The sequence below is a fragment of the Aplidium turbinatum genome, chromosome 6 (assembly GCF_918807975.1).
Source record: "Aplidium turbinatum chromosome 6, kaAplTurb1.1, whole genome shotgun sequence".
Taxonomy (NCBI): domain Eukaryota; kingdom Metazoa; phylum Chordata; class Ascidiacea; order Aplousobranchia; family Polyclinidae; genus Aplidium; species Aplidium turbinatum.
The window spans coordinates 15,951,814-16,023,902 of NC_137477.1; the positions used below are offsets into that span (position 1 = coordinate 15,951,814).

The window sequence follows — 72,089 nt, forward strand, 5'->3', positions numbered from 1 at the left end:
GTCTACACACAATCGTACATCCCCATCTGGCTTTGGGATAATAACAACGGGTGAAACCCAACTTGTAGGTCCCTCGGGAACTTCTTCAATGATGTCTGCGTCGAGTAGGTCTTGCAATTTGCACTCAACTTTACCCCTAAGTTGAAATGGAACTTTACGTACTGGTTGAGCCACGGGCTTTACCGATGTGTCAATGTGTAACTTTAATTCATAATTTTTTAAAAGTCCCACCCCATTAAACAGTTTAGGGTAACTATCAAAAACATCATTACACAGATTGTTTACACGTGAAGGGCCAATACGCAATACACTTAATTTTTCTGCAGTATCTCTACTTAAGAGACTAGGTGCATCACAGTTAACTACAATAAAATCAGTTACACAGGCACAGTTAGTATCCTCACAAATTACTTCTGCAGTAAAAGTACCTAGTGTAGATAACGGTGTAGTACTCCCATATGAATACAAAGATTTAGCTGATTTCCGACATTGGGCAACAACATTACGACATTTTAACCATTCCCAAGTATCTTTACTAATCACATTACTGGCAGCACCTGAATCGATCAAAACATCAGACAATTTTACACCACCAACTTTCAAAGTTATTGTACAAGAGTTCTTACGTGTCCCTTGTAAGTTGAAAAGTTCTTTGTTGCTCTCCTCGTTTTCTGCGAAAATAAAAGTCTTTCCTTCTTCTTCCTCTAATGTATTGGTATTGGACTTGCGCTGCACTGGTCTCCGCGACGGCGTATTCCGATTCATCTTGACGTCAGAAGGATATTGTGACGTCACACATCTAATCGTTCGGGACCGTGTTCGACATTGTAAAGCAAAATGTCCGACTTTGCCACATTTGTTACATTGCTTGCCTCTTGCTGGGCATTGTTGATCAAACTTAAAATGTCCAGTCTTACCACAAGCAAAACATACTTTCCCTTCCTTCTTAATTGAAGGCAATGCGCGTCGATGCTCTGGGTGGCGCACTTCGTTGACATGAACTGATGACGTAGGCTGCATTGTCTTTAATTGATTTTCGACATCTTCATGAGCTTTTGCAATAACTATTGCATCATTCAAAACTAGATTATTTTTTTCGAGCAACTTCCTTCTCAATATGTTAGAAGCACATTTTTCAATAACTTGATCTCGAATGTAGTCATTTCTATTGGTTCCAAATTCACACAACGTTGCTTGCTGGCGCAAACGGCAAATAAATTTATCAATTGTCTCGTCTTGGGCTTGCGTCAGCTGTCGAAACTTGTATCTTTCAAAAGGAACATTAGATTTAGGCAAAAAGTACTCATCCAAAATTGCTAGAGTATCGTTAAAAGACTTACTATCGTCATTTTCGTCCACGAGGCTGAAATAAACTTCTTGAACCTCTTCTCCAGCTGTGTATAACAACAACGCTTGCTTTTGTTTATCGTCTGCGATTCCTTTACTGACTATAAAAAGAGAAAATGACCTTTTCCACTGCTTCCATCTTTGTCCTAAACCATGTGGATCACCTTGCACTTGAAACGATTTGAGACTGCCTAGTTCGCAGACCAGCGGGTTGCTTCGGGCTACAGTAACTTGTTCAGCCATCTTTCACTTAAATCCTCGTCGCCATTGTTGTATTTCCGTTTGATTAACTTAGATATACCACACTTTAATAGATTACACACAGACCACTTTATTGTACTTTCTCTCAGCTGAATCTATCTCATGCTCTAGTCTCGTAACAGTCGCACGTAGTACAAACGATAGGCTAGTGAAACGTAACAATGGTTTCTATGACGAAACACTACAAGGAGGGGAGGGGTTGACGGCTGGGGGGCGAAACCTGGCGGCGTGTTTGCGAAAGGCGACATTCAGTGACGGGGGCCGGGGGGCCTCCCCCACAAAATTTTGAAAAATTACTTTGAATTTGGTGCATTCTGAGAGCATGTTCAACAAAATTACTGCATTTTCTGAGTAAATTGCGGCCCCCCTAATTTGTGGGCCCTGTGCGATCGCACGGTTTGCACACCCCAAAGACCGGCACTGCTTGGAGGCCCTGGTTATACACATTGCACTTTTAGACATTCGTTTCGATTTGTTTTAAGTAACAAACGAACCAAACTGAGTTGGTAATCAACAACGTCTACAAGCGTTGTATCATTATAAAACGTATATAATTAAAAGAATATTTTTTTGTGAAAGTGTGAGCATAGCCTTTAAAATATCATTTAATATCTTACAGTAAGTTAGGCAATTAACGTTCAACAACAGTTTCATAAAATGCGCCAATTTCTTGTAGAACTTATAAATCAGAATGTTACATTGGTAGCCAAAATGCTTAGAAAACAAATAGCATACAAGCCGTCGCTGAAACGTCATCAAGCAATATAGGCTAACCCCGTTGAAAATATAAGCATGAAAATCCAAACTGTCGAAAAAGAGGATATTTGAGCATTTTTTAGTGTCCTCGGAGGACAATTCATTGTTCTTGAAAACAGATGACAAATCCTCTTAAAAGAGGACTTAAAGTAGCCCTAACATACATAAGGTATCTTGACTGACTATATACTCCACCATTTCAGCTTTCCTGCGATTGTACATAAGTTATGGACCGATAAAAAGGTCACCGCTTCATGATTTATTGTGTTTTAGCTTCATCAGCGCACTCGTAGAAAATATTTTTATGCCACTTTGAGAAAGCAAAGAAACAAATATTTTTACAAAGTAGCCTATGTTCCAGACAATTGTTCACCTAATCAAACGTCATATAAAAACCGTTCAAGTCTACTGAATATTACGTCATGGAAATTCCTAAAACATGTGCCAAAATTGCACCATCGTTCGTAAGACCTGTGTCAAACCTGTTTAAACCTGTTTCAGTTGAAACCTGTTTAAACATGAAATGTTGCGTCGCGCTAACTGCTGGCGTGCCTTTAAGTTATCACAAATTTTTCTGATTCATTCTTGAAGTTGTTTGTTGGAAGTCGGTCGCACATTTAACTGGTTTATTTGGTGCTTGCTAGCTGGACAAATTCTCCGTCTTTTATCCAAGTAATCTGTATCGTAGTGACAGTTTTAGAGGTGTACGGCTTTGCATCTCGATTTCGATAGCCGCGGGCTAATTTTACAGGAATACACTTTAAGAATAGACGTTTCGAGGAGTGTTTCTTTTTCGGTCACTACATGCAGACAAACGGATCCGGGAACTTTATGTTACAATTTTCCCACGAAGAGATTATGGTTTACCGCTGTGACCAGCCTAGTAGCCTATTACAACTGCGGTGGCATAGGACCGTAGGTTACATAAGAGTTTCGAGAGAGGTAACATTGAGAACGATAGCTAGTAGGCCTAACCGTATTTTTTTAAAGACAAACGTCCATTTGCTCATAGCCTACAATGACGGTAGGTCGGTAGCCTACCGGCTTTGAAATTGGAAACTCGAGTAGCCTACTTGGGATAAATTTTGCATAGAAGATGGAAGGCATGACGGTAAACAAAAACGTAATTCGGCAACTTCCTAAAGTTAACAATGTTTGTCTGATTTCGTTCTGCACGTTTTAAAGGCTCGAATTCACAATTAGGTAGGAAAGGACAGCCTGAAGCTTTGGTAGAGAGCTTGCTTTTTTAAACTATAGACAAGCAAAACAAAGTAATCTTACCGAGTTTAACATAATGTATTACACCTAAAGCAAAATATACAGTATAACATAATAACTAGGGCGATTTTTTTGTAACCAAAAAAACTCAAAAAAGTGACTTTAATTTTGCAAAAAAGTAACCAAAAAGTAACTTTATTCAACGAAAACAAGAAAGCCAAAGAAATGGCAGTAATTCAACACAAAAAAGCATCTAACTTAGTTTCAATTTGTACTCCAATCATAATTACACCTATGTAATGTTTTACATCTCTGGCAGGAAGTTTCTGTCAATCAAACACTTTAGCTGTTGCAGGGAAAACAAGTGGTTAAATAAGTTATGGTTAACACAATTTGTTTCATCGAAAAAAATTACTTCACGTTTACGAGTTTTCGGGAATAGGCTACACGCGATACGAACAAGCATGGGCAATAAAATCCGTACCATTGCCTAATAGAAGATATAATAAAAGTCTTGGCATCACATAGAATGTAAATTCATCTCTCCAGTAGCAATGAAAGATAGATAAAAAGGAGAATTAAGCAAAAAAGTATGCAAAATAAAGTAACCTAACCAGAGCTTCCCAAACTTTGTGCGGCGGTACATTTGTGTGCCTCAAAAGTGTGGTGATTTGAATGTTGCATAACCTTAGGAGATGGGGACAGGGGGGCAGTGTTTATAGTACAGTAGAACTCGCCTATAACGGCACCTCTCGGGGATTGCAAAAACTGACGTTATAGCCGAATTGACGTTATCGACGAACTACCGCAAACTATTCCAAAACTGTCTTTTGATTAAAGAAAGAGGTGTATAATCCAGTCAGGTTCTACAGGATCGTCGCCATCATCATCGGCCTTCTCTTGTACGACATCTTCTGCGGCAGTTTGTACAATGTACATGTATGTCATGTAGGGACAGTAGAATATCGGGACGACTCACTTTACTGATTTTTCTTACGAAATGGACAGCTGGAGGGTTACTAAGAAGTTCAAAAATTAATAGAACTGCACAACACTTTTTTCGCCTTTAGGTAAATTCATTCTCATCAAATGAATTGCTATAATTGGTTAAAATTTTGGGTGCTAGAAAATCTGTAAAACCTTACTGCAGCAGTGTGAGGCGAACTACCGTTACCGGTGTTGCGTGAAGTCTACCACTGCATTATCATAATTGAATACTATTAAATAAACATGATATCAAATATTTCCTACATTTATTTTGGCGATACACATTTTGTACACACGTGGGCAGGTCATATAAACTGCACCCGAGTAGGCGACATATGGCAGTAGACCTCAAGCTATAGTGTCATCAAATTTTGTCATAACATTGTGACCCTCCAGTTGTCCACCTTACTTTTGAGTAAGCAATCCCCTACTTCTACCATCCTTTGCTCTCTGGTACTGTTTCACGAGGTATGACGTTTGCATCACTTTCGAGATTTTTCACGCGGGAAAAAAGTTAATTAAAGTCCCTGCTGCGAACGACGTAGCAAAATAAAGGGAAGACATTTTGCAAGCAACAGCGCTAACTGGATTAAAAGTTCGTGGTGAAGGTGATGGCTTAAAGCAGTGGTTCTTAAACTATGGGTAATTACCCACATGTGGGTAATTTCAGGACAGCAGGTGGGTAATCAGCTGAACCAGAATATTTATAAATATAGATGTAACAAACAATGTCACAGCTGTAAGTGGTAAAGTTGCTTTATTACTTATGCTTTTTTTATGGTTTGAGTCCGTTCAAAACAACCAAACAAGCAGTGATATTTTATCATTTTTAGAATTGTTTCGTCATAGTGATTTATTTTTCGCATCATTTTTGTTGCCGGTTTTATGTATTTCATTTTTGTGACATAATAGTAAGATTTTTCTTGTATAATCAGTTCAGTTACAGTTGTTTTATGAGCAAGCTTGATGGCTGCGTTGCTGTTAGCAGTTGTTTGAAGTAGTTTAAATAGCTAAGTGTACATTTAGAGTTAGTGTTGAGACGAGGGAGCTATATTCTTTTGAAGATGAAAGCTTGGGAAAATTCTGGGGAATGATGGGGAAAGCATATCCAAAAGTTGTGCAAAACCACTAACATTGTTGACTATGTTCCCTTCCACTTATCTCTGTGAATCAGCATTTTCAAGTGTTGTTGCTTTGAAGTCAAAATTTCCAAACAAGCTGCTAGATCTGAAGTCAGATTTGCTTTGTGCAGTACCGGTATCCAAAATCGCACCCAATATTGTATCGATTGTACACAAAAAAAGCGCAAATGTCTCACTGAAACTATTGATGCCGTTCTTTGCATTAAATGTTGTTTTTGTTGAATCATCATCATAATCCATCGTCGGTTTGTTCCCCACTAGTGGGGGTGGCCGATTGTTTCCTCGCAGCAATTGTTTTAATCCCTTTTCTCCATTTCACTCTGTCCCTTGCATCATCATCATCTTGAATAACGCTGTTTTATATTTTTAATATGGTAAAATAGATAAAATTAGATTTTGGGTAATGGGACTTTGATCTGGACAAAAATGGGTAATAAGGGAAAAAAGGTTAAGAACCCCTGGCTTAAAGTGACGTTATAAACGAACAAAAGACGACTGGGGGCCAATAAAGGGTGCTGTTACTTGCGAATTGACGTTATAGGCGATGCTGTTGTAGCCGAACTACAATGTACGTAAAAAATAGGAATTCTACCGGGACCGAGCGAAATGTGACGTAATAGGCGAATTGACGTTATAAACGAAGCCGTTATAGGCGAATTCTACTGTAGAATCAAACTTTTCTTTTACTATAAATACTTTACCATATTTAGGCTTATTTTATTCTGATGGTAGCTCCTGAAGAGAGTCAGATAAAAATCTGCAGCTTCGAGCTACATTCTACTCACAATAAATTGACAACTTAAAGTTGAAATTATGCTCCGAATGCACCAAATTAAATGCACTTTTTTCAAAATTTTCTGGGTCTGTCCCCCAGCTGTTTTTCTCATCTTCAGTAAACACACGGCCCTTTTACAACTCACCTGCCACTACAGGTTAGGTGTATTAAGTGTTAAAGCGTCATATGGTCCTTACGGAAATAGATTTTCAAAAATGTAGCTTTCATGACTCTCTTACCTAAAAATGTTTCCGATCCCTGTATTACACCACCTCAGAGATTGTGACTAATGTTGCGTTTTTGAAAGTACATTTGCAAAAACAAATTTGTTTGCCTCCCAAAAAAAAAAAATGTTTTAGCCTACTCTCCTACGGCTATGGCGCAAAGTGTCAAATTTGTTTAAAAGAGAGCATTTGCTTTCACTTTACAGTAAATTACTGATAATTAACTCTCTTAGTGGCTTGATTGTGAGATGTTTGCAAAATGCAGGTGCTTTCAAAGAAGTCTAAACCAGTTAATCGACAGGATAGCGACAACTATTTGCAATGACATGGGTTGGAGTTCCCACCTTGCCATCACTGCTCACATTGCAACAAAAGGAAATGATTTTACTGGCATAGCCTACATTGATTAATATACAGCTGTGACTTTTATCATGTTCAACGTTAACAGCTTCGATCAAATGTCGGTGAAAGACAATATTTCGACAAAAAACAATAACGTAGGAAGACAATGTGCCGCGGTAGATTCCGAAATTTTTTGCTGTGCCGAAGATCAAAGTTTGAAAACCCTTATATTGCTGATGACATCATCCTTATATCTGAGCAACCTAAACAACTACAAACAATGCTAAGTGAACTCAATACAGAAAGCAAAAAGATTGGTCTTCATATGAACTTTAACAAAACGAAAGTTATGTTCAACAAACTGGCAGACATCGGCAACAATATTCTTTTGGACGGAGCGACTATCGAAAAAGTTGATCACTATATATATCTTGGCCAAAAAATTACAACCAACTCCAATAAAGAAGATGAAATCAAAAGAAGAATATCACTTGGATGGCAAGCCTTCGGAAGAGCAAGTTCGATATTTAAGTCAAAACTGCCTCTTTCTCTCAAGAAACAAGTCTACGATCAATGCATCCTTCCAACCGCTACATATGGTGCAGAAACTTGGAACCTTACATAGAAACTAACACTTAAACTAAGAACTATGCAGCGAGCACATGAACGAATCATGATGGGTTAACATGGCGAGATAAAAAGACTGCCGAATGGATCAGAAATCAAACGAAATTACGAGATATATTAAGCACAATCAAGAAATTAAAATGGTCCTGAGCAGGTCATATAGCAAGATATCAGGACAATAGATGGACTAAAAAATTAACATGGACACCACGAGAAACTAAAACCAAAAGTGAGATGGAGGGACGACATTGACAAACAATGCAATACAACCAATTGGTACCAACTAGCACATAATCATGTAAATTGGCATGAAAAGGGGAAGGCTTACGCTCTGCAGTGGGCTCCCACAGGCTGAAAATGATGATGATGATATTAGTATAATGTTATTCTATTCTCTCCTATTTCTCTCATTCGGTTTTCTGAGAATCCATAGCAAACGACTGTGAGAATCTTTGTAATCGGGTTGAGCCTCTTTGGAAGCTTAATTCAAACTGTTTAGCATACTTGAAGAGCCATGGAACCAGACACTTGGCTCAATCACCAAATTGGCACTGTGAAATTGCAGCGTTAGCGGCACTTCTGTTTTGCATGACATTTATAACAGCATCCAATGTGGGTCACCTGACGAATAGCTGGGAAGGAGGCTACAGCAACTGCGTTTCTATTTCATAGACTTTCTCACGCCTGAAAGATTAAGCGATCATGATGCTCTCGCACCTATGCTCGCACGTAGCATGTCATTCTCTAGGCTGATACACAGGCTAAAATCATGAACACAATCAGATCTGTTTTTAAGATGCCCGACCTGGTATCATGCAGAGGGGAAACTCTGGCTTTACACCCAACTTCTATAATACTGTTTTGATGAGCATGCTGAAATATAAAATGTAGGTCATGAGAAGAAACATTGGGAGCCCCAACAGCTATTCAACAAGTAAATACGCTAATCGTCAGAATTTCCAGGAGATAGCCATGCTTGAACAATATGTACTTTGACAAACTAGAATAAGATGCCACAGTTTTTTTGTATAGATCCACCACTGACTAATGGCGATCTAGGATTAGCCTAGAGCAGACAAACTCCAAAGGTTTTTATTCGCCTGCAGCAAAGACAACTACCTATGCCAAAAGAGAACAAAATAAGTGTTTGTTGGTGATGTATTCAGCGAATAAAAGAAAAAAAACAATAAATAAATTGTGACGTCATTATTGCGTTTGTGGAATGCATTATACCAATACTGGCAGTAACGTCATGGAACACGACGTCAATAACATGACGAGAATGCAACGAAACTCATGTGGACTCCTTCAAAGCATTGTCTTTGAGTATGAGCTGGTAAGCGACTTCGAAAGCCTGACCCAAAGTAAGAATGACCTCATAAGCCATGTCCTGCAACAAGACGAAAACATAAATTTTCGTTTTTTGCACATAAGATTGCGTCGGCGCACATACTGCGAAATCAACTCACCATTGTTGTGACGCGAAATACGTGGCAATAATGGTGACCAGTTCTGACGTCATGTGTGATGTAAGCAAACGTGGCTAGATCATCAGCGTCTTGTGAAGCAAAAGAAATATTTTGTATTTCGTGCTCGGCGAGTTCATGCTGAAAGTCACAGCACAACATTAATACGTCATAGTTTTCGCTGCGAAGGAACTGCACGAAGAAAGCAAGCAATTTATTCTTTAGACAAAAGTAACATAACTGTCCAGTGAACGGTCCGCTCCGATACCATCATCAAGCAACGATGGTTGAAATCTCAACGTATACAACTGCCATGTAGAAGCAATTCATTTTATTCCTTTATTTTACTTTTTCGATTTACGCAATCGTGCGCATTCCTTGTTTAGTATCTTACTTTATTCTTGAGCACATTATAACGTTGGTGTTTTAACGCTTCCACCTATTATCTGACTGATGTAGTGCATGTATTCATAGTAACTATGGGTGACGAAAAATGAAAAACTCAGCTAATGCTTCTGACAATACGAGTTTAGTGAATAGGCTTCTGACGGGGGGGGGGGGGTCAAACTCGCGCAGTCGTATACGAAATACTGACCTTAGACTTGAAATCGATGAACTTCACCCCTCTATAATTGACCGATAAGGTGATGGTGGGAATCTTCTTCATGGCGTCGGTGGATCGTCGCATCTTCGCACATGCTTCCATTGTAGATTCGACTCCTTTCAACTCCGGTATAAGCATGGATCCAAGGTACTGTGGATTGTACACATCGAGTCATTACCGCAATGAAGCACCATGCTTCATGGTGATGTACAATTATACAGGGAAATACCAAAAATAAATCGGGTTACTGTGGGGAAGGGCACACAGCACACTGCACTTAGGAAACTGATTTGAAAAATGAAGGATACAATCATTGGTTTTATATGATCGGCAGGGCTATATTTTCAATTGATTTGGGTCTAACAAAGTTTATTCATATCACGTTAAAGCAAAAAAAAAAGTGTAAATCGATTCAAAATAGCCATAAAGATCACATAAATAGTACCATAATTGCTTCGAAGAATGTATCGTACTTCCTTCAAAAGTTTTACCAACTTGAATTTGAATAAAATCTTTCAGAAAAGGCAACTTATAAAAATTTACGAAAAATTCTCCGCATTCCGTTTTTGACAAGTTGAAAAATTCTTTATTTAATTGCGTAACAATTACTTAGGTATGACAAACCAATAACAATTTTAAATTCATTTATTCAGAAAATGAAAGACTGTCAGCACAATAACGCGTTTTCATTTTAATAATGGATCAACCTTGTAAAATTTCTAATAGGAAAACTTTCCTAAAAAGTGTAAAAACCGTAGGCTATCAAACAGAATACTAGCAATGTTTAATAACGTTTAAAAGCTCACAAAATAAACTAGAAATAAGCTCTTGCACAAATAAATTTTAATAAAACAAAATGTCGACTTCATTTTTACGTGTAAGACTTTGTCAAAAACATCTTGAACAACCGAAACAAACTTAAGTATATGCCGATGACCGAAAACATGCTGAAGATTTTTAACATTGAGCGATTCCAAGTGAACAGGTTTAGGTAAACAACCCTGAACAATGTTCCACATCTTCGCTGGGAAAATTAACATTTTATTAAAGAGTAATAAAATAAAACGAACGTCGGATTGAGACAATTTGTAAATGTGACACATCTTCATCCAGTCGCCACAAACTACCGCAGTTGAGGTTGCAAGTTGCATATTATCGCCATAAATCGCGCGTGCCCATCCCTCAAAATATAAACGATACTCACGTAAGCTTGATAGTTGCAGCAACTATTGATGAGGACTTCCGGTGGGTGGCGCCAAGCACTAACTGAAACCTCTCGCGTGGTCTCATTTGGAGGACGAAGGTTGAGGCCTGGCCCGTCACCTCCATCTGATAATGAGGCGAGGAAAGTAGCACGTTGATTATCTGGTAAATTCGTCACTGGTGGCGCAGTGGAACTCTGTGAGCATAATATATTCAACACACTGTGGTACCAGCCGTTGGAATAAAAATAGTTGCAAAACAAATAAAATCGTCATAAAAGTAGGTTCTTCAAACCAGGGTTTCCTCACCATTTTTCGACTTTCTTTGTCTTGCAGAGATGACAACTTCTGCTGACTTTTCACCGACGATGTGTTGTCAATGAAAACGGATAGTTCACTAAGATGACGAGTTGACTTCGGTGTCGACTCCTTCGTTGAGGGCGTCTCGGCTCGTCGTTCGTTGCCGGACACACAACTTCGACTCGAACTACGACGTTGTCGTGGTACACTAACTTCGGTATGATTGGAAGATAATCGGCGGGAATTCGAAGGTTTGTCTTTGGGGGAATGCTGCAATGTCGACTCGATGTTGCTGCTGGATGCGCTGCTTACAGTTCCAGAATTCGGCGTATCATTTTGTGGAGTTTTCGAGTTTACTATATTATTATAATCTTTGAAGAAGTTTACGCTTTCCAGCAATGGACTTCGCGACAATGGAGGACTAGACTTAACCTGTAATGAGATAGCTTTTTATTAAACAAAACTATTGACTGTGAAATCACACAATGATACAGTGCCTTAGGTCAGTGAGTTGTAGCCGGGGGAACAAAGTGAGTTGGAATTGGGGGAACCAAAGGGCCAAGGTTACCTTCAATTTTTAGACAAATACCTAGTTATCACTGTAAAATATAGTGTGCTTCTGAGTACATTTACTGATGGTATGCAGAAACACTTCCATCTCTGCAATCTCTTCTAACAAATTAGGTCGTTGGGTGCAATTACCTTTTGAAGGTTCACTTCACCCACCGATAAAAACCTCTGCTATGCGTCCCCTTCAAACTAACACTAATCCGATCCTTGGTCAACGAGAAAGTTTGTATCTACTTTCAAGCTAAGTACTCCCTATCCAAAAAGCAGCCACAGCAGAGTCTGTTTAAATCAAAATTACAGCGAAATATATGCATTGCCACGAAAACCTGTTTTCCAACCTCTGTCGATCAATAAATTAATATCTATTATCACTATCACTATAGAACTGCAGTTGATACTTTCAATTACTGTTGAATAACTTAATCACATAAGCCATACGCTTACTGTGTGCTCGTTGCTGTCGCATACGCAACTAAACACAGCAGAGCATTCAGTTCGCGTACAGTTGCTACGTCATTTCCGCCCAAGTGCGCTACTAATTCACAAGCAAAAATGGCTGACCTGAGGTGATGATGGTTTTCGCGGGGATCGGACAGGCGGTGACTGGAGAGACATGATAACGCGTTTGGCGTAGCCTCTTTTTGTAAAAAGCTGCAAAAAATAAAACATCTACATAAAAATCAATGTTACTATTATTTTGTTTGTAGATCACCAGTCCACCGCCATATCCGGGACTAACCTTAGCAATTCGCTGCTCCGTCAGACCACGCACTTGTGGCATCGTGTGGTAACCTTCGGATTCAAACGTGGCCACGTGTCGGGGAAGGTGAAGAGACGTGAGCCACTGCTCCACACTCAACGAGGAGGAAGCAGCGTCGAAGGGAGAAACTCTGGTAAGTTTTGGAAGATTTTGGGCGGATTCAAGAATTCTTCGACGATGGCTTGAATCAGAGACGTTCATGTCGATGAGGTCACGTTCTTCTAATACATCATCCGCAAGAAAGTCAACGTCATCAAATCCGTTTCCGATGAGAACTGATTCGTACTGGGGAAGTCCTAGTTCCGACAGCCAAGTGCTGATTTGACGAGGAAGACTTGAACCTAAACGACCAACGTTTGACCTTGTGAGATGAACTTACTTCAGGGTTATTCACGTGACTTGTGTCGGGTACAAACCAACACAATCTAACACTACAAGCCAGGTTAAAGCTTGAACAATTACAGCGCGACATCTCACAATTGAACTACACAGGCCATAAAATTAACCACAATCTAAAATCAAATCAACTACCAATCTTCTTCTTCTATCGAGTCTTCTAAAGTTCATTGATACACCACAGATTGACACATTCTTCCGCAACGGAGTTATACTCTGACAGGTCCCACCTACTGCACCGGGTGGCAAGCCGAGGGCAAACAAGAAGGTGGTCCGCTGTTTGGGGCTCGGTGCCACAGATACATGCAACATGGCCCGTGTCGTAGCCCCACTCGTGTCGTGTCGTAGCCCCCTATCAACTACCAGGCAACATCAACTACCAGGGCCCGTGTCGTAGCCCCCCTATCAACTACCAATGTCAGATCAATAAAAACATACCTGTCATAATTTGCCAAAATGTTTCCTGGAATTCCTTGGCGTAAACGGAACCTTTGTTATGACCTCCTCCTAATCCGGAAATGACGTCTGCTATTTGTGCCCATTCATCCTTGTTTTTCCCCAAACCGGACGGGGTTCCTTCTGACGTGGGTGAGACACTGGACCCACTGCCTGAGTTAACAAGAGCAAGGTAAACTTAAAAATACGTTATTTCGACAGCACAGAAGAAAACGACGGAAGTTACTGAAGAGGCAAACCAAAGCTTCGACGACAAGGAGCAATCTTACACGTGGAGCTCAATGCATTGCCTCGTATCACATTCTATATCAAGCCACATTAAGTCTTTCAGTGACGTGCTAGCTGTGGTGTGACGACACGGACAGTGCTCAAGATGAAACATATCTGGAACACGAAGTTGTGTACTACCGACACCATACTGCACGATTTCATACATCCCCAGGTAACGCGTCTCATATAACTGAAGCTGTCTTGACAAACTTGGTCAAGCTCAATCGACTAGGAACAAGAATCGGGTGCTTTCACACCAGCATGTACAAACAAGGTTTGGCTCTCTCAGCGGCATGCGAATGCGGCGCAGAAGAACAAACTATTGACCATGTTATATTTAAGTGACCCATCGACCAAACAGGATGTAACGTATAGAACTGAACCACAGAGCTACCACGTGACAGGGATTTTTATTACCTTCCTTAAAAATTTATGTCGCACATAAAAAGCAACAAGATAGTCGATGGCATCACTTACTTCTGCTTGATGTCACAGCGGCAACGGTGAGTCTGATGGCGTCGAGATCTGGGAGGCTAGCGTCGGACGGTAGACGACTGTTAGGCTTGTTGTCGTAGAATGATGACCTCAATCGGCCATCGACAACATCACCTGACGTAAAATAAGTCATCACGTTTATGAATCGACCAGAAATCACCAACACATTTATACTGTAGTTGTAGTACAAAACGCTTTGTTGTAGCATCAGAATTTGGCCACAAGAATCAACCGTAAAAAAAACATGCCAAAAACCATTGCCCAAATATTACCACTGAGTTGTTGAAAGATTTGTTTAGCGCTATCTTTATGAACAGCGGCTACAAGCAAGTATTGATTACACTGGCCAACACAACTTTTGGTGCCGGCAGCTTTTGAACTGATTTAGAATAACTTTGGGGCTCTGATTCTGAAAATACAATCAGTTTTTCTCCATCCAGTCAACTTTTTCAGTGACTGTGACTTTTTTGAAATTTCCCTACAAAGTAGCACAAACACAATACGTTTTAATGCTGTCATTATGGGATTACAACCTTTATTATTACTCTTGTGATTCATTCTAAAACAAACAATGAAAACAGACAATGCCAAGACAATTGTTTTCTGTGTTAAATGCTAGTAGGTACAAATCAAGACAGCATAACGGTGCTTTTTTCAGAAATTTGTTTGATGGTTGTCATCTTCCATCCATCAGTGTTCTTAACTGTGGTAACAGTAGTACAGTACTACTGCTGGATGTGAAATGATTGCTCTGAAAGTGGATACTTGTAAAAGTATGAGAAAGTAAAATTGAGAAGTGGTTTCATTTGAGAAGGACTTCATTCAAGCTTTACTTCAGGGCAGGTGTTGGCTAGCTAGCTCTCGAATCTTCATCAAGTTTTGTCAGTACATGCTTTCTATTTGGAGTGTTCATTACCTGTACCTGTTGAGTTATATGAACTATTTTAATTTGTTTCTTCTGGTTTAAATACAACAATAAAACATTTCATAATAGCGACTGCTATTTTTGTGCATTAACCACAAAAGGCATAAACAGGAAAAATAGGACTTCCTTGCAATATCCAAACCTAGCTTCAGCAATCCGGCCAGTGCTACACAGTGAAGAACTTTCTGTTCCTGTTTTTGAAGGGTTGACACAATTGGATTTACTTCCTGACAGCGAAGACGAGCAAGCTTCCACTAAAAGCGATTCCACCCTTGCTGAAATCGAATTTCCTGATATTTCACGTCAACTTTTCTCTCAGAGAGAACTCAATGACTTGGTGAGGAATTTAAATTTATCATAGGAATCTTCTGAGTTACTGGTTTCAAGACTCAATGTTGTAACCAGGTAATCACTTTTTGTCTTCTTAAAAAGCTTGGTGTAGAAGAATACAATCCTCAAGATAGGAAATGTTTATGGATCTGTACCACAGGGATATTCAACAACTCTCAAAGAAAAGTACAACCAAGTCAAATTTGTGTTGGAAAAAATTTCATACTATGAATACAATTGGATCATTTGCCTTGATTTCAAAATGGTTGGATTTCTGCTTGGAATGCAAGGTAATCCTTCACAAAGTTTATTTGTTTTCTCTGTTTGTGGGACAGCAGGGCAAGAGATCAGCATTGGAAAAGGAAACATTGGCTTATGAGAAGTGAAATGATTCCTGGTGAGAAAAATGTTCAAGCTCATTCTCTGGTGGAACGATCAAAAATTGTTCTACCTCCTCTTCATATTAAGCTGGGTATCATGAAGCAATTTGTAAAAGCACTCGATAAAGATGGAAATTGTTTCAGATATATTTGCACAAAATTTTGAGGATTAACAATTGAGAAGTTAAAACCTTGCATACTTGAAGGGCCCCAAATCAGATAATTCATCAATGATCCAAACTTCCCATCTTCCATGAATGAAAAAGAACTGACAACTGAGTGCCTGGGATGCTGTTGTGAAAGGGTTAAGATTTTTTTGGGAAATAAAAAGGCATCCAATTAAAAAGAGCTCGTGTCTAACTTAATCAAAAGACTCCAGGATATTGGTGTTAACATAAGCATCAAACTTCATTTTCTGCGCAGTCATCTAGACTACTTTCCTGAAAATCTTGGCTATTTGAGTGACGAACAAGGGGAGCGATTTCATCAAGACATTAGTGAGATGGAAATCAGATATCAAGGGAGATGGGATGCTACCATGCTAGCTGACGATTGCTGGTCCATTAAACGCGATGACGCTTTTGCGGTTCACTCTCGCAGTCGCAGATCTCTTAAGCGCAAGTTTGTGGCAGACACTTAAGCAAGCTGAAGATTAAAGAGAAGCTACCACACCCATTAATTCAATGTTTGTGTGTACGTTTTTACATTTCTTTGTTGACTTGCTGAAGTTGATTTGTTTTTTGACAATATACTTGATTCTTCAATAGATTTCACGTGAGCATTTATGCATAAGTTCACTCATGCAGTGGAATTACCGCAACTAGAAAACTACATCTAATAGACAAAAACTGACGGTATTTTCGAAATCAGCGATCACAAATTAGCTGAAATTAACTAAACGCAGCTAAAATATCTTTTTATTAGTTGTTGGGCAGTGTTATAGACGAGGCACCATATTAAAGCTGTAAAGCAGAATGTGGCAACACTATTCACAGTATTAACATTGTTGATAAAGTGATAGATCCGGTCACTTTCTCGTTTTTGAATCAAAACTCTCACCTAATTTGTCGCCATCTAAGGGTCTTTCACCTTCTTCAGCGGATGATGTCATAGGCGAATCGCCTCCATCACTCCTGCCTGACGATAACTTCAATCGGTCTCCGTCCTGGCCCGGGACATCTCGCGTCATCGTCGTCGCTACAGTCGCGAAGTGAATTGGCGAAATTTCGTCGCGCAGCGCACTATAGATTGCTGGAGGTTCGTCGTCAGAATCGGCGCCGTACTGATCAGAAAAATCGTCGTATTCGTGCAACGCGTTGTAGCGTGACTTAGATCGGGATCGATAACTCGCTCCTCGAATCAAACCTGTAGAGAATGCCCATGTCAATACGTTGTCGTAACAAGCTTGTACTCGGTATAAGATGTCTTGCCTTAATATTGCAGCAAAGTGGCGTTTCTACAGAATAATTATTATCCCACAGGATCACTGTCAGCAACTCTGATATTAGCTCAAAACTCAGGGAGGTCAAGAGCAACATCAAAGAAACAGTAAAAAAAAATTGAATACATTTAAGCATAATGCATAATTTGCATATTTTACGATTTATATGGAATATATATACTATTTATCGTAACACATTACATATACAATATATTATAACAGTGGCGCCGCCAGACCTTCAACATTGGGGGGGGGGCAAAGTATTGACAGCGCAAGACAGTAGCATAGTCAAAAATTTTGAAAGGGGGGGTGTTGACAGCCGGCGGGCGAAGCCGGATGGCGTGTTCGCCGAAGGCGACACTTAGCGGCGGGGGGTCTGGGGGGCCTCCCCCAGAAAATTTTGAAAAATTACTTTCAGTTTGGTGCATTCTGAGAGCATTTTCAACAAAATTGTGGGTATGAATATTTCTGTAAAATGGTGCTGTCCGGTGGCATAGCAAAAGGATAAGATCATGTTTTCTTCGGCATTTTTCGAAAATAAAGCTAAGTCTCTATGTTTTCTTGTTGCTAATTCCAGACTGAGATATTTGAATGTTTGGTATTGGCAAAAACTCGCTCTTTTAATGCAGTTTCGTTTAAAATTAGGCAAACTTAGTTTTGGAGACATAGGTTGATTGCTTTTTTTTGCCAGATTATTACAGTTTTATTATTTATCAATTTTCTCCTTGGTTGATTCAAAAAACGATCTTATTCCGGTAAGTCACTAACTTTTATGCTCTGAAGTCAACCCAAAGTTTAGAAAATGCAACGTCATACATCTTGATGAGTGTCAAACAAAAAGCTTTGAGACAATGAAGTTACTTTAGGCTATTTCTGATATATTCAAGTTTTGTATAACGAATAGCTGTTTAGATGTTAATCTAGATCGAACAAGCGATGTCAGCAGTTGCAGATGGCTTGCATCCTTGCACAGTTTGACGAGAAACTACATCATAGGCTACAACCTTTCTTGTAAACAATGTATTAACATCCGTAAATTCAATTTGAAAGGTTGAAACCCCCGAACCCCCCTCCCTTGGCTACGCCACTGGTGCAAGACATGCAGGACAGTGGTATATTATTTAATTTCTCTTGTTTTCTACCAGGGCTGGAAAAAAATGTTTAGCTTCCCGGAAATCTGTTTTTTAGAGAAAAAGTTTTCCGCGGCTTACAATCACGATAATGAGAACCTTATATTTTACTGATCTCCGGAGCTGACGTAAACCTTAAAAGTCATGTCAACATATTCTTGATGCCCCCCTTATCAAAAATTGTTCTTTGTAATACCGCTTTGAAGGAGGATTACGACTATGAACAAAAGAATAAATTTTAAACTTCATTTTGAATTGAAAAGACATGACGTAATGTCTTCCAACCTTAGTTATATATTTTTTCATTACGTAACGTCTTGTAGGAATAAATTGAAAATCAGTATGATCACTAGGGCAACCAAAAGTCAATAAAGTCAAAATTTTTCTGCCTTGTTTAAAGTTTATAAAACGTCCAGAAACTAAATTTCAGGTTGACACGAAGAGAGGTTTCAAAGTTATTAAGTAAAAAAAAAGTCAAATTTTTTGGTTAGGTCAAAATTTTCTTTTAACGTAGTTTTTCTTCTCTCTATTGATATTTTATTAAAGCTACACAGATACTGATTTTTTGTTGCAATTTATGTTGCTATTCTGACGTAATAATCCATTTGTTGCAATTTCTGTGGTAATAATCTTGTTTCGCCCTGCCAAATTGGAAAATGGGACGAGATGATATTTCACCACATTTATATAGCCTGCTGAGGAACTTCCTAGCAACTTCTGTATCAGTAGTGAGAAGTTTCTCCATTTTAGAAAAAATTTGGCGAGAGACAGGAATTTCAAAGGCTATAATGTGAAACATTACTTGATGTTGAAGTATAATACTGCAGAACCCTCTCAGTAATTTCGGAATATTTAAAGACAGTCCATATTTATTTTTTGCAGTTTTTCGAGTGATTTTCATTAGGCCTACAGCCCTACATGTTCGTTAGCTGTGGTGTCCTTGAGTCTTCCACATTTTTATTTTATTTTATTAGAAAAAGAAGATATCCTTACCTTACGGTTTGATTGCTAACATGCTTTGTATTTCGCATTTGGGTTGCAAACGCAGAAAGTTATTGGTCAAAATTAGGTCAAAATTTGTAAATTATAAAGTCAAAATTTTAAGTTTTTAGGTCAAAAATTTGGTTGCCCTAATGATCACTCAAAATGAAAGCAATGGGACTACGAGTCCTCACTAAACCAACCAATCAATGGTCTTGTTGCACTGAAGATGACAACCTTATATTTCACTGATCCCCGGAGCTGACGTAAACCAGGCATAGATCTGTTTACTCAATGCAAACCCTTTGAAGGTTGGGGGGGGGGCTGTCAATTCAACTTTTTTGTATCAACAGTTGTATCTCTAAAACCACTGAGGCTGCGACTACGAGATTTCTTGACTTTTATTCACCTCTATTGAGCTGAAATTTTGAGCGAATAAAGGTTATAAATTGAAGATACAAGGCATTTCTCAGCACATCGTCTGAAATATTTCATATTCTATTGTGAAACATTTTCCCACCAGCTGGATGAAAGTAGCCTAATTAATTTGGCCCATGTCTCGTTAATCCTAACTGTTTCACAGCGTGAAGGGCATTGGCTGTATGTAAAATAATGTAAAAAAAATTAATCACAACATTACTATGCACGTTCTTCATTACTCTACCAAAAAATAATGTGTAAACTCACGCTACAAATTACACTCAAAAGTGACTTCAACATTTCAACGTATATGAGCAGTTCTAAAATTCACATAGTTTTAATTTTCGGAAATGCTCAGCGTGAATAATTTTACAAAGTGAATCCCAAATTTTGAAACCGTGCCAAAATAACAGAGATATCACTCCTAAAGCATAAGAAGAATTGACAGCCCCTCCTCCCCAAACTGAGCAAGACTCCAGGAGCCCAACCTTCTAAGGGTTAAAAGTCATGTCGACTTATTCTTGATGCCCCCCTTATCGAAAATTGTTCTTTGTAGTACCGCTTTGAAGGTGGATTACGACTATAAACAAAAGAATAAATTTTAAACTTCATATTTGTATTGAAAATACATGACGTAATGTCTTCCAACCTTATCACATTTTTTTCATTACGTTATATTTACCCTTTACCACCACCAAACCACTTTTGACGATCGAATTTGTTAATTTATTATTCGGTAAAATGTTTAGATGATGTCACGTCATGATTTGAGATATAATTTCATTCATGACGTCGTATGGATGAAAAACTTTTACAAGTTCTATATTCTGCTGAGATTAAAGAAGAAACATAAATGATAAATATAGGAGAAATTGAGTCTCCTTTACAACTTAAGAATCGAACAACTCAAAACTGCTGAAACAAAACGTTTTGTTTAAGTGAAAGAATCACTGCAAGCAACCAATGCCAAAATGCTCGCGGAAGAAGTCATGGGAGTGTGAGGTATCAAAACTTTAACAGGTTGTTATTTTTCTACATCAATGTGACGTTAGTTAAAACTTTAAAAAGTCTATATCTTTGCTTCTGTAGAAAATCTTTTAATCTACTGTACAATTTAGTCATCAAGGTTTTCCATACTTTATTTAAAGAGAGAGCTTTTACCTCCCCCCCTTGCAACTTGAGTTGACTAACTTGAGGTTGGGATCCAAATATTAAAAAAATATATATTAATATGTATTAATAAAAGAAGAAAAAATAAAAAAGATGATGCCCAAAACATTGGGGGGGCAGCTGCCCCGCCTTCCCCCCCCCTGCCGGCGCCACTGATTATATACTATGTACCATGTACGTATTACAGAATTTACAGCACGTAAACTACAATACAATATACATGTAGTTTTTTGTGATCACGATAATTGAACTGGCAACGTAGTATCAAGCAGGGACATGGGGTAATATAAAAGAAATAACCACTTTCGCATCTGAAATCTAATTGTAAACATGATTTTACACATATGAAACACGGGAAAGTTATCTGGGTTTTCTCTACACCACGGCTGCAGTGCTGCAATTTGAAATTTATAACTTTCACTCTTTTGAGAAGCTTTTTTTTATCAAATAAACGACGAAAACAAAAGGTGTTTTGGAAGTAAATTTATATCACGAAGTTCATCGATTGCTTTCTTATGGTACCATCCAAGTTTAAGTCAAGTTATTAAGTAGGCTACTTAACGACAAGTGAGGAAGCCAATTATACTTAAACCTTCAAGCAATAGTCTTGTTGACTTAGCACCCAAGACACAGCCGCGTAATCTCAAAGAGCGTTATTAATTATTATGTTTGTTTGCTCAACGGTTCAACCCTCGTCAAGTGAACTCATGAAGATGCAAAGAAGCATGTTGTCACTTGTCACTCACATAGCGTTGAGGAAAAAAAAACTACTAGAAATAGAATACATTACACACCAGATTGACTTGGCCCAAACGAACAAGCATTTTGTTGAGAACATGTATATTTGATACATGTAGACCTACTCTGTTACCGATGGAAATTATTTGGAGAGTTTTAACCTTTTAGAAAGAGTGAAGTCAAGTTATTTTGTTTCAATAGCGCCACGCAAACAAGCACAGTTAATGAAAACTAAAAACAATGCACTGTAAGTTACAGCTGTTGGTTAGATTATAGCGTAATCAAGATGGCAGCGAAAGACCATAAGCGGTCATCTGGTCAGCCACCACTCCCACAAACATAAATCTAATTAGCACATGTATTTTTCAGCACAACGGGTTTTAACCAAAGTTATGAGCGATGTCACTAAACATTCGTTATGGCGCAGAACTACTTTACAGTAATACCAACATCAGCAATAACTGCAATATTGGCCTAACATAAGTGAAAGGCTAACAGGTCAAATTTTCAACGTCAAAACACAAAAGTCCAGTTGCTACCAATTGTTGTCATCCAACCCTTCGTGTCTTCGCTTAACGTAGGTCGACCCTGCAGGGTAAAGCCGTGCACCATTTTGCTCTCTCGTTATATTTCAAACAATGTTGAAATACCTATTAATGTCACCCTTTCGCAATGAACCTTCAGGTAACTTATTTTCATTTAAATGACATCAAAAAGCAGGAAAAGCAACGAACACCAAAAACATCAATTTCGTTAATTACAAAAGCAATTATGAGGTAATAATCGCCCAGGGCAGCCAAGCAGACGCCTTGTCTTCAAGCGATGACGCATGCCGTGAAAGTTGTCATCGTGGTTTCGCTGATCAGAAAGACGCGTCTTTGTTGAATGAAGAAAACTAACCTTCACAAAGTTATCAGCTTATTCCAGTTCCAGGACTAATTTGCAACAAAATAAACCTAAAAGTTGCAGCAACCCTGCCTCTTATTAAACTGCATTGAAATCATCGCACTGCCATTTAAAGCAAGAACTTACCTCTGTGTCTAGTCATGCGAAACATCACGCATATTGGGAAGTCTGGTAAACAACTCGATATCTCCATTTAAAATAATTCAAAATTCTATAGCAGCTTTGAATCCTGTTATTAACCACCAAAGTCTAATATCCAGTTGTCATAATTGCACCAACAAAGTCTTAACACAAATAAAGATAAAGTGTGATCAAGCAAATGAAAGAAAACAACTGCTTCGTGAAATTGAAGGCAACAATTAAGTTAGAAAAACCTGTTCTTGTCTACTGAACTTCCCAGGAACCACTGTTGCCACTCTCTTGTCATGGAAAAGTACTAGATTTGACTAAAAAAAACACTAGATTCACAAAAAAACACTAGCATCATGAATACACAATCATTTACATGCATAATGTACAAAAATGACAGCCAATGGCGTTAGTGAGTGTTAAAAGTCTTTAAAATTTCAAAGTAGAACTGAATTTCCTTGAAAGTGAGAGCCCTGAAGTCATAGCCGAAGGAGAGTAAAACATTTTGGGGGGCGAACAAAAATTTCCCCTAATTTAGCCTTTGCAAATATATTGTCAAAAACGCAATATAACTCACAATCATCTCTGAAGTAGTGTAGTCTAAGAACTCCACACTCATCAAATGTAAGCTCGTAGGCTACGCTACCTACTTTAGTCTATTTTAAAGAGTTTTCACAGTCATTTGTGTGTATTTTTTAAAGTATTTATGCTAAATATCTCAAATTTGGTTATCATTGGGTGGGTGTAACTAGACAAAAAACTCGCTGTCCACTTTGAAAAGCACTACAAACACATTGGTGCAGCCAAACAAAAAATAGGTGGGGCTATTTTGAACACTGTCCAAACTTATGCACACCAACATAGCGCTAAATCGCTAAAAAACACTAGATAGAAAAAAAAACACTAGAACACTAGATGCAACCCAAAAACACTAGATCTAGTGGAAAAACACTAGGAGTGGCACCACTGCTAGGAACAACTAATCAGTCACGTGATACAAAAAGTATTATTTGGAATATGAATATGTTCGTTTAATTAAGTTTTGTAGAGTAATCTTGTTAATTTTTCCAGAAAAAGTTTTAGTTGATTTATTTTCATTAAGACAAACAAGCCGTAAAAACACAATTTCTGTGATGTTTCGTTGAATTTGCTGGAGCGAACAGGGTCTAGCGTTCAGTTTTCACTCAAAATAACAATGGAATGTTGATAATGACCTGCACGGTTGGTACGAATATAATCCACAGCTAAGTTGGGCTAGCTTTAAATAAAGCCAAGGTTACTTTTAATCTAAATGCGACTGCACAAACGCTGTTTACGCTGATACGCTTTATTATTGAACTGTGTGGAGAAAATTCGTCAAAAGCACGTAAAGCTGGATAAGTTTCTTCACAGAGCGTTTAGGCAAGAAGTTCTTGTTGTTGGAAGTTTGTGTGCAATTTTAAGAACGCTCTATATTCCATAAGCTAAATACGTGAGTTCACAAATTCATAGACTCGGTCTTTTCGACATGGGATTGGTATGTTGCAATGGCGGTGATTCCGCAGATACCATCGCTACGTTCATACGAATCAACGTCTTTCAATAAACAATCAAACATAATTTGTAGTTCCAGCAAAGTCGTTTTAACTCGACAACACAAAACAAATAAAGAAACATTGAGTTGTCAGCTACTTTGTCAACAACTACGACGTGCCATCGTCTCGATCTGCCTCTTTGCATCAATGTCGGATCTAACTGAATCCTTCTACTAATTGAGCTACACACCAGGAAATGAACCACAATTTAACCTTTCACACATCTAGCATCGAATGATCAAGCTACTTTGCAGCAACTGGTCACTGCAACCACAACTGCGAGAGGGACGTCAATCAATATGAAGAGCAAATGCAATTCTAGCCGGCATACGACCGAAACCAATGAGTAGCATTGATACGTCACAAGGCGTAACATCGATCTGACACTTCCATAAATAAAAACACTTTTCAAAACAAAAGGTCCTTTTCTGCAAATAAACGCTGCTACACAACCATGATGCACAGACGTTGAAACGCGTTGTTCGATCTTTCTCCGGCACTAATGACCAACACTAGTGACAAGGTGTCATTACCAAGAGCTGCGGCGATTGCCTCGAGCGACGGATTAAGTAACTTCTAGCAACTGTTTGTTTGGAATAGAGCGCTCTCATGTCACTTTCAAGCCTGACTTGAACGATTGCTTATGCAGCGAACTTTTGAAAAGATAATAACAGGTGCAAAGTCAGGAGGGGAGAAAACAGCTGTGGAACTCACGATGAGGTAACTTCAGCAACGCAGATGATTCTTCACTACGCACTTGCAAGCGATATTTCTCGTCTATTTATACAATCGACTCATCAGGGAGATGTCCCAGCGAAACACAAACTATAGCATTCGAGTGAAACATTCTGGCAACCTTTCCGACTGGCTGAGTCTGCTACCGTGCCTCTATTTGCGCATAAAAGAAACCCATAAAATCACCCACACCTTTCCCCTGAACTCTATTTCGCCAGTCAGGTGATGAACAACTGACAATCGGTTTCATGCTTGACTGGACACTGCCGCGGCGCAAACAATTGCATTGGCAATGGGCAAATTAAAAAAAAAAACATTATTGAACTTCGCCGTTCAGGCCTGCCTGCAACTTATAACTTGTGTTCATTATATTTCTACACAACCATTCCTGCCAGGGGCGACATGAAAGAGATAAGAACTGTGTGGAAGAAAACTACAACTTGATATAACAGACAATATCGTTTCGCACAGCATCGAATTACGTGCGATCACCAAGATAAGCCAAGCAAGTCTTTCATTGCATGACAATAACCTAACGTTGAAATAACAAAAATACAACTTTGCGTCGGCCCAAAAACTGGAACGATCGTGGTTTCCTCAAGACCGCGAGCGACGAAAATCGCGATAAGTCTCCAAATTTAAGCTCGTTTCACAGGTCACTTCATATGTCAATCAAATGGTCTGCTCGTGTTGAAACGACATAGATCGGTGGAGGGAAAGTGTGATGTTATTATAGTAATACAACTGAGACCAGTGCCGGTCTTAGGGTATTTCTGGCACTGTGCGGAATATGCTTTGCGGGCTCCAATGACAATGATCTAATTCAGTAGCATAGCTAGTATTTTGAAAGGGGAGGGGGTTGTTTGACGGTCGGCGGGCAAAGCCTGACGGCGTGATCGCCGTAGGCGACACCCAGAGGCAGATGGACTGGGGGCCTCCCCCAGAAAATTTTGAAAAATTACTTTGAATTTGGGGCATTCTAAGAGCATGTTCAACAAAAATTTGGATATGAATATTACTGTAAAATGGTGCTGCCCGGTGGCATAACAAAAGGATAAGATCATGCTTTCTTTGGCATTTTTCGAAAATAAACCTATGTCTCTATGTTGAGTCTGGATGCAACCTATTTCGTACCCTGAAATCGGAGTAACAAAATGGAGTTTCGACCTATTTCGTCCCCTGAAAACATCGAGAGAAATTTTGAAATGTTTGCGGCAACTCCGATCAGCGACTTCGGCACTGTTTTTTTTTTCTCGATCTTTTCAAGGTACGAAGTGTTCAGGGAACGAAATAGGTTGCACTCGTTTTATTGTTGCTAATTTCTTGGTTGAATTTTTCCATTGCAAATGACAAAATTGCTGCATTTTCTGAGTAAATTGCGGGCCCTGTGCCATCGCACGGTTTGCACATCCCAAAGACCGGCACTGCTGGGACGTATTTGATAATGTCACTCACTCAGGTGATGTATAAGAAAAGAACACAAGACGTCCATTGCACTGCATCTAAGTGAGCAACAATGCAATAAGTCACCAATTAAATTGTTGGCATTTTTCACGATGGTTACTTACTCCTTGTGAGATGATCCATGAAGTAAATTGTTTAAATTGGGTCTTGAATATGAGAGCAAACCGTTTTGATTTGGAATACCAAACCTATCCACAACCACAACTGACCTTCCCAATTTGTCGGAATATTCAGGGAGCATCACCAGGTGACTTAACACAGCAGCAACATACAGTATATCAACCAAACATGTAACAAAATTGATCGATACTGTGGTGAAAGTTGATTATTTTCACTTTCCATAACCAGATTGGTTCGTTTCTATTTTTTAGTCCATTGCTTTCTATCATTTGGGTCAAGGTCAATCCACTACGAACAGCGTTGGCTGCTTCCAGAATCATGTAAAGCTGGAGTTTGATTCTTTCAGCGGCTTACAAATGTCGCGTAGACGTTACATAGACGTGATGAGCATGTCATCCTTAACTGGTTGGTATAAAAGGCACCAAACAAGATGCAGTGCACTGTGCACAGCAAAGCTGACGAACCTACACACGTCTTCCATATTCTCAGAACTACTAAAAGTGTCTCATACATTAAACGTCCCTTAACAATATTCCTTAAAACTTAGAACGAAATACACGTAGAGAAGCCGACCTCGTTCTACCTTTGAATTGAACGTTTCCAAAATGTTAAAAAAATGAATCTCGACTTTACATGGTGGACAGTGAAAAGCTAGGTCTAGCTTTAGGCTGGAGGGAAAACCAAGTTCGTTCAGTGCATAACGTTACCAATGTCATACTCGATACCTCTAACAATTAATGAAGTACGCTGCATAGCCGAGTGGTGCGAGCCCTGGTGGAAAGTTCGAAAGGGCACAGATTCGACACCGCTTAAGAGTATGTGGCTGTGTCGTTGGCAAGACAGGCACGCCTGAAAGTGGACAAAAAGATTGGTTTTCCTTGCCTTCCCGTCCACTGAAACTAAACCTACAACAACCGAGCGTAAGCCTGGATACAATGGCGACTAAACTGATACTAGAGACTTAGAGTCTAGACCAGGAGTGTCGAACTCAAACACGCTGGCGGGCCAATTTTTTTCTGATAACTATAATTACTCCCGTGCCAACATTTATTCCCAATTTGGAATATATGTAGGCTCCTGGCTCATTTCTCTTGCTCGTTGCTTCTGTACATCAAGCTATAAAAGGGTGCGAATGCAAACTCCGCTACAATGTTCGTACAATAGCTATCCAACTCGCTATTACTATGGTTTTGTCTGCATTGATAGATAGATCACAAAAAGGCCTAATTTGCAATTTTTTAATAAGCTTACTTGCTGACCTGTGCGCACGCTTGAACTATAATACTATGACACATTGACACAGATCAGAAGTAAATGTTTCTGTCGAATTGCTGCTATTGTTTTGCATTTTCAATGAACAATATTGCCTGTAACTAGTCTTAGTTTTTGGTATATGAACTTTTGCAAAAGTTTTAGTGCCATTTTCAAATACGCCGCGTGCCACGTGTTGGACACCGCTGGTCAAGATGAAAATATTGAATTTTAATAGTGCAAATCACAAATAGTAATAATAATTGCGTCTTATTTTACGCCCTTTCCAATAATATACACAATAGTACGTACATCATAAAACACAGATGCAACAGGAAACAACTGGAAGCAGTAAAGGGACAAGTAGTTATCGAGTCAGTCATTTTGTCCTCTCATAAAGTATCTAACCGAGATACAGCCGCATGATCTGGAGCGGTGTCGAACCGACGTCCTTTTGAGGGTGCCAGAGGGTGTCGAGCTAAGGACGACATAAGGACATCGAAACATGACATACCGTGATTTTTGAAACTCAGCTGAAACTTAAGTGTAGCGAGCGTGGGAAAAGCGTGTGCATCACAAAGTGATGGAATGAACAAAGAAAATATATTATACAGTGAGAGGTTTGACCTTTTTGTTTTGGCAACTGCATGACCAGTAACTCCAACATACGCTTCTTTATGATGTAAGAGTACGTAGCATGAACGTTGCGTGGTGCAGCTTATCAAACTGTCCCAACACAAAACAGTATCGAAAAAAGACGCTTGAAGATGAACAAAAGCCATGAACAATGCGTTTAATCACATCTATTGTATCAAAAAAGTCACCACTGTTTTCGCAGTAACAGTCCACCCTTTTCACCTACAGGTGACAAGGCATCAGTCAAAACAAAATTCCTATTTTTTGCAAAAACGCCTTCCACCAAGAGCAATAACAAATGATAGCAGAAGATCCACGGTTGCCAGGTTTTTCATAATTAACGTCCAAAATAACACCAGTCTTATCTAGTTTATAGCCAAATTTGCATATATATTTTGATATTTCATTTTGCAAATATTGCGTATTTTATTCTTTTGCTTTGCTGTTGATTCTTAAAATATCTTTTCAAAGATAAATAAATCTCACTTAACTGAATGTATTGCAATGACATGAAGTTCAAGGAGGACAAAATGATGGGCGATGATGCCGTACTTTTATTAAAAAGTGTTTTAGGACGGCAGTTTTCAGTTTGGCAGCAGCCCAATGCCAAAAAACTGAGCACTAGCACTATCGTATAAAACAGTTCACCGTTAGAACGACTCTCACATTTAAACAGTGGCTTAAAAGATGCGCCTTCTCGTACAAATTCCAAGTTACGCCAGTGGTTGCCACATGTATTAATAGAGTAAGAAACGAAGCCAAACCAATAAATTTTCTGTCAAAGCGTAATATTTCGAAATAATTTTGTTTCAAACATCTCTCTACTTTGTGAAATTAGGTCACAAAATGTCCAACCTGGCAACCCTGCGGCAGCCGGCAATCCTCGTAAACCAAAAAGGGAAACAATAACCATTGATGTGATTGCCCTGCCACGCATGACGTGGTTTCTCAATTGTTGTCAATTTAATTAAAATTGTTGATCCAGCGAGAGAGCCATGAATAGCGTCGTGCTCAACCTGTTCTCAATAGAATATCACACAATCAGTTCGTTACAAACTTTTGTCTTCTTCATTTAAAACACTAGACTAGAGTATGAAAATGAACTCGACAGCAGCAGATCTATTACAGCATTGAGATGATTGTGACGAGATCAGTGGAAATACTACACTGCAGCACACCTGCATGCAAGAACGAGGGGTAAAAACAAAATCAATTTAAAATCAAAAGCAGGTGAAGGTTTATCATATATCTGCAAAACAAAGGCACGCGCTCAAACCATGAGTCACTGATCGACTCAACAAATCCCCATGAAAACAAAACATCAATCAAATCCCTCTCACTCCAAAAAAAAATAACGATAAAGCGCAAACGAAAACTGATCAGTTTCTACCAAAATACAGTTTCTGTCTAGAAGGCTGTTATGCTCGTGAGCGTTAAACCTCAGTCACCTAACCATGTGCATTGGCATGGGTAGTAATGCCAGATTGCCAGTGCACTCCAGGAAACAATACAATAAGCAGAAAACAGGAGTTATGTCAGCAGCTAAAAAAGTATGAGATGGGTGCATGAACACATTTTCCATCTGATATGGTGTTGGTTTGCCAGAGACGAAAATATTTCTACGCTGAACAATTAACAATTTATTATGTAGAGCCTCCACGGTCAACTATCAACTCCGGAGGTGATAGTCGCTCTGGCCCGAGTCGGAAATGCGTGCATGCTATGTGAGTGTGTGTGTGGCTGTGGTTAGGTTCATGCCCTTGGATAAATCTGATTTTTGCATCATCGTGGTACGTACTGCATTAATGCAAGAATAGGTTGCTCAATGCACATGTTGCCTGTAACACTGGTCAACCCCGTGTAGCGCCGCAGAAAAAACGAAATTTTCAGAAGTTTTTATCAAACAGGGTATAGTTACAGTAAGTACAACCAACACAGAATATTTAGCAGAACAACGTGTTGCAAATTTGCAACATTGGGCTATAAAGGGTTAATTCATGGTCAATTGAAAGTATTTTTTGTTTCATTTTCTTGACAAATTTTCATTCTACTCTCCCAAAGTCATATATATACTGTACTTCCCAAAAATCCTTGTTGCATATATGCAACATGGGGCGCTACGAGAAACTTAAGATTGAAAACAGGATCAAGGAAGTCAATCAAAAACCTTCAATATTTTCTAAACAATTCTGCATCGGGTAGATAGCAAACATTGGCAAATTTGAAATCTACCTAAAAAGTTTACTCCTGAATGGATCCATGCCTACCATACATTAGCTTATCATGACGTACCTTTTAGAGCATTTGGTGAGAGTGGTAGGCCACTCGGTTGGAACATTGATTAAAAGAAGTAGATATGACCAAAGGCCGGAAGCGGGATCTTCTGGCAATTCTCTAGCCGGAACATCCTGCTTCCGGCCAAAATGTTGCCTCCGGTGCATTACTACACACAGTAACATGATTTCACCAAAAACATACACGATCACGATACACAAAAACATACACATACACGATCGTCATGAAAGTAAGTTGTTGACATAGTTATAAAAGTCAGCTCTAGTCTTACCTTGGCAACCTATCCAGATCAGGTTTTCAGGAGACTCTGTCAAGAGAGTATGGGAGCAGAGAATATACTCAAACTAAACAGCTTAAAACACAAACAGCTTCGACTAGAAAACAAAATCGAGAGTTTCCCTTTAAATATCAATATCATTAAATATCAACAACTCTAATCTGACGTAAACGACACTGAATCTAAAAGATTTCGCCGATGGCTTCTGATGTAGTTGACATTCCTTTTTACGGCAATACAATAGTATAGCTCTCCAGCACGCGACTGTTGTGATGTTGTAATTACTTTGCTTCACTGACAATTAAACAAGGAACAAACCGCTTCAAGCCACTGTACCATTGATAGCGTCATAAAGGGAAGGAATGTCGTCAAGCACTGCGAAAGTAGGCGAGAAACCGAGACGTTCGAACAATAGGGATGACTTCTTTTGTTCGAACACACATTGTGTCGTCAGCTGGGTTGTTAATGAATTCATCTTATCATGTGTTAGCTCACGACAGCAGCCGAGCAACGGTGATTACGTCACAATTGTATAAGCATCAACACAATTGATTGATAAAGCTTGAATGATGCCAAGAAAAGTCTCACAACTTGCATATACAGTGGTCCTGGCTAGTTTATAATAAATATCCTTTCAATATGACGTTCCATGAGAGTGTAGGCTGACAGTGAGCGTAGTCTGGAGACTGGAGAGTTCAAGATCAATGCCAAGTAGGCCTACTTAGGGCACTGTGCAAAACATAGCGAGCTAAATTTTCCCAATTGTGGTTAAAATATATCAAAAACTTTATAGCTTTGGTAGAGAGGTACTTTTTAAAAACCATAGACAGACAATCGATAACAACTTAATAACATTGAATTGCATAATTCAATTCATTTCTGTATTAATTTTGAATTATGCAATTCAATGTTATTAAGTTGTTATCGATTGTCTGTCTATCAAAAACTTTCTATTCAAAAGTTCCTGCCTTCGCAACAAACTACAAAACCACTTGGTTTTTTACAACAATTGTTTGTTAATTTATTGAAGGAAAAAGTGAAAATATTCTGCATACCTCTATAGCGCAGTAAATTCATAATGCACCTAACCATCTTTGAAAACTATGGTACGACATGAAACATCTACACTGACACAGAACTTAGCTACAAACAGTAGGCTATGGCAAGACTATGAAACCGACAACAGTCTGCTACGGTCATCAACTGAAGGAAATCCTATTTTCAAAGCACAATTGAAGCTCAAAATCAAATCTCTGGGGCGCAGTATTTCCCGCAAAGGCGCCAACTACAATCCAACGTTGTGTGATATAACATTGACGTCCTTGACCGGGAACTACAAATTATTGATTTCTCAACATGGTCTGCAACCTGCACTGACGTTGAATCAATGTTGATCGCGCTTGCATCGCGGAAGCCAACTATTGACAAGCACGACAGCAGATCGATGGTATCTCGTGACGCCGATAAATTTTGCATTCGACCATTCGCCGACAAGAGTCCATGACGGCGTTGGCTGATCTATCAAACTATTCCATAGTCACTCCTATAGAGGGCAACGGTAGATTTCATCGTAACGAAAGGGGTGTAAGAGAGTTTATGCCCGCATTATAACGATTGAATCGTCCACGTTTGACAAGCTAACAAACACTCTTCCCATTTTCTCTCATGTTAAGTTTTTGCTGGTGATTGATAACGATAACATTTAAATTCCTGTTTCTAGTTTTTAAAATTTGAGCGCAATGTCTTCGTTTTGAAATCGAATTTGATTTTGCATGTTTAGTTGTTTCACAGCAACATAGTTCCACCTTCTGCCATGCTAGATAGGTAGTCATGACCTGACCTAGCCCTATGAAGTAGTCAGTTGGACAAAACGCCGGAATAAATGCAGATTATTATCTGAAACACCTTGTGATAGTTTAGCTTATTTTACACCAGAAGAGCGTATCATGTTATTGAAACAACTCTATGATTCGGCTCATACAGCCGCCAAACAATGGCAGTTGAACACTGGTGTATTGCTCCTTCTCAAAAAGATTAAGCAACCAACACAGATGGTTAGCGCTCTGATTGCAGCAAAGTTTCATTGCTCTGAGGAAGTTGTTGCAGCAATTTCAACGGCTCCAACACTGAGCTGCCAGCGTCACATCCTGGTTTCTGAACGAAGCGGCCTGTTGCATCAGAAACGAGGCCTTGCCTGTCATAATAATCAATAGTGACGCAGCCAAGTGTAACATGGACGACAATCGGATCAAATTATGAGCAAGGACGCAGGATGGTAGTACGTGCACAAAAGACATCTTAAAACGCTTTCTTCTGCTTTTCGCCCACCCTAATTATTTATAGAACATCGAAAAGCCATAACATGATGTTGTGATTATGACGTCACAGCACACTATCACTCAACCGATTATGCTTTTGTGGCTGCAATACTACTAAAGCTAATGTTCATGCTATGCCATTAAAGCCAATGTTCATGCCGTGCCATTAAAGCCACTGTTTCAGCTTCAAGAAATGTAAAAATAACAGCCACAGAAATCTACAGGTGAAGAATCAGTTCAAGTAGGTAGAAAAGTGTATGAAGTGGAGAAGAGCTAACCTATTAACGTGCTTTGCTTTGATCTTGCCTTGTATAATACTCTAATTAGAGTCTACACTACATGAAGCAGGACGCATCGAAGACTCACTCAATATTGCTACAAGTTACGAACAAAAATTGTGGCGTTAGCTCAAAGACAGCGGGGTTATTTTTAAACTTTTCAAATTCTCGATCTTTAATTTGAGGTAAGCAGAGAGGTAACTCGGCGCCCGAACCGTGGACCACCATTGCAGATAATGACCGGGTTGTGATAAAAATTGAATCGTTGATGCTCATGAACGAACATTGTCTTGCAGTGGTGGTCGTCATCAACTGCACCACGCCAGCTAACATTGTGATGTCATAACTAGGGCAACCAAAAGTCAATAAAGTCAAAATTTTTCTGCCTTGTTTAAAGTTTATAAAACGTCCAGAAACTAAATTTCAGGTTGACACGAAGAGAGGTTTCAAAGTTATTAAGTAAAAAAAAAGTCAAATTTTTTGGTTAGGTCAAAATTTTCTTTTAACGTAGTTTTTCTTCTCTCTATTGATATTTTATTAAAGCTACACAGATACTGATTTTTTGTTGCAATTTATGTTGCTATTCTGACGTAATAATCCATTTGTTGCAATTTCTGTGGTAATAATCTTGTTTCGCCCTGCCAAATTGGAAAATGGGACGAGATGATATTTCACCACATTTATATAGCCTGCTGAGGAACTTCCTAGCAACTTCTGTATCAGTAGTGAGAAGTTTCTCCATTTTAGAAAAAATTTGGCGAGAGACAGGAATTTCAAAGGCTATAATGTGAAACATTACTTGATGTTGAAGTATAATACTGCAGAACCCTCTCAGTAATTTCGGAATATTTAAAGACAGTCCATATTTATTTTTTGCAGTTTTTCGAGTGATTTTCATTAGGCCTACAGCCCTACATGTTCGTTAGCTGTGGTGTCCTTGAGTCTTCCACATTTTTATTTTATTTTATTAGAAAAAGAAGATATCCTTACCTTACGGTTTGATTGCTAACATGCTTTGTATTTCGCATTTGGGTTGCAAACGCAGAAAGTTATTGGTCAAAATTAGGTCAAAATTTGTAAATTATAAAGTCAAAATTTTAAGCTTTTAGGTCAAAAATTTGGTTGCCCTAGTCATAACCAAGAAGTGAAGAATTAAACCTTGTAAAATGTTGGCATTTCTGCAACTCCTCGTGGTTGAAACTGACCAACTTTATTATTACAATAACTTACTGATCAAAATGAAAAATATTCTATTAGATGCTAGTTCCGTCAAAAACTTTGAAGCAAGATGATAGCGTTGCACGTATTTGAGCAGCCCTAAATAAGGTTTTCCAATACTACAATGCGAGAAACGATAATAAGTCAATATATTGTCATTCAAAACATCATATGAAGCATCATATGGAGAGAGTTATTGAAATCAGTGAACCTTCCAATTTTTTAGTTCAATAAACATTTCAGTTGAAGTATACCCTGAAATAAATTCTTTTTTCAGAAGATATATTGAGCTCTGCTCAAATATACAGTACACTACATAAGTACATATGCTGAGACGTGATTCACAAAAACTTGAAAAAATATGACAAAAACCTAGTGCGTCTGATACAACTGAACCCCGTACAAAGTGACAACTGACCACGTTGCAATTGCATAGAGAGAGCTGAGTATAAAGTAATAACTCACCTCTAAATTTCCGGCATTCCTTAGGCATTTCCAAGTCCTCTGTCCTGTCGGACAAGTTGTCATTCCAATCACACGTACTCGTGTTATCTCCACTTACAGATGCCGCAGGCTCAGCATCTATCATTGCTTGGTCTGCAAATACGGCAAAATGCCTGATTTTTAACATGCTGCCTAAAACCAAGAGAATCTATCACGACTTACCTTGAGAAGAAAAAGTTTCAACTAGGTCGACAGATGGCGCAGAAGTGCCAAATCTCACATGTTGAACCGTGTAAATAGGGGTTTCGTTATCATGGCCAACGTCAGAGTCTTCCATTGACTTCACGTTAGATGAAGTAATATTCTAAAAGTATTATAAAATTGCAATAAACAAATAAAACACTTGGTGGCATCCTGACGTCACGCCACACAACGGCAACTTACCTCATGATGAGGTGTTTTTGTTGCCACGGTGGAGTCGTCGCACTTCAAGTTTGCTTTTGTGGTTGCATCGTTTCTAGGCGTAACTGCGGGTTCTGACAAGAGATCGAGGGAACTTGGAGGTTGTACTTTTCCTAAAACATCTCGCTTAGACGGGACCGTATTCAGGTCTGGTCTCTTCATTATGATTGGCTTCGGCTTGATTTGAGGTTTGATGGGTAACGAAGGCTTCAGCCGTTGGGGGGGAGAAGGCTTAACTGCAAGTTCTTCCAGTGGCTTGAATTGTGACGATATATGAGGGTGCACAGAAGTGACATCGTTGGGAATAGTATGCCGCAAGTCATTTTCTTTGCTTTTTAGTGACGTCACATCATCAGTAACTGGCAATGGCAGCTTTAGAGTTTCGACAACCACTTTAGACGTCGTCGTCATTTCCGGTAGTTCTGCGGCTTTCTTTTGGACATCTTTCTCGGGCAAGCTCAAAGAATCGGACTTTGAGCTTTCACACGAGATCGCCTAAAACAGATTGCAAAATATTGAAATTAAACCTAAAACTATAAGCAACAGTGATAGGTTCATGATTGAACGTTATTTGAATCGTATTTAAGAAATCAAATGTTTTGACTGATTGTGAAAATCTTTGTACTCGGACTGAAAAATTATTTTTGAAAATTTCACATTGGCAGTTGCAGAGGCTTTGAACCACTGACACAGGCTGGAACACCGAAATTTACAGTTCAAAGTTCCGCTTGTGAAATGTCGCTGACCGAAGAAATTAAATAACTGGGAGCAGTTGAATAGGAAGCTGTCCTTAAAGTTGAACCTTCATATCTTTTTCCTTCCACTGCGATTGCTAGGCGGACGATTGATAAAACAATATAATAACTGGATAAGATGCTTTTGCTATGCATTGCATCAGAGTCACTGTAAAAATGCTTTTACTTTTTTCATTCATCAGTGATAGGGTCCATACATCTTACTTGCTGCAAGGCTGACGATATCTCAAGCATTGCGCTGTTCGGAGAAGGTGGGCAGATGATGGGTGAAGCCTGCCCACTGACGGATTCAATATTCTTTTGTACATTACCGCCAGGTGGAGCAATAAAACAAACTGCGTTTTCTGCAAGATTGAGGTGCGAGGGAACTGGTAAATCTAAACACACGTGTAATGCATTCTAATTTTAAATTGTAATGTGATAGATTTCTGTTCTTTCTAATTTTCAAAAAAATAGTGAAAAACCGTACCGCTTAAACTCAGCTGTCTCTCAAGCAGTTCTTAACCACATGCGAACTGTGAAACCTATCCAGTAGCCTATGATCTCACAACCCTGAGATCCAGACACAGGACCGTTGAGAGGATATTTTAGGCCCGCTACTAATGAGATCTTCGCGCCCTAAATCAAGACACTTTAAGAAGTTCGCACCACACCCAAAGATTCCAGGCTTCTTAAATAATCTCGGACCTGGTTAAAAAGTAACTTCTGTCAACGTTACTGCCCAGACATGAAACATTTCGCCGATGTTGGTAGTTGGTACCATCCTTAATGGCGACTCTGAACCGTCTCCACGCCTTTAAGTAACGGAAAAATTCAAAATTTCTTGAAGCTTGTCTTTGAGAGAATTATAAAACGCTTATCGCAAAATAACTTTAGGCCGATACCGACTGCACTTAAAAGAAAATTTAATGCAAGTGCGGGGGTTACAGTTGGAGTGCCCCAATGAGACGCCTTCCACAAGCCACCTAGTTTCTGTCTAAGAAAAAGAGTCAATACATGAATACATTGAGTTTATTACGCAACAATGCACCAGATGGAGTAGGCAATCCCCGCACTTGACCGTTATCCGGGTTTACTTGGCGAGGGAAAAATACCTTGGGGTTTGTTGCAAGCGTCCTCATGATGACACGCAAGAGATAAGCCGTTGACGTCAGAGGGTATGTCAGACTTCTCCATTGATGCTTCCTCCTAAAAATATAAAGTTACAGAAGTTGCAATTGCAATAAGAAAGCAATTATGACGTCGTAAATCGATTTGACTTACTTTGAAATCATAAGCAAAGTCTTCATCATCATCTACAGGAGGGGGAATGCTCGGAGATGGAGGTCGATTCTAAGAAGTGTAAGAAATATTTATGGTATCACAATGCCAAAGTATACCGTAGTGCGCAAAAGTTAGTGATACACACCTTTCGTGATGTCATCATCTCAGCCGGTTTCGGTGGAATCGGAGGAGGTGGCGGTGACGTGACAGTAGACAATTTATTGCGAATTGGTTTCTTGGGTGGATTCGTAGTTGATATCACTGTTACTTGACTAGCAGTGGACAATTCGCGGTCACGCGGACTTGACGAGAGAGGGGAACTCTCACTGGAAGGTGGTGAGTGGCATATGTTCGATTTAGTTTTGGAATGAGGGAAGAACACGCTGTCGTCTTCAGATTTAAGGGGTTGCCGCGTTAACCGGCGAACGGGCTCGGACGACATGGCTGTGGGAAGTGAAAGCACCGACAGGGCGGAGGCAGGAAGAGAAGTCGATGATCTTCGGAGCCGGTCGCCCTTCTGAACGTTCGTAGGAGATACTGGAAACATGGTGGAAGAAGGATGATGTTGTCTAAGTGCATTAGAAAGGTCAGGAGACAGGATAACGGAAGCAGGAGAGCGTGACCGTGATGAAGGAAGACGTGGAAGTGACTTAGAACTCCTGGCGGATGCACTGCGACGAAGAGAAAAACTTGCTCTTCCAAAACTACTTCGACTCCAGCCTCCTCCGAATCCTAAACATATTCGTAACCTATTAACAATTGTTTCTGGAATATGTTGGTTGATTGATCGAACGGGGGGGGAAAAATCATGCCACTTTTCATTTTAAAATGGTCAAAAACTATAATAGTAGTGATTTCAAAATTTGCTACAGATCATGATTAGCCAATTTGAAACTTTGTCAAAAAATTTCAACTTTTAAAGTTTAAAAATATACAAATGCCATTTATTGTTTCACAACCAAATAATGCAGTGCCGAAAATTTCAAATCGAGTGGCTCAAAGTAAAACAATCATGCGGTAATGATGTGTCTGAAAACGCAATCAGACAGAAAAGAGAAATACTCCAGGATGAAGGTCAACTGACGTTTCAAAATAAACAAAAAAAACGTTTGCGAGCAGTTGCAGCAATGCGACTGTAATGTTGCCCTTCTTTTCGATTAAACTTCCATTAAACCTTTGCCATAGTTAAACATAAAAATATCTTTCGACAATGCACTTTTTGACTGCTAACTTTTTAAATGATGACGCTTAAACAAGCGAACAATCTAGGTGTGCCATAACAGAGTAAAAAGTTCAAGAGCCTTGTTTGAAGTCTCATGACAGGAAGGTTATGCACAACTTCGTTCATTAAAACATATTCAAAGATCAAAGAAATAATGATGTGGAGAGGGATAGTCTGAATGAACGCAAACTTTATGTTGTTAATAACGGTCACTTCGTCACATCCTCACCTTTAAATGTATGGCTTCTATTGACAGAAAATGACGTCTTTCCTCCACCGTCAGCAGCGACAAAATGTTCAACGGTTACTTCCGGTACATTACGTTTTGTCGGGAAGTCTAAAATTTAACGTTCTTAGCGAATCTTTAAACTCGAATTCAGCAAGAACTATTAAAGTCCCCTCTTGATCTCATCGATCTCAAGATTTATGAAAGCAGAATGACTACAATATATGCAGAATGCAGATATTTATAACGTAGCACAACGGGAAAAAATGATTCAATTGTACAACTAACTTTCATGAAATAACAACGTGTTTGCTCTTTTGGGGTTCTACCATTAAAAATAAAAACTGAAAGCATTCAATATTCGGCACTTAGAGCATTTACACGTTACACCTAATTAGAGAATTGTGTTCTCCATCAGAAAAAATCCAGAGACCAAATGATAGTGTAACTGAACACGTTAGACGTAACCCTAACCCAAGTGGAGCATGCCCCCCAGATCAATTCACAATGACAAAGCGTTAGAAGGAATAATAAAATGTGAAAGGGAGGTTCGAAAACTTGTCCTTGCCAACTGGCCCGGTGCCGTTTTAAGTATGCGAAAGATCAATAACGTGACGGCTCACCTGCGGGTGACTGCTTGGTCCCGGATGTGGAAGCTGCAAATAATTCCTGGTTCAGACTAATTTACATGAAGGTAACATTCACAACGTTGATGCGAAGTCAGAAATACGATAAACCCAATGGCTTTTTACTCTATGTCAAATAACACTGGTCAACACAATTTTTTTGGCAGACAAAGTTAGAGTGTTTTTGGAGGTTTTGAAGGGCGCTGATTCCGAATATGGCCTTAGTTTTCCCGAATTGGCTCTAGTTTTGGAGATATCTCATAGGGTCATTTTGACCAAAACCCCATATTTGAGCCTTGTGCGCTAGATAAAAAAAAAAAAAACAGTTTAACCATATTAGATATTTCAGAAATGCAATTTAATGGTCAATTGTGAACGGTAAAGACAGTTTTAAGTTTAAATACAGCAACATCACAAAATTCTTAGGGATATTAGACTTGTCATATTTCAAAACTTGATGATACCTATGTCATATACACAATCTACACAATCATATACAGTAGTGTAAGTACATAAAACACTAAAAAATGTTGCATTAAATCAGTCAAATAACCTTGTATCATAAAATTTAGATAAAAGGAACCACATTATCTTTTTCATTGTAAATTGAAAACAATGTTATGAAATACAATAAGATTATAACTATTAACTAATTTACGCCGAAAGCATGTCTCTTGTAAGATTTTCGCTTGCGAGAAACTTTTGGGTAGTTTCTCAACGGGTTCCAGCAATAGCCTGCCATCATGTGCTCATTCCATCTGCCCTGATATCTTTCTTCCATTGTCTTGATGTCTTGGTGGAACCTTTCCCCCTGCTCCTTACTGTAATCACCAAGATTGTCAGGAAATCTGTCAAGGTGGCTGAATAGGATGTGAGCTTTAATGCTCATGTTAGCTCCAAGTTTTCCAAATGCAGATAACATCTTCCGAACTAATTCTCTGTAATTAAGTGCTTTGTGACTCCCCAAGAAGTTTTGCACTACATCCTTAAAGGAGTTCCATGCAGTGAGTTCATTGCTGTTCATGTGACTGGTGAAATCCGAATTTTTCATCAACGTTCGAATCTGAGGTCCATCAAAGACACCAGCTTTAAGCTTTTTATCGGAGAGTCCTGAAAATTGACTGCAAATGTACTTGAAGCAATTCCCCTCCTTGTTTAATGCTTTGACGAACTGCTTCATAAATTTGATGTGCAGAGGAGGAAATACAATTCTATCCCTGGGAACTAAAGCTTCATTGATTGCATTGATAAAGCTTTGGTAGAGAGTTTGCTTTGTTGAACCATAGAGAAATAAAACATAGTAACTTCAGCGGGTTTAGCATACTTTATTTCACACAAAATATAACATAATTAAAATAAAATAAACTCAAACGTTTTCGACATTTTCGAAAACGTTTGAGTTTATTTAATTTTAATTATGTTATATTTTGTGTGAAATAAAGTATGCTAAACCCGCTAAAGGTACTATGTTTTATTTCTCTATGATTACATTGACTGTCCCAACTTAAAGACTGGTGCGTTCTGGCCAGTTTTTTTGCGCCAGTGCTGGGTTCTCGCCCTGCTGTCCCACAAACACAGAAAGCAAGGATACTCGGTATATCCACTTTGTTGACCAATTAGAAAATTGACCATTTTATGTCAACACAGATGAGTCACTTATGGGTATTGTAGTCAAGCTTTTCAAGGACAAGTTTGATGGCATCATACTCCTCTTTCATCTTGGTAGAATGTCCAATTGGTACAGGAGCAAATTTGTTTCCGTTGTGCAATAGTACAATTTTTAGGCTTGCTTTAGAGCTATCTATAAAGAGCCGCCAATCCTCACAGCGATACGGTGATACCCCTATAAGACCAAGAAGTTCAACAACATCATTGTAGTAAACAAGATCATCTTCTTTGGAAAAGAACTTAAGCAAACAAAGAACTCAGAATCCTGGAAAACATAAACGGCTAGCGGGCGACATCAAGTGTACACAATAAATAATGAAAAAGGGATTGTGGAATGTAGGACTTTCAAGTATTTTTTAAATTAGCTTTCGTTACTAATTATTATGTTACATCAAACAAAATTGATAAGATTTGCGTCCTTCTTGGTGAGATGTTTAGGGGGTAAATACACTAATTTGGACTAATCTAGGGGTATAGGTATCTTCTAAACTAGAGTCAATCTGGCAAAACCAATGTCATATTCGTAATCAGCGACCTTGAAAACCCCAGAAAACACTCCTAGATGTCCTGCCAAACATTGTTTTCTCATTTTGTTGACCGGTGTAATGATTCGTGCCAAGTCGTCCATTGTTGGTCACAATGTTGACGGTACTTATAGAACGCCACCTACCGATAGGATTTTGCTACAACAATCAAGTCCAGTGACGACACAAAACTAATTCCAGTGAAACATATTTAAAATAGAATTTAGTAAAGCATAGCGGATTATATTGAGATCTCGTGAAGATTGTACACTGAAGCAGTGGTTAAGTTGCGAAGCTGAAATAAACTCGATTAGATCCTCAACACGCTCACATTATTATCCCAGCCAACAAAACCCTGTGTTTCCACAGATTTAACAACAACAGTCGTTGAATCAAATGTAAAAAATAATTGATTTGCTGGTTGGGGACATCACAATGGAGGTTTTAAGTTTTCATTCCTCAGTCAAATCGAAACGTTAAGCAAACGTCGGTTGACGACTTTTAGATATTGTTTGAAGATCCTCCAAAAGCTTTATGAAAAACTTTTCCAAAATGCCCAGATAAGGCAACTGCTATATCATGGGCTGGGATTATCACGTGACAAAGTAATGAAGAAGTTCGATCACTTCCTGAATAAGCAATTGAAGCACCCGATACCAAGCTATCGTCTGCCTGATGAGCTGTTTGCCTTTATTTTGAAAAAAAAAATGCATGTGAAACCTTTCCACCAAAAGAATGCACCGTTACGACACAGAATTGTCGTGATCGCAATAAAAACTATCCCATAGAGTTCAAGATCAAGATCACGTTAATTTTGTTAATGAGCCGGATTTGATGACGCAGAGGTTAAATTGTCAGTAAGTAGCAGGTGTTAGTTTGATGGCCTGCCTAACATGCCGTCACCTTTACGAGAGGCTAACTCTGATGAATCAGAGATTAGGGCCTCGTGAAGAAAGTGCCTCAACCCGCTTGCGGTGAGGGCTGGATTGGCGATGGGGGAGATGGGTTCATAATCCTCCCCCTCTTGCATACGATCTGTGGATAAAGATTGCCTACGTCATCGCTTCGTGCTTTAAACACCACAACACAAATGGTATATTATACTGTATATTATATCAACGTCGCATCGGAACAACTGGATAGGTGATTGTCACATCCACTTCCAGGACAAAATGTCAACTAAAGGCATCTCTTTTGAATTCTTTCGCTAGGGTCAGACTGAGAAATATTTGCCATACACTCTTAACGAGAAGGGTCGCGTTACAAAGGCTACATAGACGTCGTGTGTTTGAGCACTTAGCCGCTGTGTTGACTTATTGTTGTTGACAAACGTGTACAATTTAAAGAACCAACACACCATGAGGTCATAAACTATCTTAGACGACAAACAATGGAGATCACAATGGTCGCCCACACCTGGCGCCATCAGCAGCTTGTTGCATCAATGCCGATATACAGAGAAGATCATGATACCACATAGCAAGCAACTGATGAGATTCCTTCCAAAGTAGTGGAAAGAGTTTGTCAAAGACTGAACCTTACTTAGCGCAGGCACCGGTGGACAATTACAATGCCCTATGAAGATTATAACATCATTTGCACATTTACTTCTGAAAATATTTGCATTTGCAGCTTAAGTTATAAGTTACGCAGCTCAAATCATGCTGGAATTTGTAATTTTAAACAACAGTAAACAACTTTTGCTACTTGAGAAAACCTGAGATCTTAAACCTCACAGAAATCAAAACAGATTTCATAGCTCATCAAATTTACCATTTATCTTCTGAAAAACAAAAAAAGCTCCTGTAAAAATATCTGGCTTCAGCACGTAACTTTATTTGCCAATTCTCATATTCAGAAAGATAAAAGTGGCAAAGCAAAAGAAAATTCATGATGCAACAAACAGTCGATCGCTTGCAAAAGAGTGTTCGGCTTTAATGATAATAACGTTACTGTCGTAACAAGACCAAAATCGATACCACTTACATAAAATCAGCTGGGATATGTCACGCGAGGTCTGAGTGTCCAACTGCTTCACAAGCTCAAGCGGAGTTCGATTCTGTGGGTCAAGAGAGTGCGGGTTCGCTCCTCGGGAGAGCAATAGTCGCACGACTTCCAACTTTCCAAACAACGCAGCTTCATGAAGTGCAGTACCATTTTCACCCTGGAACAATTTTATTATAAACTTACTATAAAATGGTAAAATACACTATTCCATTCAAAGGCAACACAGGCACTCTGAGAGCCCCAATATCAATCGAGCAAGTAAGCGATTATGGTTTACCAGCTCAGGGTTGCTGTTTTGACCCACAGATTCAGGTACTGTAACAGCTGGTCAGTGCTCCCACAAAGTAACAGCCTCTCCATTGACTGGAGAAGACAGTTTAAAAGTGAAAACAGAAGAGCACTCACATTTCTGTTGACGTCAGCTCCATGAGCAATGAGAAGCTCAACAACTTCCCTGTGTCCATTCCGTGACGCTAGATGCAGAGGAGAGAAGCAGTCCGGATGACGTTTCAAAAGTGAAGGCTGGTGGAGAAGCAGGAGGCGAACAACATCAAGACGACCGTATTGTGACGCAAGATCAAGCGGCGACTCGTTTCGAATGTTGCGAATCTAAATAACAATCTTCGTCAGTAATCTCAGGCGACAGCCGCGGTCGATACTTGCGATCATTGAAACGCCACTTTTACAATTCAATTGAAATCAACAAGCATTTTTGTTTTGTGCGAGTTGCAAATCATTAAACGGTTTTTATTCCGACCTGATTCAACTTTGCAAACTTACCGAAGGATCAGCTCCATTCTTAAGCAGAACCTGCACAGTTTGGGAATGGCCGTGTTGCGAAGCGCAATGTAGAGCAGTTTCACTGTCGCCGTTCTGGGCACAATCATAATAGTGAACTACACAATCACTCACGCAACAATAATTAAAGAAAAACAATATGGCTTGGACTCGATTTCAACATGTAAGTAAGCCTATCCTTAACCGAAAATCCAAGTTGATGAAATTTGACGCACTCAATTGCCTATTCGACTCGTACAAGGTTGGTGATGAGCCCTTTCTACATTTCTGGAATGCTACTTTGGCGTATGACGATTGTAACAATAATATATTTGCTTCAAGAAAAAGTTGGTTTTAAAACAAAACTGAACAAGACATTCTAGAAAAAACACATGAGGGGCAACTTCCATGAATTACTTTATGAGCTCGTCCAACCACGTCAACAATTATTGCAATGACAAAAGAATAATAAAGCCATCTCAAGATCTCACCTTCTCATTGACTTTAGCCACGCTTGGACCATGGGTGAGAAGGGTGTTGACAATATCATAGTACCCGCTCCAAGCAGCAAGATGGAGGGGATAGCTTCCTTTGACATCGCTAGTATTCACTGACGCAGCATTACGGAGGAGAAACGTTACAATTGCCCTATTATGTAGTCGGGCATCAGTTTATGAAACTTATACATATCATCTGTTTTTAATCAAAACGATAGCATTATTTCGATGATCAATCACCAGTTCATCACTGCTAAGTACACTTCGAGCTAAGTATTGTGATATGCATTACAAAAGTTGTTGGGCTCAATTACGCCTTGGAAACATAAAACTTTGTCACAAAAATAACCAAAACTAAACTTGAATGTTGCATCCACAGTAACAAATTAACAAACCTGTGGCCATTCAAGGCAGCGTGATGCATAGGAGTGTAGCCAGATTGGTCTTGACAATTGACATTCGGACCAACTTTTATCCTGCCAAAAAACACAAACAATTTGAACATGAATAATATGAACAACAACTTACTGCAGAATGTCAACACAAACTTTTTTACAAACAACTTTGTTGGTGGGATTGAGCTAAACCACTCTATATAAATTGAGAAATGAAGAAAACAGCTTGTGCAATGGCAATGTGTCTACAACATTTTGACGTTGCCGTTTGCTTGTCAAACCATTTGGTATCAGGCCACGAATTCATTAGATGATTGATTATGCTAACATGGTATATATATGGTACGGTATATTTTACTCATGAATTATGAACAAATTGGCCTGATAAAAATAATAACGCAATAGCATGAAATAATTTTGTACAAAACTAACTATTTATAAAAAGCAATGAAACCTTAAATTTTTTTTTATCTGAACCAGGTTATAACTACAGTAGGTGTAAAAATCAAAAACATTTCTCATTGAGGCAATGTCACCTATCACTAGATGCTAACAATGCATATTGCAATCGAACAAATGAAAGGCAATAATATGTAAGAACTGATAAATCATTGATCGGTTGACTACCGGTATTTGGACAATTATCTTCAAACATATGTATTGTTAAAGTCTTTGCTTTTCAGGTTAAGAGACCACTGAAAAGTTTTCACACAAAAAACAGTGTGTCACTATTCAAAAACAACAAAGAACCCACGTAGTAAAACTCTCCAAACATTATGTATTGCATAATCTTAAACAATATTGATAAATACTATTAATACTACAAAAAATGCTCAATGCCAAGCAAAAAGCCCAGCAGAGCGAATTACATCAAAATATAACTATTTTAATATGTAACAAGATGAGGAGTTTGTTCTAAAAAATAAACAAAATATAGAAAGTTATAAAACCATTTTTTTAATTACATAAAATGCACATGTGAAATGCAAATGAATTAACTCTATTATAATCATACAACAAAATAGTCTAACCTAATACTAAAGTGAGCATGGCAAGATTGTATAAACATGATGAATATGTGAAAAACATGTGCTCTGTGTGCAATTACCCAAAGCTAGCAGCAAAAGATCTTGTGCTTGAGCGTGAAGGTGTCAACAACTTTTCCACAATCATTAAGTTTCCCTTTCGAGCAGCTTCCAACAATTCTTCATCTTTTTTCATCTAAAGGCAAAACATATGAATTTATACTAAAACAATAAACTTTTACAACCAAACATTAAAAAGAAACATTCCAAGTAATGATTTATTAACAACAGCTGTATTCAAATGCTACTAAAACATGTAATAGTACTACAAACCTTAAATGTCAATTTCTGCAAAATTGAAAAAAGGCAATTCAGTAGCAGTAGAGCAATTAGAGCATTCTCCTGGGCTTTAAATGTTCTTATAAACTCTCAACAGCATATGATATCAATCACAGAATCATAATGCTAACATTTATTTAACAAAAAAATAAACTAAAAAAATGAAACATGATACTTAACATTGCTTCACTGCATGTGAAAGGGACAGTTATACTCAAATCATGTAAACAAACAATTTATTGCTTAATGCACTAGACACAAGAGAACATAGTATAATATTTAATCTAGGGAAACTGAACAATAAAATGATAAGAAATAAAATAATCTATTTTATGGGACTTTACTGCAGCTCATTAAAAACAGAAAAAAAAAACATAGCAAAGTTAACCAACAAAAGGGGAGTATACACATTTTTTTTTTCACCAAAAAATTAAAATGTATTTTTTTCAAAAATTTCAGTCTTCCACCAATAACTTTTATAAAATTTGATTTGTTAAAAGTATGGCCTATTTGTAAGATGACTTTGATCTCTCTCTAATTTGAATATGTGGTTGGACATTTTATCACCACTTTACTTTCTCCTCACAAGTAATACATATGTTTCAATGAGTAAATAATCTGTTTAAAACTCAATTTTATCAACTTTGCATTTTAACTAAGGGGGCAGTTCTACAGTAGAATCGCATTTTTCATACTTGTCATATATAACAATCTACACACAAAAGTTCACCCACAAACCCCAACAAACCATATATTGCTGAGAAAAGGAGGAAACAAGCTATCCAAAAATATTTACTTTGTTAGACTGGGGCAATCCATTAAAGGTTTATATTATACCATTTTGAATTTGTACATAAAATCAACTGATCGTCTTCATTGCAGCCCTAAAAACTCGAAAATGGCTAGAGGTAAGGACTTCAAACTGCATGATGATCTAATAGGGTATCCTAGCCATAAATTGATGGAGGGGATTTCTTTTAACTCTTTTATTTTTTTAAATATAAAAAATTTCATAATTGCTATGCATCGAGAGCAAATTTGACTTTGCAGGATTTGGTAATAAAATATTTATTACTCTGAATATTGAAACAAAACTCAATCATTATGTCCGTAAGGGCCTACTGTACATCTGTTAAAAATTTTAGCTAATTCTGACAAGTAGTTTTCTAGAAGAAACATTAGTGCACAAAAACATGATTTTGTGTAAATCGCATTTGAAAAATAGAATTAGATAAATTTATGCCTTTGACTTTAAATGTGACTTAGACTTTAAATGATTCTCAATAAGCTTGGTTAACCTTTTGAAAAGGTGGCGCTATTTAGCTTATTCATTATTAGATTTTGTAAGGAAAAATACAAAACATCTTGCAACTAACATTCTCCCAAAAATGCAAATTTTATTCACATTTTAAACTGAGGTGCGTTCAGAAAACCTTCCGTTTGAAGCCTAATGAGGGCAAATAAGTAAAAACTGACTGCATATTCGGAATCCACGATAAATTTCCAATGTATAACAATAAAATAAAAAAAATTAAAAAAAAAAAATTTCTAAGTAGAACTGCCCCCTTAATATGTGGTTCCCTTTTACATAACATAGAATATGAGTACCGTAGCTTGTTAGCAATGAAAAATAAATTGAATTGAACTGAAAATTTCACAGAAGCAAAAATGTCTGTATGTAACAAAAAGACATCAGACTCAAAAATAATTGTCAGTCAGATGTCCGAGAAAACCAACAGGGCCTACTGTACATAAGGTTTAGAAGTAAAATAGTGAAGTCTAAAATCTAAACCATTTCATATTTCTAATGGAGTAAAGCAAGGTGGTGTTCTCAGCCTACACCTGTTTTTAATAGATATGCTGATAATTTACCAAACCAGTTAAATTAAGTCAATGCTGGATAATGGATATAATTAGTGAACAGTGATGAAGGTTTTTTAAAAGTATGTCATGGTAAACTGCAGGGATGGAGGAACCATTTTAAAAGTAGGTGGGCCCAGAGGCGCAGCAGTCAAAGTCCAACTTCTGGGGGGCTTGGCTCCCCAGATCCCCCTTTGCTTTGCTGCATTCCAAATTCTATAAGCCTATCATTTATAAGCTACGTTGAGTTTTCATGATTGCCATTCGTAGGCTACCAACAAGCGAAAAGTTTCCATTTTTGGCCCAGTTTGGCCAAAACGATTGCAAAATTGTTAAATTGTGCTTTATAGTGATAAAGTTTTGGTAGAGAGTTTGCTTTGTTGAACCATGGAGAAATAAAACATAACAGGAAACAACACATATAAGGTATTGGTATGTCAATCAGACATTTGTTGACAAGGGCCGTGGAGCACTTAAACCCAAACCTAACAACTAAAAGTGCAATCAAAGAGCACTTCGCCTGTTGTGAAACGTGCACTGACAACGTCTCGATCGGCCAATTTAAAATCATCTCTCGATGCAGATCTGATTTTCAGACTAAGATCATCAAAGCCTTCAGAATCAAACGCTGACATTTCTTGAACAATTCATTCATTTTCTTATTTGAGTAACTGTTTAACCTGATATTTGCCGCAGGAGTCATAGCGGCAATGCAATATGACACAGTACAGTAGTTGAGTAGCATGATTAATTAATTATTACAATAGTCAATAAGTTAGTAGCCTACGGTATGTTAATTGAGTTTCAGGCAAAATTTAGGTATGGGTCCGCAGAATTAATAATTTGTCTAAAGGGGTACGTGACAACAAAAAGATTGGGAACCACTGTTTTAGAGACAAATTTGCTGCATCCTCTACCCTTGCTGCAGTTAAAATTACTTTCTCTATATCACAAAAAACTGCAGGTTATCTTGGTCAAATATTTCGCTACCTTTTCAAAACTATTTGGCTTTCAAAATTGGGTGGGCCAGGCCCACCCAGAAAATAAAGTAGGTGGGCCCAGGCCCACGTTGTTCCTCCATCCCTGATGAACTGTATCGAAGGCTTTACTCAGATCAACAAAAATGAGCATTGTATAATGTATATATTTGTGATCATTCATGTTAGAAAGCAAATCGTCATAAATCTTGGCAATGCTAAACTTGTTGAAGCATTTTTACAAAAACCATATTCAGCTGGCATTAAAATATTACTTTTGAATTTGAGTTGAAAGATTTAATTTTGAGAGTAAACTTTTCAAACCTTTAATAAATGTGTAATTACTCTTAGGCTTCCATAAATCATTTGTATATTGCATGCAGCAATGCTTTCAGTATGTCACATGGCTTATAGGGGTCTGCTACTATTCGGCGAGTCCGATTCGGCGAGTCCGATTCGAATAGTCCGATTCGGCGAGTTCCCTATTCGGCGAGAGCCCTTTTCGGCGAGTGCCCTATTTGGCGAGGTTTTGAAATTTTTGAAAGGAAATTATCGGGTACCGTAGCTTAATTATAATTGCCGTTTTTACATCGTTTTAACGTCGCTAAACGTTGAAATCGTGCAGAAAGGAATAAAAATAAAATGTTTGAACTATAAATTAAAATTCGTCATGTCAGTTCGGTTGTTTTTATTTCTGACCATCATATGAAAAACAATACACGTCAACATAGCAAAGGTAGAAGCGACAAAACGCGAACGTTAAAACGTGCTTGAATTCGTCATGTCAGTTCAGTTGTTTTTCTTTCTGATCATGATATCAAAAACAATACGTCAACATAGCAAAGGTGTAGAAAAAGGTAGAAGCGACAAAACGCGAACGTTAAAACGTGCTTGTGACCGAAGTAAGTTATTAAGTTGAAAGAAATTTGGCACGGTGGCAACACTTTCAGAAAAATTTAAGATATGAAGGAAAAATAAAACAAAGAAAATGTTACAAAAATAAAATAAAATAGATCATGTTTATGTCTATAAGTTAGTACTTTTGAATAGTTAAAATGATTAGTTTGGACCAACAAATGTGTGGCCTACAGCTTGGATTGAAAGGAAATTATCGGGTACCGTAGCCTAGTTATCCCGACCAGCAAAAAATTGTTCCAAGAACACAGTTCATTTTTACATTGTAGTAACAGAATGAAAAGGCTAAACAAATGTGTGGCCTATCGTGTTAACGTCGCTAAACGTTGAAATCGTGTAGAAAAGGGAGCTTTTGCTGACTAGGATACTTTGAAACTGAGAAACATTCACAGAAGCCCTACGATTTGTTCCAAGAACCCATTTAGCATAACATTTCATTTGTACATTGATTCAACGTCTGAATACATTATCTTAAAAATGCAACGTATACGTATCGTAGGGCTTCTGTGAATGTTTCTCAGTTTCAACGTATCCTAGTCAGCAAAAGCACCCTTTTCTACACGATTTCAACGTTTAGCGACGTTAAAACGATAGGCCACACATTTGGTTAGCCTTTTCATTCTGTTACTTCAATGTAAAAATGAACTGTTAGGCTAACTGGGTTCTTGGAACAAATTTTTGCTCGTCGGTATAACTAGGCTACGGTAGCCTACCCGATAATTTCCTTTCAATCTAAGCTGTAGGAGTGTAGGTCACACATTTGTTGATCCAAACTAATCATTTTAACCATAGGCGCCTAAGCCGTGGGGGCCAGGCCCCCACGCATATTTCCGCGTGGGAGCAACTTTTCATGCGGCATTGATACATAAAACAATAGATGAACTAGCGATCGGCAGCAGGAAAACATTTTTAAATACAAACCGCAACAGCTTCGCAGTAAATAATCACTAGAACGAGTAGCGATGCTACAATCCCACCCCAGACAAAAAAATCTGTCATTTTTACGTTGATTTAACGTCTGCAGACGTTGAATCAATGTAAAAATGACTGATTTTGCTGCCTGTGACATAGCAAAAATCTACCATTTTGCGTCGATTCAATGTCATCAGATGTTGAATGCACCCAAAAACAACATAATTTGCTACGTTGACGCAGCGTGCGTTTAACTTAATGCGCTTGCAAACAGCCTCCTGTCGCTTTCGAAAGTCGAAACCTCTGCAGAGAATTGTCGCGGCAGTGAATTGGTTGCTGTGAAAATGAACTTGAAGTCTCGGCCCGAGGTTACCACTAACCAACGTAACAAGGGCTGGTACAAACCGCACTGCCCACAGTCGCACAAGCGGCATAATCAACACAACAACGGACTCGCGCAAATTGCATGGCGCACACACGTCCGTTGCCATAGAAACCCGATCAAAGGCGGGGGAATATGCGCATCTTTTGTTTCATCTGCAACACGAAAACGGGCGTATTACAGCAAATTGAAACTTGAAAGCTGGTCAGTCATAAGTTGCGATATTGTAGTGGAAAGGGAGCAATGTCAAGTCGAAAACTTAATCAAACGTCTCTCTGTAACTATTTTCAAGGGCTGTTTACGGATGTCAGCAACTTTTAAATTTATTAAAGGTGACGTGCTGTTGAATTGATGTAAACATGAATGATTTTGCTTTCAACAGGTATATTTCCAAGCATATGACCAAGTTAGTATTTTCATTCCATTTACGAGTATACCTTTTAGTAAACCTTTTCGTCTCTTGTTTCATGCTAATAAATCTACTTCGTTGCTAAACTTTATGTTGCGCTTAGCTTAAAGAGTCGCAGTCCATTAACCGCTAGCCAACGCAGACGCATAGCATGTGTTTTGGTCGAGCTTTGTTTATAATAATTAACGGTAGGTCGAACGTAGCGATAACTCCGAGTGTGGCAATAAAAGCAATCCTAGTGTGACGACATAATTACGTCATCCATCTGCGTGACATTTCGCTGAATTTACGTTGCTGCTGATGAAACACGCTTTCGCCCCCACGGCCAAAAAAATAGATGGGCGCCTATGATTTTAACTATTCAAAAGTACTAACTTATAGACATAAACATGATCTATTTTATTTTATTTCTGTAACATTTTTTTGTTTTATTTTTCCTTCATATCTTAAATTTTTTTGAAGGTGATGCAACCTTGCCAAATTTCTTATAACTCAATAACTTACTTCGGTCACAAGCACGTTTTAACGTTCGCGTTTTGTCGCTTCTACCTTTTTCTACACCTTTGCTATGTTGACGTGAATTGTCGCTTCTACCTTTGCTATGTTGACGTGTATTGTTTTTCATATGATGGTCAGAAATAAAAACAACTGAACTGACATGACGAATTTTAATTTAATTAATAGTTCAAACATTTTATTTTTATTCCTTTCTGCACGATTTCAACGTTTAGCGACGTTAAAACGATGTAAAAACGGCAATTGCAATTAGGCTACGGTACCAGATAATTTCCTTTTAAAAATTTCAAAAACTCGCCGAATAGGGCACTCGCCGAAAAGGGCTCTCGCCGAATAGGGAACTCGCCGAATCGAACTATTCGAATCGGACTCGCCGAATCGGACTCGCCGAAACGGGCCATTCCGGGCTTATAGAGCGGGAGCCAGGTCGATTTATTTGACTGTCTGGGTCAGTAAGGTTTGACAAGTGTTTCTAGACTAAAATTTTGTGTAGATTTCAAAAATAAACCTCTTACTTGCACTAGCCTGACCGTTTTTGTTATATTAAGCATTTTTCGAGATGATACCTGTCAATATCGCTATATCCGTTAGGGTGCACCATTTGCCTCCCAACCTTTAGCAAAAAGTCTGAACTTTTTTTTGCTTATGAGGTTATCTTAGAAAACAACTTTTGCAAAGTTTCATTTTGATTGGACAAAGTTTAACCCCCCCACCCGGCCATTTTCTAAAGGGACTAACGGCATTTTCTTCACATTATCGCCACTAGATGGAGCTGCTTACAAGATGCAACTGCATATTTACTTTGGAAACATACCCCTCTTCATTCTGCATAATTTAAAAAAAAAATTATCTGAATTGGCCAATGGGAAGCAGAAATATGGGCAGTTTTGTACTCTTTCCTAGCGCAATACTGCCTCTAGTGGCCAAAACATAACAACAATTATCTCCTTACATGTTCATCCAATTGAAGCAAAACTGGTGTTTAACCCCCCATTTTCAAGGGTGGTGAGTTAATTTTTGCTGCTAGTTTTAAAGATTCTAGCCACTAGGTGGCAGAAAACCTGCTTTTCATAAGTTTAAGCTAACGTAACCGCTTGGACTTGACTTCAAATATGCAAAGTTTCAACAAATGCAACTCATTGAGATGTATATCATTGAAAAAAAACAAAGAAAGAACAGTGCAACATCTATTGTAATTGTGATAGATATTGTACAGCAATAACCTTACACGAATTTCACCTCATACAGGTCACACAGGTAATGAAACAGTAAACTCGCAATTAGATTGTCAGATACCATGACGCTGAATCTATTTTCCTATTTCTTTGGTTTGGTAATTTTTTTCGGGAACTCTCTACTATTTGTAGAATGTTTTGGTATCGTTCTTCCTTGAGAGCAGTCCCATGAAAATCCTGGACCAGTTTGACTCCTCGCTCCGCTGTGTCATTAACCACATTGATGTTATTCACAATTGTTTTTGCAATTTTGTAAGTCTCATTGTCATCCCAGCTTTCGATAGGTTTACTTAAAAATGCTGAGTCAATTTTCAAGATTTTAAAAAATGACCAAGAGTCTTTTCCAATATAGTCCTGGAGATCCCTGGATGTGTCTGCTGGGAGTTCAGGGAAACAAGGTTTTCCAAATCCAGAACCAAACCTTTCTGTGCACACACCGTCATTTTTAACTAAGATCATTTTTTGTGCCATCAGTTCTTTGGTTTCACACTCTGACTGAAATACACTCTTCATTTTCACACTCTGACTGAAAAAAGCCAACGGTACAAGCTCTTCTATCAGATATATATAATACCACATATACTTTCCAAAACTTTTCAGAGCTACACCCGCAATGGCACCATCAATTGCATGATAATTAAGGAAGGAGTGAATGAACAGTTGGTCACTTTTTGGAGCAGTTGATGGTTCAAGAGCAGTTAGCCACCGCGGGATATAACAAAATACAACAAATTTCACAAAGCGGCGAAGTTTCAACAATTTTCTTCTGCTGCTTCTGCTGTGTTGCATGCAGTCATCGATACAGCAGATGGTGATATGTTAAAAGTAACCTTAAGTTACACTAGTACACTACCACTGAGAGATATCGGGTTGAAGCAGTTCAAACAATCTCTAAAAGGATTGCAGGAAATTGGAAACCTCCATCAGTTGCCAACATCCATTGGGATGGTAAGCTTAAGGATAAGTATTGGCATATGGATAATATACCTATATGTATATGGATAAGCTTATGGATTAAAAGGGAATGAGAAAATAGAACGACTGCCAATCCTTTTGTCAGGAGTTGGAGGTACGAAGTTGCTACCAGCTATCCCACACAAATCTTCTGACCCCGTAGGCTGGGGGTTTTTTTCGGTCATTTATCGGTCATTGACCGATTTTTTAGGAAAATGTCCGAAAAAAATATAGTCAACTCGGTCAAAATGTCCGAAAAAATATATAGTCAATTCAGTCAAAATGTCAGAAAAAATATGTACGCATGCAAATCGATTTCAGTGATTGTAAAGAAGCTTCTTGCGCCACTCTACGATTTTTTGTCAATCGGAAATGCAAAACGTAGACTTGTGTTTGAACGTTGATCCAATGTCTTATTGTATATATGTGATAACGTAATTATACAGAAGTAACATTTCCCAAGCGTGACTGATGTGGTGCTTTCAAGTGTGACGCAATGTTGCGTTGCCTTAGAAAGGTCAAACTGCTTGGTAGAGATTGATCGGTCTGTTCTGTCAATCGGGACATTTTCTCAGCATGTTGCATATACTATCAAGTATCCCTTTGTACGTTGATCCAATGTCTCATTGCTTGTGATAAACGCAAACAGGAAAATAACACACTCAAAGACTTCAACTTTCTAGAAATGCAGGCCTCGAAATTTGTAATTTTTTCTGGCAGTCAAGCATGTCCTACCGGACTGGCCCTTTCAGTGGACAATACATTGCATATCTCAACCGGACATATTGACATACCGTATTTCTATCAGTATCAGCGTGAATAAGGTCGCCACATTCGCCTAAGCACGTGCGGAACCCAGCTGAGACTTGCTTCTCCGTGACGTTTCTTTTTAACAAACGATCAATGTAACGCAATAATCCTCATTGTTAAAATTAGAATACATATCCTGCCGAAAAGTTTAGACAACCTTATTTCTAGGCAACATCGCAAGGTGTTGAAATGATGTAAAAATGGCTACTTTTGCCATCAGCTCGTTAACCACGCCACTCTAATGTGATCTGTAAAGCAATTGCCTGTACTATTATTGTTTCAGCTCCGTATTTGTTCGCGTTAAACAAACAATTGTAACAATTCAAATTTAAAATATATTTTTGCTGCATTAGCTCTATTTTTGTCAAGAATTTTGCGGCGGTCATTTATGACCGACCAATGAGTCGGCTTCGGCAGACATTCGAGGTCATGTCCGCCATGACCGCCGGATATTTTGAGGCCTGAAGTGCCACTGTGTTTTCAAATCTTTCCTTCGGGTCATGGAAAAAATTGATCTGTCAGTCGGGAAATTATCCCAGCATATTGCATAATGTTGTTAACTTTGGAGCTGGTGATCCCCTCTGTGAAATGTTTGACTCCATATCGATAGATAGTGATTTTGTGTGATGGTTTTTGCAACGTCGTACTCCATTGAGTAGACGCAAAAAGCCCTACAAAAATATAACTGTTTATAACTTTTTAATCAGGTGGGAAATCATTTCAATTTAGCTAGAATTTTTTCGTTTTTGGTAAGTATTGAGCAGCCTCAGGGGCGTATCCTCAATGGAAGCAAGGGAAGCCTCAAACCCTGTCAAAATTGAAAAAAGAGAAGATGATATTTTTCAGTAAAACGATTTCTTAATTTCTTAACCTGAATACGAATTAAAACAGCTTCCAACTCAGGCCTCGACACTGAAGGCAGCCATCGCGAACATGGCCGCAATTAACTTACAAAAACCAACATTTGTCCGCTAGGTCTCGCACATCCGTCGGCCGCATTTGTCCGCCATGAAGTTCCGAGAAAATTTTACGCACGCGGTCTTGTGAATAAAGTACTTTGCCACTTATAATCACAAAGGATTAGAAAGTCAGTCAAAGCACCCAATAAATCACAATACACACTGTCTAGTGTCTATGCTTGAATTGTTAACATTATTGATTTGGCAGCTATTGCTAATGCTTTGCTGACTTTTAATGCAGAGAACGCAACGTACAACGTGGACTCAGTTCAAAGCTTTCTCGGTTGCAAACTCCAACAAGAAATCGCTTCCGTTGTTCAACTGCAGATACCAGTAAACTTAGCCTATGTGTTTGAGGTTAAATGCTGCATCATAAATATTATACAAAACATTCAATTATGACGTGGCATACGCGCACTGGCACAGTAACGCGAAGCCAGCACGCTACAACGTGAGCCGTGAAATTGTTGAGGAGTTAGTCACTTTGTAATTGCGAACCATTAGAGCGTAACGTGCTTTTTTATTTGGTCATTCTTACTTGTTTTTATTCCTTTCCGTTGTACTGTATTTTTGTTTTGCGTTATTTTTGAACATGTGTTAGTGTGCAATAAAAGAGGTCTGCGGCCGGGTGTTCCGAGGTTGAGTTTCGCTGATGAACGTTGAAGAAACGTTTGTCTGTTCTAACTTTTCTCAGATAAAACACGACAACGTTTCTCAGCGAAACTTAATGTTGTAGCTAGTCAGGAAGTGCAATTTTTTTTTGTATCAGCTACTTGAAAGAAAGTATATTCATCAGAAAAAATGACCAAAACAAATAAAAAATAACCGAATTTTTTCAAGTCATTTCGGACAAATGACCGAAAAGTCTTCAGCGAAAAAAAAAACCAGCCCATATGTGAGCTAATTGCAAAAGCATCCAATGAGCTCATAAAGGTATGGGACTGTAAAAGCTTGTCTGGAATGGTGTTTGACACCACTAGCTCTAACACTGGAGCTAAAACAGCTGCATGTGAGGCTTTGCAAAAGATTATTTCAAAACCTTTGCTTTGGTTTGCATGTCGTCACAATATTGGTGAGATTGTGTTGACCCATGTTTGAGACACTTTACAAATTTAACCATCAAAGAGTCCTGAAATTACTATTTTCCAAAGGTTTAAGAAATGTTTCTCTGCCATTCCAGTAGCAGACAAAAACTTTGACGTTTTTGATACTTCACATGAGTTAGCTAAAAAAAGAGAAGAAATTGTTGAAATATGTAACAGACTTCTTCAACACCCAGTTAGCAGAGGAGACTACAAGGAGTTGCTTCTATTAACTCTTCTTTACCTTGGTGATGATAACACAAAAAAAACTTTCAAATCATTCAACAGACCTGGTGCTTTGCACAAAGCGCGGTGGATGTCTAAGCTCTTATACGCTATAAAGCTGGACTTATTGGGATCCAAAATATGTGATAATATGAAAGGTAAGTGACTTTCAACATTAAGAAATTGTGCATTTTTGCTTCTAGGTCATATTCACCATGCTGAATAGACCCGAAAGGTCGAAACAGCACTGTCCAGTGTCCATAATTAAGAAATTGTTTAATTAGATAAACAACACCAAACAAACATTAAATCAGCACAGACAAGAAATTGTAACAACCTAACCCTTTATGCAAATTTATCTGTGTATTAGACTAACGTTTGATACGATAGCTAGGGATGGGCAATTCAGAATAATTCACTATTCCAGAATTATTCCGGAATACTAAACCGAATCCAGAATCGAATCCAGAATACTGAATCCTATTAACTTCCAGGCTCCAGCAACACAAAAAGTAAAAAATTTCAGACACAAAAGCTACACAACCAAAGTAAATGTTTGTTGCAATGCAACACATTAAGGCATTCTAAATGACTTCCAGCCAAATGGGAGCAGTGTTGCCAGATGATGGAAGCCGCTTGGCAACAAAAAGTAACTAAAATTTCACCAGATATTTAAAACACCCTAAACAGGCCCGTAACCAGCCGGGGGCCATCGCTCCCCGCCCCTGAAAAAAATTCGCCCCCCTGGCAAAATCCCAACATTCTCGAGCAACAACTACAATTATAATGATTTTGCTCTAAACATTTTTTCGGCCCCCCCCCAAAAAAAAATTTCCACCCCTTGCTCTGCGGTCTGGCTACGCCCTAACCTTAAATAAAGCAATTTCGCTTAAATACAAATAGTTTTTAAGACATAAGACACTGCCATCATCCATATGCAAACCTCTTGCAAAATGTTTTCTATACGAGCAGGGATTATAGCCTATTGCTAAAAAGTTTAAAAAAATTGAAAAAACTTTCTTGAAAAAAATTAAGTAGGGAAAATTTCACCAGATTTCACCAAAAAGTTATCTGGTTCCAATGTCAAAAAGCTTGGCAATAAAGACCTCTAAATTTCACCAGAATTTTTTAATTTGATATTCTATTTCCCCATCTGGCAACGCTGAATGGGAGCGCAGCTTAGTTTCCGTCAAGCCGCATTCGAAAAGAATCGCTCGGAAGATGCTGATGTGGCCAGGTATGCTGAGGTGTTTCAGAGCCAACTCCTTTAGCAGGGAGCATCCGCTCAATGTTGTTACGCCCACCAGTCAAACTATCGCAGAGTCGCATACGCACGTGGATTGAAAAAAAGCATTGCACGATTGTGCATGTGCACAAAGCGTGAAGAAAATTGCACGCTTAGTTTCTTTGATTGCTCATGCGAGCGAGTGATGTAAAGTTGCATGCGCCGTGCGCGCACAACGCATGCACAATGTTTTTAAACGTTTGCGTGCGTAAACCACACTTTTTTCAGTTCACTGTCTCCAGCTGACACAAGACTTATGTAGGCTATATCTTTAAAACCGAATCTTATTACCCGGTTTTATTGCCGTTTTGGATTCGGATAGTTTAGGATCCGAATCCTTCTGGATTCGGTATTCTGAATTGCCCATCCCTAACGATAGCCTACTGCAAGCATATTCTTATGAATAAATGATGTTATTGTTCAGGAAAAATCTTTGGAAGAGGTCATTGTTGAAACTTTGCCGCTTTGTGAAATTTGTTGTATTTTGTTATATCCCGTGGACCGTGGTGGCTAACTGCTCCTGAACCATCAACTGCTCCAAAAATGACCAACTGTTCATTCACTCCTTCCTTAATTATCATGCAATTGATGGTGCCAATGCGGGTGTAGCTCTGAAAAGTTTTGGAAAACATATGTGGTATCTGACAGAAGAGCTTGTACCGTTGGCTTTTTTCGGTCAGAGTGTGAAAACTTCAACCAAAAAACTGATGGCACAAAAAACAATCTTCGTTAAAAATGACGGTGTGTGCACAAGAAGGTTTGGTTTTGGAAAACACCAGTTTTGCTTCAATTGGATGAACATGTAAGGAGATAATTGTTGTTATGTTTTGGCCACTAGAGGCAGTATTGCACTAGGGAAGAGTACAAAACTGCCCATATTTCTGCTTCCCATTGGCCAATTCAGATAATTTTTTTTTTAATTATGCAGAATGAAGAGGGGTATGTTTCCAAAGTAAATATGCAGTTGCATCTTGTAAGCAGCTCCATCTAGTGGCGATAATGTGAAGAAAATGCCGTTAGTCCCTTTAGAAAATGGCCGGGTGGGGGGTTAAACTTTGTCCAATCAAAATGAAACTTTTGCAAAAGTTGTTTTCTAAGATAAATCTCATAAGCAAAAAAAGTTCAGGCTTTTTGCTAAAGGTTGGGAGGCAAATGGTGCACCCTAACGGATATAGCGATATTGACAAGTACCGGTATCATCTCGGAAAATGCTTAATATAACAAAAACGGTCAGGCTAGTGCAAGTAAGAGGTTCATTTTTAAAATCTACACAAAATTCCAGTCTAAAAACACTTGTCAAACCTTACTGACCCAGATAGTCAAATAAATCGACCTGGCTCCCGGTCTATTACCTTGTTGCGTTCGCCTGGGTTTTTTTTTTTTGCTGAGACTTTTCGGTCATTTGTCCGAAACGACTTGAAAAATTCGGTCATTTTTTATTTATTTTGGTCATTTTTTCTAATGAAAATATTTTCTTACAAGTATCTACACAAACCAAAATTTGCACTTCCTGACTAGCTACAACATTAACTTTCGCTGAGAAACGTTGTTTTTTTTTCAGACATTTTGATTGAATTGACTATATACCGTATTTATTGGGACATTTTGACTGAATTCAATTGACTATATTTTTTTCGGACATTTTGCTAAAAAATTGGTCAATGACTGATAAATGACCGAAAAAAAAAACCAGGCGTTCTCACACAATTGTTAGTAGGCCTAGACTACCGTATTTCATAAATTTCCTTATACTTTTAATTTCAAAATCAACCTTTAAATAAATAATATAGTACCATAACCTGCCTAACCTAACTATAGTAACCTATCCACTCCGCAATTCTGACGCTTTTCTCAAGTCATCATATCCCAATGGTGATAATCATAATTTAGTCATTCACAATTCTCGCCACGAGCATTTGATCTGATACAGCATGCCCAGATACACTTAAAAATTAATGAAAAATACATTTTTAACTGGATTGGCTCTCAAGGTGTGCGCTTGAGTAAGACATTTCTGGACAGGACATGACTAGTAGATGAAATAATTCCTGTCAACAACACTTGAACAACTAACAGAAACTCCACTGCTGATCTCGATGACTAGGCCTGCATAAGTGGTTAAAAGCCCCTACGAGTATATGCGAAACTGCCAGGATTAAGCTCTCAAAGAAATTCACAATCGGGGATAAAGACCAAATCAATCAACCAAATACAATATTAGGTACGGTACGGTACCGTACCCTACATAATGATATGCACAGTAGTGGTCCACCAGTAACTAGTCACCTAACCTAGCCCTTGTAAACCATAAACAGACATAATGTCTGTTGTCTGTTATGTCTGTTTATGTCTGTTTATGGTTTAAAAGAGTTACCTCTCTACCCAAATTGTATAGCCCTTGTAAGGAAATCAAAAAATAAGTAAAAATAGGCTTTGAACCATACGTACGCCTCGCAGGCTGTTGACTTTCTTTTTTACTAAATTACACTTTTTATGATTCTGGCTAGGCTCTGCTAAGTCTCCTTTTTTTGCTTCAACTGATTAAAAAGTCTGCTACGTCTGCTTCTTTGATCAAAAGAACAGAACAGAGTACAGGAATTACAATTAGGTAGGATTGGAAAACAGATCAAGGTTACGGAAAAATCGATAAGCTTATCCGGATATTATACCAATTTGAAACATATGGAATGCAACATTTTATGCATCAACAGTGGCGTAGCTAGGGAATGTGCCGCCCGGGGCGGATTCAGATTTTGCCGCCCCTTCAAGAAAAAGCATGTGAAAATGAAATGCGTTTTTTTATCAGATTCACCATGTAACAAAATTTCACAAAATTTTTATTTGCGGAAAATTTTTTATGTAGCCTATTGTGTTCTGTTACTTCAAACTAATACCAAAATAGAAAAAAAATCTGAAGTGTCCTTACTTTTGATAAAATGTCACTTTTTCTGATTGTTAGGTTTACTCAGAGATTTTCTGTATTAACCAGCATAGTTTTCTATTAAACGTGTAAGCATGCAAACACGAAGAAATAATATGCAAATATAAGCCATATAATGCATCACGCAAAGATGAAAACACTTCAAAAGTGGTCATATTTGTGTGACTTGCGTCTACACACTGAGAAATCTTCTCGTATTGCGGACCATACACACCTCCCTCTTTCATGTTGCAAATCCTCCGTCTTACATATTTTCTTTCCATATAAGTCTAAGATGAAACCTTTCACCATCTTTTACGCTTCCACCAATCACCCATACAAGGATCAACACAATCAAGATGGGAGTGCAGGAAATGCATTTTTATAGACATGAAACACACCATTTTTCATATTCTTTCATCGCAGTGTTTTCAAAAGTTGATAATAATTATTGCTTCGTTGAGCATATATTAGCAAAATTTTGAATTTATGTCTGTATTAGGTACCGTATGTTGAATTCGTCATGAGAGACTTTTTCTATATCTTGGAACACTGCCGTGTCTTATGCAGCTTTTTTGCTCTGGGGTTTGAGAATTGTTAACTCAGCTGCTGACTGCTATGCGAAACAGGTGCAATAGAACATAATATGGAAGAATATGCAATATTGTTACGGACAATTTTCACCAAATCAAACGTCATATAAAAACCGTTATGATCTACTTAACCTAGCTGGCATCTTACGTCATGGAAATTGCTAGAAAATGTCCAAATATTGCACCATCGTTCGTAAGACCTGATGAAACATTGCATCATCGCCTTTGAACACCTGTTTCAATTGCGTGACAATGTCTTTCATTATTGCGTCACAGTTACTGTTTACGTGAGTTTGAGATATTCTAGTCAAATTATTCTAGTCATTCGTAAAATGGTTGCTTGAAAGTTGGAGGCACATTTAACTGTTTGCTTAGTGCTTGCCAGCTGGATAAAATTTCCGTCTTTTATCTAAGTAGTTTGTTGTAGTGACAAGTTTTAGTGGTGTACGGTGTTGCATTCCAATTTCGACAGCCAGGTGGCTAATTTTACAGAAATACAAATTTGAATAGACGTTTCAAAGGAGTGTTTCTTTTTCGGTCATTACATACAGACGAACGAATGCGGGAATCTTATGTTACAATTTTCCCACGAAGAGATTATGGTTTACCGCTGTGACCAAAAATAATAAAAGACGCTTCTCTGGCTAGTGTTTGTACGGAAGCACAGGCAAGACATAAATAATAAAAGACGAAGTTGTTGGTTGGTAGGCTACAGAAGCAAAGAAATAATAAAAGCAGATCTTGTTGGTTGGTAGTCTACAAAAGCAAAAGAAAATTAAAGACATTTCTTCTCAGTTGGTACTGAAGAACTTCTAGCTAAAAAGGCGTTTCTTTGTTGGTTCGGAAGGAAAACAACTTTGACATTTATTGGCTAGAAAGAAGATTAAAGACAATCAATCTGTGCTTGAAGATTCAAGTGGACGAATCCAAGCAAGTTTGTGGAACTTTAGGACTTCATCCGTACAACTACGGTATTGTGCATTTAAATTCTTTTTTTATTTTTACGGTCTTTGGAGTTAGGTTTTTTATAACTTAATTTTGTGTGTTTGTGTATGTAACTTAATTTTTTAATTGTTAAATTTATCCCCAACATTTAATATGTCTACACTCGGTGGCGACAGGGACTCAGCCGCCGTCGACTCGACTGAGTTTAAGGCTGATGATGTTCTTTGCGGTCGGGCAGGCCATTCTGGGGAGGGACCCAGTAACGATGAGGCTAAGTCAGTTCGAGAGGCCCGGCATCTTAGAAGGGATATTTTGACTCAAATTGGGGAACTTTCTGTGGCCCTAAGTTTTTTGAGTGATAAGCAGGAACTGTTAATTTTTCGATTTAACTTATCTACTTTAGAAGAGGAATTACGGCATTTCCATGCTTTTTTGAGTAAAATTTTCAACTCTGCAATTTTGGCAGAACTTCGTGATAGGGTAGATCCCGAATTTAACTCGTTGAAAAATAAATTCGAACAAAAAGTAAGTGAGTTCTCAAATATGTTGGATGCTGACATACATCCTGAGGATAGCGCCTCAAATGTAAGCACTAGGATGTCTAGGAGCTCGTCACGAATAATTGCACAAATTAACCTACAGCCAAGACGAGAGGAGCTCCAGATACAAGCCGAGGCCGAAGCGAGAGCTGCTGAGGCCGCCGCGAGAGCTGAGGCCATACGAGCTGAGGCCGCCGCGAGAGCTGAGTCCATACGAGCTGAGGCTGCCGCGAGAGCTGAGGCCGAAGCTAGAGCTGCTGAGTTCGCACTCAAAGACGCCCAGTTGAGGGCTGAACAACGTAAGGAGGTAGTTTTAGCTGAATATCGTTCAGAGTTGGGCTCCCGGCGTAGTTCTAAGAAGGGATCTTCTAGCCATTCCAGAAGTGAACATCAATCGCAGTTTAATTTACATAACCTTTTCCAGACGCCTGTTCAGTCCGTGAGTGGACCAGTGCAATCCACACGTTTTTCACCCGTTTCAGGAGGTCTCGAGGCCGCGGCTAAGGGTCTTTCGAAGGCTGTAGAGCCAAGGCCTGCGAGTTATAACCGAACTCCTCCCCCAGAGAGTACAGGTCACGGGGCCGCCATCAGCAAAAATACTTTGCCCCTTCACAGTTTTCTGCTCCGCTAGTTTTTGATCGCCCAGCTACACGTAATCTGGGTGGTTGTGAGAGGCATGTCGCGTCTAATGATTTTAACGTGTGTGAGGATCGTGATCAGGCTGTGCATGTGACTGAGCCCCCTCACCCCCTTAAGGGATATAGCTTGTCTTCTTCCGCTAAATCGAGTTCTCAACAGCAGGATTGCTTTTTTGAATACCAAAATAGTAGGACGTTTTTCGATAAGGCGGCCTTGATTGGTTACGATGGTAATAATATGCCATTTATCTTCTTTAAAAATCGTATTACGGCCTTAATGGCAGCTTCGCCCTTTAAAGGAACTCGTTTGACTTTGTTACAAGCAGCTTGTGTTAGAACAGCTGCGCAAACGATTGCTAATTTGGTTTCCGACACTCCTGGCTTGTCAGAAGAAGACAGGATAGAAATGTCGTTAGCTCGCTTGTCCCAGCGTTTTGGAGTTCGTGGAGGTTTTTTCGCTGAACCGGAAATTAGAAAGTATCGCTATGGTAGCAAATTGACTTCGATCTTTTCCAGTGATTTGAAAGAGTTTAAAGATGAATTGTCGCAGTGTCTGCTTTACGCGCAAGCTTATGGTCAGCGTGACAAATTGGAAGGACGTTTTGTTTTGGATTTGGCTAAGCGACTCCCGTTTGACGCTAAGCAGCATTATCTTGACTTTTTAGGTGATCAGTATGGTGGTATTGATGAGCCTACTTTTCAGAGTTTGTTTGAATTTGTAGTACGGGAGGAAACGCGTAAGTCGACTGATTTTAGCATTATGCTAATGGGCGATTCTGGTGAGTGGCAGCATTTTAAAAAGTTTGGCAAAGGAAAATTGCCTTCATGTCCGGTTAGGCAGACATCGATAAAACCCCATGATAATGTGATTTCAGGGAGTTCGCAGTACTCGACTGCTGTTGGCGCACCGCGCGGTGGTGTGGCCAGACGTAGAGACATACCGGCATGTTTTTATTGTTCGTCACGTGGTCAAGTTGAATATCATTTTTTGTCTAATTGTAAAGAATTTTTGCGCTTGACACCTAAAGATCGGAGAGATGTTATTGTAAAAGCTGGCAAATGCTTGAATTGTTTGCGCCAGCATATGGTTAGGGATTGCGTTCATGCAAACAACTGTCGTAAGTGTGGCCCTAACAACGATAGGAAACACTCTTTTCTTCTGCATGATTTTTATGTGACGTCACGTGATTCTCTGGATTCGGTTGGCAAAGATGATGCTGGTGCCAGAGTTCCTGTGCGTAATGTTAAGATTGGAAATGTTAAAGCAGCCTTTAACCGCATTACTGCTGCTCGTGTTTTGAATCCAATGACTGGCAAATCAAAGTTGGTGTATTGTCAGCATGATCCTGGTTTGCAGTTGACTTTTGTTTCGAGTGATTTGGTGTGCGAACTTGGCGCTAAACCGTACGATAAAGCGTCGTTTAAGATGGATACCCTGGTTGGTCAGAAAGCCACTTGTGCTGGCCTTGTTAAACTCAACATCAAGTCGTTAGAGACGGATGAACTGTTTTGTGATATAACCTCGGTGGTTAACCCAGCTTGGGCTGACGATGTTAACCCTTTGAAGGTTGGGGAGGAGGGGCTGTCAATTCAACTTTTTTGTATCAACAGTTGTATCTCTAAAACCACTGAGGCTGCGACTACGAGATTTCTTGACTTTTCCTAACTTTTATTCACCTCTATTGAGCTGAAATTTTGAGCGAATAAAAGTTATAAATTGAGAGATATAGCCTAAGGCATTTCTCAGCACATCCTCTGAAATATTTCTAATTCTATTGTTCAAAATTTTCCCACCAGCTTGATGAAAGCAATTAATTTGGCCCATGTCTTGTTCATCAAATGATTTAAATTGAGATTATGTAAAAAAAATTTCATCACAACATTGCAATGCATGTTTTTCATTACTCTATCAAAAAATACCAAATAATTCAAACGTCATAAGTCACATCAACATTTCAACGTATATAAGCAGTTCTAAAATTTGCATAGTTTTAATTTTCGGATATGCTCTGCGTGAATAGTTTTACAAAGTGAATCCAAATTTTGAAACCGTGCCTTAAAAAATAACAGAGATATCACTCCTAAAGCATAAGAAGAATCGACAGCCCCCCCCCCCAAACTGAGCAAGACTCCAGGAGCCCAACCGCCTAAGGGTTAAAACTTTACCGCATAAATAAGATTTAAGTGGTTTCCGTCAATTTCATAATGTGAATATGTTTCATTTGAATGATTGTAGTACTGTAGATGTACTGATTGGCAACGACAACGCTTATTTGATGTGGGCTAAAGAAGAGCGTGTTGGTGAGAATCGTAGTGAACCGCATGCTTTGCTCACTCCTCTCGGTTGGTTGGCTTGTGGTGGTAAGTCACCCTTAAATGAAAGCGTTGCAAATGTGTGCAGAGTGCAGACGTCTTCTGAGTCGGATGTCATCTCTGGCTTTCAACGTAAAATTGAGTCTCGTGATATGGAAATAGCAGACCTGAATAAAGTCATTCAGGATTTGACTTTGCAAAATGAAACCTGTGAATTGTCTCGCAATGATATTTTGGCTAGAGAACTTGTTGAACCGAATATTGAGTTGAAAGATGGTCGATTTGAGATACCTGTACCGTTGAAGGAAGATATTGATTTACCTAACAATTTTGTGTTGGCGTCAGATAGAGCTGCTGCTTTAAGGAAGAAGGCTTTAAAACAACCTGAACTTCGTGATTTCCTTACTGACACCATGAAGGATCTTAAATCTAATGGCTATATTGAGCGTGCTGGTGAAGCAGAAAATGTAAAGGGATTTGAATGGTATTTACCATACTTTGTGACGTCACAATTAAAAAAGCGCATTGCTTACGATGGCAAGTCTGAATTCCGAGGAACTTGTGTTAATGATGTAATGTTTTCGGGTCCTGATTTGTTAAACCCTCTGGCAGATCTCTTGGCTAGATTTCGGCTGAGTAGATTTGGTTTCGTGGCCGATATGACCAAGTACTTTTTTCACATTTTGGACTCTTCAATACGTAAGCCCAATTTTATTGAACTGCTTACGTACACAAGCAGTGTCGTTCGGATCGTGAACGAACGCCCTTTGGTACCTTTGAGTGACGACCCTAGGGATTTTACTGTCATCACCCCTGCCTCACTTTTCACCCCATACTTAGACCCATACTGTGCTGTTGGGAAACCACATGATCGTGACCAACTAAGAAGGGACTATCGGTTCAATTTGTCACTTTCTCAGCAGTTTTGGAGTAAATGGATCGAGTTTTACTTGCCAGGTCTTCAGGGCCGGAAAAAATGGCTAAAAATGGCCGAGAATTTGGAGCCTGGTCAACTTGTAGTGGTGGGTTCTCTCCAAGACATTGGTAAACGTGGGAAGTATCAACTTGGGAGGGTGCATGAGGTAGTTCCACAAATTAGGAAAGGGAAGCCTGTGGTTCGTAGAGCTAAAGTTGCCGTCTGCAACTATGATGAGAGTACGGGGAAAGTGAAAGTAGACTACGTGTTGAGGGATATTTCGTGCCTCGCCCCCGTAAAAAACACTTAAGTGTTAGGGTTTGAGCCTAGTTTTGTCTGCGGTGGCCGACCCTTGTCTGAGCCCAGAACAGTCGGTTATTATCGCAACCATTGTATATAGCGTCATTTTAGCGTGTACCTATGGTACCAATTTCATGTATCGTCGTGTATTATTCTTATCGCTGTTCATTCTTTACATGCCCGTTGTATTTACGTATTAACTTAAACGTGAGTGATTCAAACAATTTGTGAATATATCGTGTGTTTTTATTTATTGGCTCAAAATTGTCCTTAAATTCTTTTTTAGTTATGCCATGTTAGACTGTCATAACTAGGGGCCGCTATGTTACGGACAATTTTCACCAAATCAAACGTCATATAAAAACCGTTATGGTCTACTTAACCTAGCTGGCATTTTACGTCATGAAAATTGCTAGAAAATGTCCAAATATCGCACCATCGTTCGTAAGACCTGATGAAACATTGCATCATCGCCTTTGAACACCTGTTTCAATTGCGTGACAATGTCTTTCATTATAGCGTCACAGTTACTGTTTACGTGAGTTTGAGATATCGCAAATTATTCTAGTCATTCGTAAAATGGTTGCTTGAAAGTTGGAGGCACATTTAGCTGTTTGCTTAGTGCTTGCCAGCTGGATAAAATTTCGTCTTTTATCTAAGTAGTTTGTTGTAGTGACAAGTTTTAGTGGTGTACGGTGTTGCATTCCAATTTCGACAGCCAGGTGGCTAATTTTACAGAAATACAAATTTGAATAGACGTTTCAAAGAAGTGTTTCTTTTTCGGTCATTACATACAGACGAACAGATGCGGGAATCTTATGTTACAATTTTCTCACGAAGAGATTATGGTTTACCGCTGTGACCAAATATAATGTCGTTTTTTTTTGTTTTTCTAAACCGTGAACTGCCAACCAAAAAGCAAAATCGGTCTTCTGTATGGTTTCAGGGTTCTCTCCATACTCTTGAAATAGCAAATAATGTAGTATCAAATGTCGTTTTCCCTTAGTCAGCCATCTAAATTGGACCGATGTGTTCTGCAGATCACATAAGGTGCACAGCTTTTAACGTGGTCAATTTGGTCACTAATTTCCATACCAAAAAACATTTCATAAGTACGGTATAAAAGCTTTGCTTCTAGCTTTGTTTCATTGCACATTTCGCTTGTTAGCCTGATATTTTTACTGACATAGATAGATCACAGACATAGCAAAAAGCTTCAAAACAATCAGTAGAAAGTTTGCATTCACATGATGATCCAATTTCCAACTTATCTGCAATTCAGGCTAGATCTTTCAGGGATATCTAAAGAAGGGGGATGCGAAGGCTCGCAGCGATTGCCTTATTCTTATGACACTACCAGGGCGGTAGTTTGTAGCGCGTGAAACATACGTTTTTTTTCAAAATTGCTGAAAGTTTTGTAATATAGCTGGTACAGTCAGCTACAGAAGACAGTTACTAAATGTTATATAAGCATATTTAACGAATACTTGTTTGGAAAGACAGTTGAAAAGTTACCAGTAAGCTGTTTTTCTCAAAAAAACCTTTGCAGTAGGCTAGATGTAAAGCAAGTAGGCTATACGGGTACTTGAATTAACAAGTAATCATGAGCATGCAGTGAGTATCCTGGCCTGATGCTAATAGTGCAATGCAGGTTATCATAACAAGATTTATTAAACTACTATCGGTGCCAATTGTCATTTTGCGGCAAACAGAGATTATTTACGATAAACAGCTGAAGCCCTTCTATTGTCAGACGTATTAAAAGCCTTCGTATCCCCTTCTTTAGATATCCCTGTAGATCTTTTTACAGAACACAGTAAGAAACAACGAATGATTGAAACATTTTAAGTTCTAATTTTCTGATTACATTGATAGTAAATAAAAACAATTTGAAATTTCTGTACTTGCTCTAGCCTACTCCGCGACTATTTTTTTGTTTGTTTGTTTGTTTATCTTTATCCTGCATTGCGGGAAAGCGGACTTGAGCGCTATGCATCGGTGTACGCCTTCCGACATACACCTGACCCACGCTGCAGCCGACTGCAATGTCTGTTTTCCGGTTGTCTACTTTACTTATGACTTAAATTTGGTACTACCCATTACTCGAAATCGATCACTAGGTAGAGGCAATTATCGTTAAGTTTCTTGCCCAGAGAAACAACAGCAAGTGCGGGTGGCTGGAGTCGAACATGCAGACTCTCGACTGCGAGCCCAACGCGCTAACCACTCGGCCACGGCTGCCGACACTGCCGACCATGACCAAACATAGATCATTGCTATGATACAAGCTACAGGTATGAAGCTAAAATGATAGCCACTATGATGTCACACTTTACCGACCTTATAAGGAATTTAGAATAAGAGCTTTAGAAACGGGGTACTAAAAGTTCAAAAGCCTTAAACGAATATTTTTTAAAGACAATTGTGGAAAAAAAAATGCTAGAAGCATGTTTTAATCAGCAATATCTTTCAAAAAATACTAAAAACTGGACACAATTAATTTTTTGTTACATGGTGTTATAATCAAAATCAAAAATCGTAGTCTGAAAGTGCCGCCCCCAGACGTGCCGCCCGGGGCGGTCCGCCCCCCCCCCTCCCCTAGCTACGCCACTGTGCATCAACAAACAAGCTTTTATAACGGAGTGCTTTATTTTGAGTCTCAAACTGAGTCTCAATTTAATTTTCACACAGGCTTTGGGACTATTTTATTGAGTGAGTTGGAAAACTCGTACATTACACACCTCAACACAAAAATTTAGGTACAAAAGGGAAGAGCCATTTTAGAGTATTTCAAGCCCCCCCCCCCCCCCCCCCTTGATTCCGAAAATGAATACAGCTTTTTCGAATTAGCTCTACTTTTCTAAATATTCGACAATTAAAATATTTTTGAAATCGTCAGCCTAAAGCTTTAAATTAGCAAATCACTCCTTGTTCAACATTATGATATCATAATCGCCTTTGTCTAGTTTAGTGCTTCCCAAAATGGGGATCGCAACTCCGCGAGGGATCTCGTAACGAGCTTCGGGGTCACAGAGAGCATTATGGGGGTGTCAACCCCCCCTTGGCACGCATGTGACGTCACGATATTGAGAATGATGCTTTCAGTCTCTTTATGTTTCTAAAACAAAGTTTGCCTAATTTTAAACAAAACTGCATTAATTAAAGAGCGAGTTTTGCCAATACCAAACATTCAAATATCTCTTCCAGAAGTTAGCAACAAAAAAAACATCGAGACTTAGCTTTATTTCCTAAAAATGCCG

General features: G+C 38.7%; 1 protein-coding gene across 1 annotated transcript; it reads right to left on the reverse strand.

The window, feature by feature from the left end:
• Nucleotides 1–8,825: 8,825 nt before the first annotated feature.
• On the reverse strand, nt 8,826–47,323 carry LOC145771510 (uncharacterized). Its single transcript, XM_082583205.1, has 26 exons — nt 47,139–47,323; nt 46,889–47,001; nt 45,781–45,861; nt 45,380–45,536; nt 44,892–44,984; nt 44,517–44,720; nt 44,091–44,268; nt 39,910–39,942; nt 39,290–39,397; nt 37,984–38,570; nt 37,839–37,907; nt 37,670–37,763; nt 36,780–36,952; nt 35,803–36,315; nt 35,581–35,722; nt 35,380–35,511; nt 16,893–17,198; nt 14,181–14,312; nt 13,416–13,586; nt 12,561–12,922; nt 12,383–12,472; nt 11,261–11,683; nt 10,954–11,148; nt 9,741–9,899; nt 9,149–9,286; nt 8,826–9,069 (listed from the first exon to the last, which is right to left on the reverse strand). Exons 2-26 carry the CDS (start codon nt 46,999–47,001, stop codon nt 8,974–8,976), a joined length of 4,749 nt encoding a protein of 1,582 aa, XP_082439331.1. The 5' UTR covers nt 47,139–47,323; the 3' UTR covers nt 8,826–8,973.
• Between the last annotated feature and the right edge of the window lie 24,766 nt (nt 47,324–72,089).

Bases quoted from the DNA above. Each gene is read 5' to 3' on its own strand.
- LOC145771510 (XM_082583205.1), bottom strand. From the start codon at position 47,001: ATGAAAAAAGATGAAGAATTGTTGGAAGCTGCTCGAAAGGGAAACTTA. The intron at 44,721-44,891 runs GTAAGTTTGCAA...ATTGTTATTTAG, and splicing joins AGAATGGAGCTGATCCTTCG to ATTCGCAACATTCGAAACGA. The intron at 35,723-35,802 runs GTAAGTTGCCGT...TAATACTTTTAG, and splicing joins CAAAAACACCTCATCATGAG to AATATTACTTCATCTAACGT.